The sequence below is a fragment of the Pempheris klunzingeri genome, chromosome 20 (genome assembly GCF_042242105.1).
Source record: "Pempheris klunzingeri isolate RE-2024b chromosome 20, fPemKlu1.hap1, whole genome shotgun sequence".
NCBI classification, from domain to species: Eukaryota; Metazoa; Chordata; class Actinopteri; order Acropomatiformes; family Pempheridae; genus Pempheris; species Pempheris klunzingeri.
In genome coordinates this window covers 8145832-8216089 of record NC_092031.1, presented here as the reverse complement: position 1 = coordinate 8216089, position 70258 = coordinate 8145832, and the positions used below count along the sequence as shown (strand labels likewise).

At 40.9% G+C, this 70258-nt stretch overlaps 7 protein-coding genes across 7 annotated transcripts in view; 3 read left to right on the top strand and 4 right to left on the bottom strand.

Moving 5' to 3' along the window:
• Window positions 1–3932, bottom strand: part of LOC139219929 (testican-2-like) — a 19464-nt gene extending 15532 nt beyond the window's left edge. Inside the window, exon 1 of the mRNA XM_070851941.1 lies at window positions 3891–3932. Within this exon, the coding sequence (XP_070708042.1) occupies window positions 3891–3918 (28 nt within the window). The 5' untranslated portion in view covers window positions 3919–3932. The remainder of the gene's footprint in view (window positions 1–3890) is intronic.
• A 23629-nt stretch (window positions 3933–27561) lies between these two features.
• ascc1 (activating signal cointegrator 1 complex subunit 1) lies at window positions 27562–40157 on the bottom strand. Its single transcript, XM_070851483.1, has 10 exons — window positions 39788–40157; window positions 39546–39648; window positions 38701–38798; window positions 38436–38614; window positions 38177–38310; window positions 37107–37226; window positions 36885–37009; window positions 36272–36345; window positions 34360–34504; window positions 27562–27896 (listed from the first exon to the last, which is right to left on the bottom strand). Exons 1-9 carry the CDS (start codon window positions 39900–39902, stop codon window positions 34388–34390), a joined length of 1065 nt encoding a protein of 354 aa, XP_070707584.1. The 5' UTR covers window positions 39903–40157; the 3' UTR covers window positions 27562–27896; window positions 34360–34387.
• Window positions 40158–40245: 88 nt separating this feature from the next.
• anapc16 (anaphase promoting complex subunit 16) lies at window positions 40246–43523 on the top strand. Its single transcript, XM_070851484.1, has 4 exons — window positions 40246–40347; window positions 40670–40824; window positions 42693–42767; window positions 42862–43523. Exons 2-4 carry the CDS (start codon window positions 40683–40685, stop codon window positions 42969–42971), a joined length of 327 nt encoding a protein of 108 aa, XP_070707585.1. The 5' UTR covers window positions 40246–40347; window positions 40670–40682; the 3' UTR covers window positions 42972–43523.
• Window positions 43524–44973: 1450 nt separating this feature from the next.
• On the top strand, window positions 44974–46761 carry ddit4 (DNA-damage-inducible transcript 4). The gene is made up of 3 exons (XM_070851635.1): window positions 44974–45098; window positions 45333–45565; window positions 45667–46761. The coding sequence occupies exons 2-3, from the start codon at window positions 45382–45384 to the stop codon at window positions 46164–46166; spliced, it is 684 nt and encodes a 227-aa protein (XP_070707736.1). The 5' UTR covers window positions 44974–45098; window positions 45333–45381; the 3' UTR covers window positions 46167–46761.
• Window positions 46762–47062: 301 nt separating this feature from the next.
• dnajb12b (DnaJ heat shock protein family (Hsp40) member B12b) lies at window positions 47063–52318 on the bottom strand. Its single transcript, XM_070851671.1, has 9 exons — window positions 52169–52318; window positions 50316–50493; window positions 50068–50213; window positions 49792–49965; window positions 49608–49678; window positions 49293–49402; window positions 48645–48817; window positions 48367–48508; window positions 47063–48234 (listed from the first exon to the last, which is right to left on the bottom strand). Exons 1-8 carry the CDS (start codon window positions 52299–52301, stop codon window positions 48387–48389), a joined length of 1107 nt encoding a protein of 368 aa, XP_070707772.1. The 5' UTR covers window positions 52302–52318; the 3' UTR covers window positions 47063–48234; window positions 48367–48386.
• A 936-nt stretch (window positions 52319–53254) lies between these two features.
• On the top strand, window positions 53255–59697 carry scd (stearoyl-CoA desaturase (delta-9-desaturase)). The gene is made up of 6 exons (XM_070851914.1): window positions 53255–53321; window positions 53601–53856; window positions 54847–54977; window positions 55098–55303; window positions 55713–55945; window positions 57273–59697. Exons 2-6 carry the CDS (start codon window positions 53625–53627, stop codon window positions 57470–57472), a joined length of 1002 nt encoding a protein of 333 aa, XP_070708015.1. The 5' UTR covers window positions 53255–53321; window positions 53601–53624; the 3' UTR covers window positions 57473–59697.
• A 4331-nt stretch (window positions 59698–64028) lies between these two features.
• Window positions 64029–70258, bottom strand: part of sec31b (SEC31 homolog B, COPII coat complex component) — an 11869-nt gene continuing 5639 nt past the window's right edge. The window contains exons 16-25 of the mRNA XM_070851500.1: window positions 70056–70201; window positions 69702–69875; window positions 69437–69589; window positions 69112–69304; window positions 68631–69029; window positions 67675–67733; window positions 66682–66807; window positions 66465–66584; window positions 66253–66324; window positions 64029–65512 (exon numbers count right to left, since the gene is read on the bottom strand). Of these exons, the coding sequence (XP_070707601.1) occupies window positions 65333–65512; window positions 66253–66324; window positions 66465–66584; window positions 66682–66807; window positions 67675–67733; window positions 68631–69029; window positions 69112–69304; window positions 69437–69589; window positions 69702–69875; window positions 70056–70201 (1622 nt within the window). The 3' untranslated portion in view covers window positions 64029–65332. The remainder of the gene's footprint in view (window positions 65513–66252; window positions 66325–66464; window positions 66585–66681; window positions 66808–67674; window positions 67734–68630; window positions 69030–69111; window positions 69305–69436; window positions 69590–69701; window positions 69876–70055; window positions 70202–70258) is intronic.

Here is a 70258-nt window from a genome sequence, read left to right as displayed (position 1 = left end):
AAAAGTGCACTGATGGCAGCAGTGAGAGTGAACCAAAAAACGGCCTGAAAAGCAAAACAACGAGCTGACGGGCACTGTCACTGTCACCGTGAAGCTCTGTAGAGCTGAGGGGAGCTGCAGAGTGGAGTGATAATTCTCTGTTTGTCACCACGAGTGACTCCTTTCACATTACGCAGATCGATTTGAGCCATTGTAAATACAAAGATGATGATTATGGCAGCTTTAAAGGGAGTCATGTCTTATACTAATAGATTCATCTTAAACTAATGTATCCAGGACACAAAAGGAATTTGCTTTTACTTCTCACAGTTCAGGAGCTTTTGGTCTTTATATACAGCCATATGTTAGAGCTGAGTATGCATCTGCAGCTTACTATACGTCCTACGACCTTTCACTCAGTCTGATATCTTTTTAATTATGCTAACTAACACACAACATTACATTACTGAATGTTCCCATAGAAACACAGCTCTGCGTTTTCAGTATAGTTTCAGATGTACATCTCTCTTTGCTCCCATGTTCAGTATTTATAAGCACATTCATGTCTGCCTCCAAGCAACAGCTTAAAACCCAACACATCCCTCACAAGGTATTCTTATACAACTCCTACATACTGAAAATGAAATCCAAGCACAAGATTTAATTTGCATTAAAGATCAAGTGTGTTTCCCACCTCGCCTGCACTCCTCGTTGTTGTTTACATCATGCTGCATTGAGAAGGGACGTGTAAGGACCATTATGGGTTTTAAATCCTCCTGTAATCATGTCAATAAAGGCTGGGACTGCGCTGAGCCTGTGTCCAATCTCTCTGAGATTATTATTATCATCACTGCGCTGCCATCAGAAACATAACATCTCTTATCCACAATCAGCTCTCCACGTTGTCTGTGCTCATGTCTGAATTCTCTATTGAGCACGAGGCCTCTTGTTAGACAGGGTCCTCCATCAAAGGTCTTCATCAGCCATTTGTCTTATATTAAAATTGTCAAAGCGTGCACTTAATAAAGTAAAGCAAAAGACCTGTTATTAGGCTGCCAGGAAATAGCAGTACCCAATTGAAACCAAAAGATTTAGCTCTGATAAATATAAAGCATGAGGAAGATGGGCCTTTTTGACAGCTTTAAGTAAATTAGTTTTAAAAGGATTTGCAATTACTGTCATCTTAGAGGACCCTATCTTTTATACCCTTAGATTTAATTGGTGGTTATTGTGTTAAAGCAGCCTGCAGCTGTTATTCTACTTCAATGCAGCTATGAAATTATTTACTGATAATTAGAGAGGATGCCAGTTTACCTCTAATTCACTTAATGTCTTGAAGTTGTTATACAAATAGAAGCTTTTTTGGATCCAATTAGTGAAGTTTTTCTTTATAAAAGAAGTTAAATTTATGAGCTAGTCGGATAAAGGATGTCAAAGTCAAATACGCCAGCCTCTCTGTAAATTCAGAGCAGCAGGAACCTTATTGTGTTGAGATGGCCCTCAAATACAGAGCAGACTCTGCAAAGCTGAGTTGATGTCTCAATCAGCGCACTTAAAAAAAAGCACCGGAGGTGTCTGAAGTCTCCTTTTAGGTCTTTTGTTCTATCCGGGGCTTGCAGGTACACGTTGTAGGAGTTTCTGCCGTCTTGTAGAATTTGCGATGAAGAGGACCCTGATCAATTAGGTCTGCAGAATTAGTCCCAGTGGGAGCTGGAACGGGGATGAAATCAATGGTATTCAAATGAACATCGCCCACACTACAGTGAGCGAGGTGTTTTCTTGAGACTACATTAGTTATTCCCCCTGTTGTAAGAACAGATGATTGGGATAACGTCTGCAGCTGCTTCTTCTCACATCTTTCTCCTTTGATGCAAGTCCTCAATGTCTTTTAAGTGAGGCAGTGTGGGTGTGGCGCTACACCCGACCTCCCACATTTGCCTCGCAACAGGAACACACTGCTACCCCTAAGGGCCAGCTCAGTTGGCTAAGACTTGCATGAAGAGTACTTTTAAAACCTAATCTGTGAAGTGATTCATGCTTCATTTCATTACCTCCACCACAGAGGAGGGTTAGCATGGAACAGCTGCATTTCAAGTCAGTGTGATTGCTCTGTTGAAACAAGCACAAGTTCAGCTGAAGTGCAGCCAAATCAAATGTACAATGGAATTACTTCAATATCCACTTTTTCAATCTCTGGTTTTCCTTTTTACCCTGTTTAATTACTTCTTTAGAGATAATTTATATATTTTTATGAAGGGATAAATGCATATGTTCAATCTGTGATCTTATAATCTTTTGGCTTGGGGGCAGCAGAACCAAGCTCTAAACACAACATTGTCATATTTGTCATTTAAGATGATATGATACACATGCTTGCAAACAATTGCTTTTTTACACGTCTACCAATTGCAGATAAAAAATTGATATGATTCATTTAGAGTCATGGTTTCAGCCACCTGATGCATATTAGTCCAATATTCATTCTGCTTGAAATGCTTAACTACATTTATCAGCTACTTTAACTGTCTGGTACAATGTTCTCTAATGGCTGTTAGATGATTTCTACAAGCTCTCTAAAGCAAATGTCTTTAGACTAAATCACAGCAGGGCTTTAACCTCAGTTTCTGAGGATATTGCAGAGAGCAGCTTTTGTTTGAATAGAGCTGTGACAATATCAGATTTTCACTACACGATTATTGGGGCCAAAATAATTCACAATAATGATATTATATATTATATATATAATATCTGTAGAAACTCTGCAGAAAACTACATTCAAAAGCCTGTAGAAATGCATACAAAAAGAGCAATTACAATTAATGGATACTGAAAAGGCACCAAATTAACTGATAAACAAAAGATACACAAGGCCGAACATCTATCATCAATAGAAACGTGTTTCGTTTTTCAGACTTCAAGCTGCAGCGAAACGTTGTCTGACGTGTACATGATATTATCATATATGCATTATTAACATGAAATGAATATTTTATTTTTAAATTCCATGATTATCATCTATAACTACATGCATTTTCTACTGGCTTTGAAATTTAAATATGAAAATCTGAGTGGCCAGCACACTGACCCTTAAAAGACACAGTGCTGTTGAATTTTTTAAATGCTAGGCTTAATACTATGATTTATGATTAAGACAACCTGACCATTTAAAATCACAAACTTTGGATGAATATGAAACATTTGCATCGGTATGCACTCTTCACATACTTTTTTATATCATTTTTCATTTCTGTTGAATACAAAAAGACTATTTGACTGAAATAGAGTAGAACCATTTTGCCATAGTCTCCATTCCTCCTCCACAGCTGATTTCCTAAAAGAGAGGGTTTTTTTTATTTTATTTTCAACAAGAAACAGACCCCATGGAGGTAAATGGAGCCTGGTGGGAGTTATGAGTTGAGCCCTCAGCAACAAAGGCAATTATAACAGGCTTTTCAAACTAATGGATTCGACTGAAGGCTCAACCTCTCCTTTCCTGAATCACAACTGCGTTCTCACCCTCCACAAGCTGTGACACCCTGGACCAGCGTTCACCACACCCTGGATGACCTCAGACAACTGCTGCAATTAAGAGAAGCCAGCATTTCGATAATGCGCTCCGCACTAATTCACTGTCTAGAGTAGATGTATAAAGGCAGACAGCACTTAGCATTGATTATGCTAGAAGACTATGAAATACAGCAGTTTTTTTTCTTTACAGTAGAACTGGCCATCTAAGTAAAGCCATTTAAATATTAAAAGTCTTTGCAAACCATCTCTGCATATAGTACAGTAGCATACACTTAGGCTGTGAATGAAGAACACGCTAAATTTCAAATATAACCAGACAGCCATCCTCACATGTCGACAGAAAAATCGTTTCAAATCCAATAAAATCATTTTTGCTGACTTACTTTCATCAGACCCCATGTTTTCCTCCATGTTTTTGATGTAGTCATCCTGGAAAGAATATATATTTGCATTAATGGATTTAATAATTCATGTTAAGTAGCACAATGGGGGAAGTATGCTCTTACACTCATGCTTGTAATGAAAATTCAGAAGAGCATAAATAATGAAGGATGATGACAGACATGCAAAATGATGCTACACGCCATGAATGACAGTTTATATGTAAGTATGATTTTAACTATTCAAATATATTCGGCGCTAATATTGAATTGAGGGGTTTCAAGAGATAGCAAGTAGGCAAAACTCGTAGCACACAAACCCTTTAGGATTTTTTAATCCAACGTTTAATTAAATGAAATTCATTTCTGCAACCATTTTGATATTCACCACATATTCTTAAAGATTGAATGATTTATCTTTAATTTGTTGTTTAAGTTACACTAAATATTAAAAACTAGAAACAGAAATGGAACCAAGTGCTTACACAGACACAAAGAGAGACCCCTCAAGCACGTCATTTATCGCTATTGCTAACTTCACTCCTTTGCTGATGACATTCAATTATACTTTCCAAAAAAATCTTAAATAACTCAAAGCAGTGGATGGATTAAAGTCCAGCTAATAACATACTCATAGTCAAATTCTACCCTTCTTTTGTCAACTAAACTATATTTTTTTGTTAGCAAAATCTTTGCTGTATTTTTTTTAATCACTCATGTATTAATTTCTTAATGTAAAATCATATTTCTAATTTCCTTTTTATGAAGATCTCAATTGTGTAACTAAGCTTTTGACAAACCTTGGAGATGAGATCATATTACGCTTGTTTATTATCTGTTTATTCAAGAGCAGACCTTAATCTTTAATGGTACTACAAGGTCTGATGTACAGCTAGATTTCAGTCCTGTTGTTCTCATATGAGCCAGTGAGCAGCCTGAGATCATCAGGCCAGACCTTCCTGGTCGTTTCCCCTCAAGGTTTTGTTCTGAAGGTGACTTGGCCTCCAAGGGCCCCCTAGACTCAGAGTGAATCCCCTGAGGAGTTCAGGATGGCTGACTCAGTGTCTTTGTACAAATAACTAGAAAAGACATTTTTATCACAAGGCTTTCTTGAAATATCTTTGTATTTTGTTTTGTGTCCAAAGTTAATCCAAAGACAAATCATTGCCTTTATACTTTTGTTTTCTGAAACAGAACAGAAACAAGTTGTTAATTGGTGAGCTTTAGAGGTGCTGGAAGGCAGAGTTCACCTTTGTGCAGAGCTTCACTAGCCCCTGTTTTTAGTTTTTATGCTAAGCTAAGCTATGCAGCTGCTGGCTCCAGCTTCATATCTAGAGCACAGACACGATAGTGATATTAATCTTCCCATCTAAATTCCAGAGAGCATATGAATAAATATATTTCCCAAAATGTCAAACTATTCTTTATAGTGTCCCTTTATGAATGGGGGAATTCTCTTATTTCTTAAGAAAAATAAACCATTTTAAAGCCCACTGGATTAACTGCAGAATTGTATTGTCACAAAGTTAAAAACAAGGCTGTTTTCTTGGCCCATGAAAACTTGATACAAGTCTGTTTACTTGCTTGTTTTGGAGCTTTTGGCAGTTTCCCATGGTCTTCATCAGCAGATTAAATCACCAGAATCAGGGAAAGTTTGAGCCAAAAAGCTGCAGAACAAATGAGTAAGTGTTTTGCTAGCTGCCGTTTCCAAGGTCAAGAATGAACTGTCCAGGTAAACTAAAGAATTATGTTGAGTTATTGGAATGTACCTGTATTTGCAACACTTTCAAGCTCTTATTTTGACAAGGGACATATAAATTCCATAATTAATATATTTTATTTTTATTTTTTTGCTGTAGATGTAGTCTCTAACATTAAGTAAATGACACAAGGCAAGAACTCTGAGAGCTTAAATGTATCTCATAAAAAAGAGCACTATCTTAGCTCCTGCACTGTTGCACAGGGAATATTTGCAAACTAACTCTGGTTTTTAGATTGTGTCCCTGGCGGCGTTGTGCTGGAACGATAATAAAAATTCAGCGTCCCGTTGCTGTATCCATTCTGACCCATTTCTCTCTGTGTCAGGACAGAGAGGATCAACTATAAAGCGGTTACTACTCGGCATGAGGCCCAGAGAGGACCCTGAGGATCAGGTCTGTTCAGTTTAGCTCAGTCTTATTCTGCTCAGGGGACGCAAAAACTGAGCTCTCAACTCAAGCTGAACAAGTACAGCCGAAGGCATCTTAAATATTGTGCACAGGGTGAGGAGTTAAAGGGATAGTGTGTTTATACTTGTCTTTAGTCGAGCAAATTGGCTGCAGTCTATAAAGAATTTCCATTTCCATTCATGAACTGTACTGGATATTCTGTTATCAATAGTGATACTTTTAGGAAGTTTCCATTTGGCTGTACACGTTATTGTTTCTAATGTCTTTTGTCTTAATGATGCAATGTTTTTCATCCCGAGTCAAAGACAGGCAGACAGATTTCTAGACAATAACACTGTAAGACGTGTTTCTCATGAGCTTTAGCCAAAATGAGCTCTTACTTATAGGACAGGTGACAGTTACAGCCTAAAGGAGATGTCAGAAGAAAGACAGTGCATTGTACAAATTAACAAAAGAGACACTAACCTCAACTTCCTGTAGCAATGACAAGTAGCAGCGGAGGAGAAAGAAAGAGAGAGTCATTGTTAGAGATTAAAAACAACGCTTTACACATTTTCTTTTGCTCCCATTCAGCATGCAAACAGTGGGTTGGTTTATTACAGTTATGGCAGCAGTTAAACTGTCAGCCCTTAATGCACGCTGATTGCAAATACATGCCTCAGTCTCGCTCGTCTCGGGGGACAACATAAGACATTCACAGAGGATTATGAGCGCCTATTAACCGAGGATGATCCGCTGCCACTTCTATGAGCTGGCAGGGGTCCCGATCACTAAGAGCTCATTCTCTGGCTGTGTTTACAAGCAACCGCCAAAAGCCAGCCTCCTGCCAGCTCAGAAGTTGTGAATAAGCCATGACATACCGCATCAGCCTTGGAAATATACAGGCAAATTGGTGGGAATCTTCAAAGTCAACAGGCAGATGTGATTTAGATGTTTTTTATAGTTGCAGCAGACACATACAGTAGAGCGCATTTACTAAGCGTACCATTGACAACACAGACAGATATAGCTCCCGTAAAGTACAACCTTGAGTTAACAGGGGAGTGACTGCTTTCCTTTCATTCCATTTCACCGTCTTGGCTTCGGTCCAAGGGCATTACACATCAATACCAACCGCAGTCTCTCTCTGTGTGTTTCATCATTCAATGCTCCGGAGTGTTTGAGAGAAATATAGCTCTGCATGGTTTATTTCAGCAACTCAACCCAGTAAATAAACCTAATTCACACACACACACACACACACACACACATAGCCGTATCTGTCTACTTAATATATCCCTATGAACAATTTACAGGCTGCACAAGGACGAGCCAAAAACCCAGCTGAAGGCGTAAAAAGGCTAAAGTGAGAATTCATCACTGAGCCACAGCAGGACTCTAGATTTCATCTAAGAGACTGTTTCTTAGAGGTAAATATTTTCTCTGTAGCAGTGAAAATGTCCGGGTGCTACATATACGAGAGGCAATATCACTGCTATCCTCAGAACTGCCTGGATTTCTCTGATGGGTCATAAGAGAAGAGAAGAGAAAAACATAGCTTTGAATATGTCATATATATTGCAAAGCCCTTTTAAATCAGCCACGGAACCTGCTTTTGCAAACACGGAAAAAAACGTGGATTGATGATAAAATCCCACATAACACCAGCCCTCAACATCAAAGATATGCATGTAGCATGTCACACGTCAGATGTAACGATTACTTAATTAATTATTCTCAGCGCTTCTGCAATTACCCAGCTCACAGTGCTGCAGAGGCCAATGGGAGCCATGCAGCGTGTCCTAAAGGCTCGAGTGCTTATCTTCTCCCAACAGCAGCGTGACAGCAAGGACACCAGGCTGAGGCTGCATTTAGTCCTTCACCAAGGTTGAGAGCTAATGCTGTCCCACTGAATCCTGGCCAGACTGCTGCTACAGTTCACAGCAAGCCCAGACAAGAGGGAGGGAGGGTGGGAGGAGGAGAAAGAGCAGAGAGCAAGGGGGAATGATATTCATGGTGGAGGTCCCCTGAGTTATGTGATTCATATCACACACACCACCTCTTCTACCATTTGTCAACAAGGCTGTAATGCAGCCGGTCTAAAACAGAGCCGGGAGGCTAATGGAGCTTGACTATCCAGATGCTGCGACTGCTCCTCCTGGACCGCTCGCTGGTATTAGGCTGACAGACTTTGGCCGCAAGCCTGACTGCTCTCCTCTGAGTTAACGTCTATCTCACCTCGACCGAGCCCCGTCTGCTTGTGACATAAATACCACCGATAACCCTGAACCACCCGACCCCAACGTCACCCACTGCAACACACATGCACACAATCATCCTGAGGACTGACACCAAAATGTTCATACACGTCCCAGCTCTGCATGACAACCACAGGGGTAAGCTGAACTTTTGACTCTTAAACCATTTCACTGTCTGTCTGTCTGTTTCCTGGCAAAGAAATTGCTCTCCTGTTGTTGTGTGTGAGCTAGCTGGTAATACTCCAATCAAATACTCAGTAGGCTTTTGGTGTGACACTAGAAAAACACTGAATCAGATACCAGAAAAAAATTGAAAAGAATAAAATAAGCAACTAAAACACAACACAAAAAAACACTCACAAAAATACAAACACAAATTGGTTTCTGGACAAAATCATACAAGATACTTTCAAGCTGTGTCTCAAAAAAGCCAAGGGCCATTTCACACTTGCCTCATCTAGTTCGAACTTTCAGACTTTTCATTTTGATCCAAACCAAATTTACAGGTGTGAAACCTCTCGCGGACCGGCAATTTCTAAAGTAATTTCAGAAAGTTCTGAAACGCTAAAGTCAGAACTGGAAAAAGGAAAAGTGACACAACAAAGCACAAGTGGACTGTGGTTACTCACGGGGAGAAGGGGAGACCAAATGTTTAATTGATATTTGGGCCAATGACTGAAAAAAACATACAACTTTTTTTCAATCATTGATAAGAAGATATTACTGCTGATGATTGAGCTTAACACACCTCTGCTTGGTCACATTAAAGTCAGGATCAGTTCGGATCCTGACTGTCATTACACTGATTAATTATTATCCTACACTGCATTGACTATAAGCAATGACTATAAGCAATTAATTAAAAACTATTCCTGAATGGAAGACAGACTGGAAGCATTGCATTACTGGAAGTTTGCAGCTCCTGTCAGTATAAGTCAAGTTGTATGCGCTCATTTCCTCAATGAGTCTCAAGTCTCTACTCTACAGCTCTGCATTTGAAATCATCTTGCTACAAAACCTTGTTACATGCTACCAAACAGGCATTTTCTTCTCCAAATAGATGGTTTCACATCTGTCCAAGCTACAAGCTCTGAATCCCTTGGGAAATGCTTCAGTGAAGAGTTTCGCTGCTGATGTTTAGTGTGTGTCTGACATCTTTACTTTTTGCACGGCATTCAGTAGCCGTCAAACCTAATGTGTTTAGTGTAACGTGTCATTTCACATTATGAATCCTCACTTATGGCATTTAAGTATCTTAAAATATATGCACCACATTTTTACACCCATAGTTTCAGCCAAGCGGTGACCATGACAGTCAACAGTTAGTAGAAGGAGAAGAAATGATTACTGGATTAGTATTAATTTTAGCAAATACTCAGTGTTGTGTAAATGGTATCTGAAGAGGTAGTGTTTTTAATGCTTACACTTAAGTTTAAGTGTTAGAGGTCAGGTGAAATTGCCAAACAACACCCCGCATCCTTGACACTTCTCATGCGGAATACAAACTAAAATGTAATCTAAGAATGGAGGGAGTATTAATCTCCAAAGAGACAATATATAAAGAAAAAAAAAACACACAAGGAGAAATGTCGGAAGAAGCTTTTGGGCTCTGAGTGCTCGAGCTGAGAGCCGCCAGAGCATGGCCTCACTTCAGCTTGCTGGAGATTTGCTCACGGAGTAAAAGAAATGTCACAGTGAAAATCTGCATCCCCTCGCCCTGCTGCAACGATCCATCACGTGCACGATGCTCGCTTGCTCCATCACAGCATCTCATCTGTCCCTGTAATGTGACTAGATCGGCACAGTCTGGGTCCTAAAGGACATTTAGACCCACAAACCTAATCCTGAACTTCAGCAGACACACACACACAACATGTGAAATCAAACCAAGGCGGATGTCTAAGAATTCTTAAAAGGACATTTTAGAGATCACAACACCTCCACACACACACACACACACACCCATGTTCGCACACAAATATTACATATCAGATAATGATCTCAGTCATCTACAGCTCATATGATGATGAGCTCCTCTCTGACCACAGAACATCATATTTCCTAATCTAATGCAGAAAGATCACTTTCGTTTCATGATTGATTCTTTGTCTATGGATACTGTATCCAAACAGCCTCTTCTGATGAATAGGTTGTCCTGCCACAGAGGAATAGTTTTACACTTTAGGAAATAATCGTATTCACAGTTAGATGAGAAAATTCTCATGTCTGTAAAATTAATATGAAGACACAAGCGGCAGTCAGTTAGCTTAGCTTAGCACAAAGACTGGAAACGAGGGAAACACCGAGCCTGGCTTTAACCACGAGCAAATTGATGTTTTTATTCACTAGTGATTGTATGGAGTCACCAAACGAGTTATAAAATGTTTACTACCGAGGATTAGAGTTGCTGGTAGGAAGATTTCACTGCATTTCTGCTTCTTACACAAGACTTTTGGATGCGCCAACAAAACAAACAAACCTTGTGTATCATCTATTTGACATAAACTGCCTTAACTCATTGACCAAATTTAGATGACAGGTGCACATACCAACTCCATGTGATTTTGTAAAATTTTATGGCATTTGGCTTTTACATTTAAACAGCCATAAATCTGTGATGATATGCCTGCCATCAGCAATCAGCATGTATGTCTGTGACTATATTTATTTTGATGGGGATTTGGATCCAGATGCAGATGTCTAGACAGATTTTTAAACAGTCCCAACAGTATACAGAGTTGCTACCGCCTTCGGAAACCCATATTACTGACTCGGGCTTTCAGATGAAAGCCTTCTCTCTCAGGGCAATAACTGCCTGCTCCATCCTCGACAATATTCCTTATTGATATTCTGAAGATGATATTTGCAGTGAAGACATCACTTAAGCAGCAGGATATGAGTTAGAGGTTAAATGATGATCTGGACATTTCGCATTTCCTTGCAGTTGTCATTTATCCAGCTTCATGAAGTCATTTACTCTGGCAGTGACTGGATAAACACAGGCTGATGGATGGACTGGTGATCCGGGTCATGTCTGTAATGAACGGAGACCTGCAAGAGGCTTTTCTCAGCTGATTGCTCTGCTCTGGGCCGGGGGTTTGTGTCATCCCATCAGATCACTGAGGTGTGCCTGCCTCTCTGACTGGCAGGACATTGTCAGCTCATCATTCCCCCAGCTGTCATTTTCACAGCAATGTGCTTTGCCTGATTAATGCTGCCGAATTAGCTACGTCTCCCTGCCTACTTTAAATCGCTGCAAAAGGGCACGCAGGCGGAGTCCATCGTCAATCTACAACCCACCCTCAGTGTCTCTGTAGTTACCGGGGAGCAGCGGGGGTGCATCTCGCCTTTGCCGTGTCATTATGGTGCCCAGATTCAGCATGCTGGGGCCTGAGTAGTGGAGGTAATGTCTCGCTGTGTTAGTACCCCGCCGTCTTTGAAAACGACAGAGAAATGGGAGAGACACTAATGGCACAGACCCACCACAGATTGAACCACTTAGAAATGCATTAGAGTGTTCCAAAATGATGCTGTGCGTCTTTCGGCCTGAACCCACCGGCTTAAGAGTGGCAAAACATTGCATTTTCACTTGAACACTAGGCTGAAATCACATAGACACATCTAAGGACATATTTTCACATCTCCCTTGATTCCACCTACCAGCTTGTGTGGTTCCTGCACCTTTATAAAGAAACAATTTCTCGCTTTACTCTTACTGAACCATGACAGGTCGAAAATATCTGCACCGTATTCGCTTTGACAGATGCTGACATAATCAATGATTGTATTACAGACTGTTTAAGGTGATTACATGCCGTGTATATATGAAAGAAGCATGAGATTTTTCTGCACACTCTTCAGATAAAATAAGAAATCCACGGAGAAAAATGGGGGTGTCTGGATTGCTACAAAACACTGGAGCATTATGGGATTAAGTCGCAGCCCAGCAACACAGAGCTGGATCAAATTGATCATCTGAGCCCGAGTGCTCGGGGCCCTGCAGGCAAAGGACACATGTTGTTTCACAAGGTAAGACGCCTGCCTGCAATGCAGTACAGTCCGGAGCACAATCTGCAGCCATCTCTGCGCACCGAAGGGCACGTCTCTCTGCCCGAGCCACAAAATAGCCAACTGTCAAGCGTGCATCCATCTGAGACATTTGCACTTCGCTGAAAAGCAGAAATAATCAGACTGACTGTGTTTGGCTCTTGCCTAAGAAAGCAGATGATTTAACTAGCTGGCAATGACACTTTCTATCAAGGCACAGGCTGGCTCATGTGTAGTTAACATAAAAGAGACTCTTTTCAACCTGAAAGAAGACTCTGAAAACATAAAAACCTTCTGACAAGAGGCTTTTCTTCTGAGCTGCTGCCTTTGGCTAATAAGACCATATTTCAGGAAGTTGCATCACAGAAATGAACCTTTTCCTTTCTCAGGAGCTTTTTAGCTGTGGTCTCCAAATCACTGATGAAGTGACACATCAAACAGTGGCCAGACTTGCTTTGCTGTAGCAGACTCCGTAGTTGAATCAAGGCATTGCATGCTCCGAGAGATGCAGTAATTGGAGAGGAGGAGGATGCAGAAAAATGGATTTTGTTGGACCCCGCTGCTGAGCCAAGCAGAACCCCAGAGTCTGCAGCATCTTATCGCTCCCTCCCCCCCATTTGCAAACCAAAGAAGCAGAAAGAGAAGAGGCGAGCCTTCAGGTTGAGCTCCACACAGATGCCCCAGGGAGCTTGCAGCTTATGCAGGGCCGTTTTTTACTGTGCTGAGCCATGCTGCTTCTGCATACAATAGTAGCAGAAAAAAACCATAATGAGACAAGCTGAAGCATGTGGCTCCACGGAAAACAAAAATACCCGATGCCAGTGTGCTATTTTCACTTTGTAGTAGCTAGACTCATCAGTATTGATCTGCAAACACAAAAAGTTATCAGCATACAGAAATAGATGAAAGAGCTTAAATCTTGTTTGGTGTTGGGACACCCACCTACCGGAGAAAACTTAAATCGATATCGGACGTGGTGGAGGCTAAGGAAATAAATTCGAGTCTGATAGACTCTAACAAACAAGGACTTTGGTGTCTTGGAGAAAAAAAGCCTTGCAGGTTTTACTACTTAAAATACTAGCTACCTTCATGAATAGGTTATTACAGAGTTGTGACTTATTTGGAAATTTTCAAGGATTAAACCGATATACATAATTAATGGAAATTTCACACCTTGTTTTACTCATTTTACTGTCATTATTATATACTTGCTTTTTTGTACATTACCATGTGGCTACTGTAAGATGTTTTTGGATCTAATTTTGTATCTCGACTTCCAATCAATCTTATCATTATGATTTTATCAGTTTAGTAGGAGGGGCTGATCCAAAAGACAAGACAAAGATAATGAAGCGTACTACTTTCTTTAATCCGTTGTATATTAAACAACTTATTTTCTGATCGTCTACTCACACTTACTATTATTTTGCAAAAGGGTATGTTGAGTTAGCATTTTTCATGACAAACAAAAAATATGCCACTTCAATGGTTATTTTGGTAAACTGACGTACAAGAACCTCCACGACTGTGTCCAATTTCTGTCGCTATTTTCCATGTTTCTAGCTTTGTGGCTTACAAGCTATGCAGGATGATAATGTCCACATTCAAACATGAAAACTGTGGGTGGCAATTCAGAAGTGTTGAACAAGGCTAACATGTACTGATCTGCTGCTGTAAAATCTTTACTAGCGCACTAATTGTGTATTAATCCGCCAGTGAAAATAGTCCCTTAGAAATGCTGTGTTCACTCCTGTCTGAGTAACATTTAATATAAACTACAGTGCCCAGCTGTTTTAGGAAATTACTGGGCCTTTTTACAGAATGAAACTGTATTTGTGACTTGTTTGAGGATTTATATCTTAAGTTGAAACTACTAGGTTATGGGTGTGCTACGGAAAGTCCAGAAGCATTGGGATTCAGCCTCACACATTGTTAGCTTTGTCTTTTCTTGGCATTTGTTGACAATAAGAAAATGACTCCAGTCTTGTCCTTTAACTGATCTGCAGTAGCCAAAAATCTGTGTAAAGACTTTAGTTGCAGTGAGCAGCTGTGTAACCATTTGAGCGTGCTGCAGTGCACTGTCAGCTTGTGTGTTCAGCAAACCACCAAAAATGATGATTACCATATCACTTTACTACCATCTATCTGTGCCTGTGATTATTATTCTATTTGCTGTTTCTAAAATTTGAACAGCTACGCCTGCTATCTAAATTAATTAGATTCCATGACAAGTCCATCAAAGGCACAGAGTTTGTCTTTTATTTTTTACATCTGTCAGACACATGAGTTTAGAAACAAGCAGCAAGAGAAGATAATGATGATAGCCATCCCCGTTGAAATGCCGTAGCGATCTGCATGAGACAGCTCACAGGGGGTAGCTAAGTTAAATATGCTAGCTGGCTGATTACATTTAATTCCCCCCGTCTGCCATAGCAATGAGAACAAATTGGGTTGTTGTGGCTGCTGATAATGCTAATCTCCCGCAGTGGCAGCGGGATATTACAGTAAAACAGGGAGCCACATTGAGATGTCACATTATGGCTTTAGGAAGGACTACATCACGCACAAATGAGATTCTGTCGGGTTCTTTCAACTGAGAAAAAAGCTATTAGCTCTTCATCTCTGCATCCTATCCCTTCGATAAGATTTGTTTGATTAAGGTCATTTCAAAATGACTTTGTACTGTGTATCCATTACCCTGCCAACTCGACAAATTAACAGTCTCCGTCTCTCTCCCACACACGCCAACACGTATATCCACCACAAGCCACACATACTAAATACAGCTTGTACACAGACAGGATCACAGTCCTTTCCAAGTATGTCCTTGACACCTCCCTCTTGCTCTGACAGTTAATACAGAGAGGAGCCTCAGCTCTCCGTGCTTCTCCATATGCAGCTCTGGGACGCTTGAGCCAAAGACTAACAGGCACCCTTCTCGTCCAGCATGAAAATCAAACATACAGAAGACAGTAAAAGAGGCTGATTCTCCCCAGGCAAGAGCATGTCCTCAAAGTTTTTGTAGCTGCCTGGCCTAATTGTACAGTACTTGCCCTGCTGTTTCAACAGTGAGTGATATGTGGCCTAAAGCAAAGCATTTATCAATGCCAGGTTGAACCTGAGCACCTTGCATTATTACGCCTTTTGTAACTGAACATAAGCGATGTGGCTGTGTTTGCTCAGGCCATGTGTTTACTGCAGCTCTGTCCGACACAACTCATGACAATAACAGCGGCCCAAAACACACATCTATCAAAATATAAAAAACCCCAGGGGCAGACCTGAATTTATTCAGGACAGCACTTCTCTGCAGTCTAAATATATTCCCACCTGGCTAATGTATGCACAGCTATGTTTGCAGATTTTTTAAATAATTTCCACTCAAATAGCAGGTCCCACGACCACTACGATTCTGGAGAGTGATTTCAGCAGGTGGAGCCTATTCTAAAGTGTTTACCCTGTGAAGGGTAACTGAGGTGTCTGCCTGGTGTCTGTGAGCGATAACAATAAAGGTTATTGCAGATAAACAGATAGGAATGTCATTGTTGTCAAGCGGCAGGTGAATGTCCAGGTGACAAGGTAAGTACAGGCGGATTTCTTATCATCAGGTTCCTTATGTCTGTAATGGTATATATTATATTTTATCTTACAAACCTGTAAGATATATTTCTAAAGGAAGAGGCTCAGCCCGTTTTAGTGAATCTAAATCTTACTCCGGGAAGGCAATGAAGGGTCAGACATCTCTTCCCAAACCTAAAATTATCTGAGTCACGTCAAATATATCTCAATACAAGAAGCTTTAAATTGCAAGAGAAATACACTTAAGAGGATATACAGTACGCATCTGACTGGCTGTTAGGAATGCCAAGAGAGCTCAGTTATCTCTCTCCAGACCACAATTTTACAAATATAAACAGGATGTGTTTTTTTTTTTTATATGAACATTCAACTGTTATCATTGTTGTGAGCCAGCCTTTTATTTGTAATTAAATTTTTCATGTTTCTGCTGCATTTCATATTCCTCTTTTTGCTTTTTTGCCGAGCTAGCAGCATGTGGTCTGCAACACTGTGGTCCAGATGGAAACTGCCATGAAATTTTGTGCAGATATTCATGGTCAACAGCGGAAGAAGTCTGCTTACTTTGATTCTCCCCTGACTTTTCCTCTAGCATCACCACGAGGTCGAAATTTGTATTTTTCAGCGAAATATCTCGACAACTATTGGGGAGGAATTCATCAATGATATGGCTCTGTTTGTTAAAAAGCTTGCCCACTGATTGAGTTTTGGGTGTGCCACCATGCCAGCCTTGACTGACGACAGTGACACAAGCTGAGTGGCAGCATTTATCGTTCTGCCTGCAGCAAGGAATAGAGGAGCTTCACCAGCACAGAGACATCTCTCAGGCAGATGCCACTATAAATAATGCATGAACAACAGAGCCAGAAGAAGAACCTTGGAACGGCTAATTATTCAGCCCGACATTTCAGCAACTCACAGAGAAGTTATTGGCTAAAAAAGATGGAATTCAGGCTGTCATTGCTATTGGTGTGTGTGTTAATATACTGATGTAGTAGGTGCAGCCAGGCTCCATTATGAAAAACATTAATCTACATTTACTGTCCTATTACAACAAGTAGCTTCCTCATACTCAGCTGTGGAAAAAGGAATGAGATTTCGGGGATTTGGACAAGTTAGGGAACATGGCTTTGCCTATGAAAAACCTTTCCTTCTGTCTAAGGCAGCTGTAGAGCTGCTCTCTGTGTTTCCTTTGCTTTTTTTTTGTTGCAAAGCTTAAATTGGTTTCCGGCAAGTTGAGCTTTTCCACAGGAGCAACAACACAAAACAGCCTCTCCACTCAATTAGGAGTCGCCCATGCTTGTGTTAGGAGGCCAACAGGATCTCCTTTCTTCTCTATTTCCACTGTGAAACGTATCTGAGCGGTGCAAACACTCGGAGCAAATCCCCCCCCCTGATATTCACCTCCAGGAAAAGACATGCATGATAATGACAGGAAGACAAGAAAGCATCTCTTTCCACCATTTTGATCTCATTAGTGAGCAACGAGCAGATTTCCACAGCTAGTTGATTTGATGGTGTGCAGAGAAAATACAGAAAACTATTGGCTTTTTCTACTGTTATGGTTTCTCCCATCTTAATTTCCAACCCCCACACTGCCATTCACTTTTAATTGGAAATAGGCCTCATTATCATATTTTCTACAATTGCATACTGTCCTCTTACTCTAATTTTTCTAATTTTTCATATCCGTAATTACACTGGCTGTTAGTGCTGGAGCATAAATCCCGTGGGAGGGTAATAAATGGCTGAGGTTGATGACAGGAACAGAAAAACCCACAGCTGGCGGCGTGTCTTTGAGCTAAGTAAAGGAGCTCAGTGTCACTTAGGATGCAGCAGCATCGTGTTCAGCAGAAACACATAGTGAACCCTGGGCTTCCATTTATTGAAGAGCTCTCACAGAGGTGCTGTGTTGATGTAGGATCAGTGACCGGGCCATCGGCATCATCTCATTCACAGCAGCGCGGATAAATAACGACTCTGATCCATAGCTGGATGAAGCATCAGGTTGCTTATTAGGGCTCAATTAGTTCACCCAGCCCGCTTGCTGTCCTCCTATATGCTTGTGCCATATTAAGTGCCTGTGTGTCACTATGGCTGAAGTCTGGTCGGTCGACAGAGAATGGAAAGTCTTTGAACTGGAACTGTTTTTGGACAAAATGTGCAATTTAAAGGCAACATCTGAGGCTCTAGGAATTTTTCCACTATTTACATGCATGCAAGTCTACATGCTAGCAAGCATTAGCCTGCTGACATTAGCATTATTCTCAAAGCTGCTACTATGCCTGAGTAGAGCCTCACTGAGCTGCTAACACAGCTGTAGACTCTTAGTTGTGTTTACTAAGTGTTTACATTTTATAACTGAAATAATCATTAGATTAATCAATAATGAAAATGATCATTAGTTGCAGCCCAGTACCCTATACAGCAGTTATTTTCTGTTTTTATATTGATATTGAGGATGCAGATTTAGTCACTCTGAGAGGGTTGGGTAGAATTTAAAGAACCACTCATTGTAATCTAATTATTGCATTAATCACTGTCCTAAATCAAATTAATTCGTGAGCACCAATGAGGCTAATGATCACTCGTATTTTTGCCACACACTGTGCAAATCTCTACAGCCAAAGGAGCCATTTACCTGAGAAAGATGCAGCCAATTTTCCTCATTAAAAATGTAGCTGGCAGTAGAGCAGGTGCGAACCTTAAACAGCCCTCTGTGGTTGGCTGAAAGGCTACACGGCTCCTTAATGAGTTCCCTCTTTGCACTGCTCAGAGAGATGGGAGCTATCTGGCCATGAATGAACAGCACAGTATTGTTCACATGAGCGGTGGCCTGAGCTCCCACTGAGCGCATCCACCCGAACGCACCAGTATGCAAAGTGAAGCTTGCGTCGAGATGACAAAATACCTCAAGCGGCCAAACGCATTCTTTTAACTGATGAGCTGATTCAGGAAGATGCAATGAGCCAATTATAGCCAAGCTTCATTTGTGAGCAGTTCTTTTTTAGCCTGTTGGATCTGATGTCTTGCAGTGTGTCATGATTACAGCTTCAGCATCGATGCTAGTCATGATGGAGCTTGTATAACATGCTGTAACCTGCTGTGGATTATCCAAACACCTCCTGCCTCTGCAGCTGTTGGTCATATTGTTCTTTCTTTCAACATCTCCTCATTATGTCTGCATGCTGGATAAGCTTATGAATATTGGTCCAGTTTAAACACAGTTAAAATCAATCAGACCACAACTGCTTTCTCATAAAGCCCAAATTGTGATGTTTTACTTGTGTTTTTATTTAGATGCAGTGTGAGTACTACTGCTTGCTGTTCTCACACCAACTGCTTTCCAAAGGCGGCTGGTAAACAAGCACGACCTCCACATTTCAGATGGTGTATCTCACTGCGCGGTACAGCAGAGAACAGTCCTATCTGAGCAGAGCCAAGCCAGCTCGGCTGTCTGCCTCCCTACAGCATCATGAGATTCACACGGAGAAGCAGAAATAAGCAAACCTTTCCCATGCTGGCACCTCCAAACCTGTCTGATTGATAATAAACCAAACATTCACAGCCGCTCACCATGATCATGTTGCGTACCTCTTCTTTCAAAAATGGAAATGAAAAGTCAAGAACTGCAAAACGAAATCATATTCCACACCACAAAAGGTGCAATATTTTTGTAAATATGTTAATTTGCTTTCTTTTCAAGAGTTAAATGACCAAATCGACACCGCTCTCACGTCTGTATGGAAAATATGGCGGTCAGCTTAGTGACGATGGCGCCACTAGTCATCACGAAATAGTTGTAGATTTAAAGCAGGATTGTAGGAGCATCTTATTGTTGCCATTTTACAGCAAAGGTCAAGGTCTTGTCAACAACACAACATGGCGGCAGACAAGTTGTGAAACTATCCTGCTTTTAATGAAATTAAACAACTTTTTGTACCTCACGCAAATTCTGTAATTACTTCATTTTTAATTATGCATTTACTGTGCTTGAATATTTAGTCTAAATACCAGTGTTAAACCTTTGAGGTCATTTTTCATGTTTTAAGATTTGTTTTCTCATTGACATTTAGGAGACTTTCTCTAATGCTCTCTTGCAGAAAGGCCTAATTAATCCACTGAGATTCAAAGTTGTACAACAGAACAAGGAAAAGTCAAAGGCTTGAATACCTCCAAGCCACAGCAGATCAAGGAGAATCCATCGAGAATTTCTATAATCGGTTAATTGTGGATTAAGTCCATTATCAAAGAAAAAAATCAAAGCGTTTGCTAGTTCTAGCTTCTCAAATGAGAGGATGTGCTGCGTGGTCTCAGCTTTGGTTTTGGACTGAAAAAAACAAGGAATTTACACTAATGAGTCTTTATCACAATTATCTCACGTTTTAAACAGCAATGGATTAGTTGAAGCACCAACAGACATTGTATATACAGCATATAAAGTATCCTCGCAGAGCATCCTCTCACGCTATGTTTTGAGTCCACGTCATGAGTCGAGTTTAGCTGTGGGGCACTCCATTGACTTCCACCTTTCACCCAACTATTTATAACACTCATGTCAGCAGGCTGTATCATGTTGGGGGGCTGTGAATCATATGAAATTAAGAATTACGCCATGTCAAATTCAGAATACTACAGAACTACATTCAAATGGATTGACAATGCATTTGATACCCAACCTATAGAAATTTCAAACAAATCTTGTCAACACAGTGTGAGTGTACCACTAAAATACTCACAGGAAAGCTCCTGTCCCTCCCTGTTCACTGACCCAATCAGACAGGTGAGGCACACCACTCCCAAGAGAGAAGATAAATTCAAATTTGCATGACAGCACAAATTTGCATTTCAATTACAAATTCTTGAACAAGCTTTCTGGGCCGCCAGGAGTCCAGGACAGGGAGACACATTCCTGCATGCCAGCAAGCATGGACAAAGATAATGCAGCTCCTGCCTGGCCGACATTGATAAGACTATCTGTCTGAGGTGATATTTCTCAGCAGTGAGATCAAACGACTGTCCGGTTTTCAAAGTGGAAGCTTGGATCTGAGCCGCTGCTAACCGACTCCTCCTCAGAGATCTCTCACATCCTGGTTCAAGCTGTGTGTCCTGTCTTCTGGTACCAGGGAGGTGTCACCGCTGCACCACTGAGCCACACCCCACACCTGACCACACTCACTGTCTTATATGAGCGGCCTAACACAATATAAGTCAACAGCACTGCAACTATCAGCATCCAAAATGGCCATAAAGTCGAATCAACACTTCTCTAAAACAACATCATAACCTTGACGAAGGTAGAATTTACTGCAGGGCTGTTGTGTTAAACTGAGGTCGTTTTCTCCAGGTTGTAAACTGTCAACTGAATGTATATCAGCGCACACATTTCTTTTCTTTACTTCTCATATGCACGCCCTGATTATCTAGCCAATGACAAGATAACGATAATGGCCTTTTGGACCAGACTGGGGTTGAGCCAATACACCAGATCAGTATCAGCATCGATACTCACCAAAACACCTTAAAAAATGGTTTCCGTGTCAAATATTGTATAACAATCAGTGCTTCCACCGACATTTAGATTCAGTCAGTGCCATTCCCTGCTCTCATATCACCTTACATACATTCTTAAGGGCTGAGGTTAGGGAATCGGTATCAGGCAGGAAAACGTTATATTCAACTCAATTTAGGCTTAATTTTACTGTCCTGGAGGGGATTTTTGTTCTGAAACACAGGATATCTAAATCATACACTAAAAGGCTCCACATTAGCTGAAATGAAGGCATATTGTTTACACTGAGGTGGCTAGTCCTGTGGTTTCTCTGTTTGGACTGCTTCATGGTGACATTTTTCAGGATATTGCACAACCTTGATTTATTGTGTTTATAACTTGATTGATAAAACAAAAACAGACACTCCCGTCTGGTTATTTTATCCACTAATGAAGTGAATTTCCGGTGTCACAATATAGATTTTACCGCTAAGATGATGCACCGCCTGGACTAGTGGGCTGATAGGTTGAACTTCATCAAATGTCATTGTTTGCTGTAGCTTTTTTTTTCAGTTTACTACACGGGATTCAAACAATCAATTACTTAGAGGTTGCAATTAGGACTTGTGATCAGGATTCTTTTCATTTTCAATTAATCTGATGATATATTCTCCATATATCAATCGATCTGTTAATCTATATGTAAAAAAATAAATGCAAAATGTCCAAGGATATTCACTTTACCATCAAATATGACAAGGAAAAGCAGCAAACACTCACATTTGAGAAGCATGAACTCGAAAAATAGCTGCAGATTCATTGCAATATAAGTAGATTTAGGTCTGTAGGAGATTCATGTAGCTTGATAAATTAATTTATTGTCCATCTCTACTGAAAAGTCCTCCTGACATGGCTGAACAGAATAAATAAAGCTGTTTCTTCTCATCCCACAATGAGTCTGGACAAGAGAGCCACATTAGAATAAGAAGTGTTTAGTCCAGTCACTCTTGATATTTGTGATTTAGGGAATACACCACTGAGTTTGTGCTTGTGTGGCTTCTCAGTCTGAAAGCTGTGACCGTGAGCCCTTCATGTTATGTGCAATATGGCAGATCAATGGGTATTGATCAGTGAAAATGCCTTCAGACACTGTTCAGAATATCACAGCTACCCAGGAGCTTGGAAATGGCTTTTGAGACTTCAGCTAATGTCATAGATTTCCTCTGAGTTGTATTTCATTCACTCTCTCATAAGAGGGTCCATAGAGAAAAGTGCCAATTTAACCATGAAAATACATTATGAAAATAGCAGCCTGTCCAAGGGCTGCCGATGAACGACATATCATGAGTAAAAATAAAATATTTGCCAAAAAAATCATGAAATGTCAATCATTTCATGAGGCACGAGCAGGCGCAGGCATTTATTCGGACCAACAATCTGTGTTACACTGTCCTGAGAAATGTTTCCGTCTTTCCAAGTATGTCTTTGGCACAAACTGCGCGTATTTGCACTTCGGAGCGACACTTAACTGTGCGCAAAATCACCTGAGAAAACAACCTCCCCACAGACAGCATCATCTCAAGCACCAGCACCGATGAGACGAGATACGACAACGCGCTCGTACAATTACATTAAATGCACCACTCACGTCTCTGAAGCGATTCCAGTGTTTGATCTTACGGCTGTACTGGGAGATGGTTGACAGCCATTGCTCATCTTCCATGAAATTCCCAGGTTTTCCTGCCCCTTTCCCACTTTTCACGTCCACCTGGAGAGAGAAGCCCACCAGCAGACACAGGCACGCGATCATTCTCACAGCGACCATGTTGCTCGGGTTAGTTTAAGTCTGGGATGTCTCTCTTTCCTGATGCTGCTGCTGCTGCTGCTGCTGCTGATGGTGATGATGGTGATGCTGTCCTCTTGCAAAGGATCCACATACAATACAGCTGCTGCTGCTGCTGCTGCTGCTGCTTCAACAGACTGAATGGAAATGAGAGAGAGAGAGAGAGTGTGTGTGTGTTTGTGTGTGTGTGAGTGTGAGAGAGAGAGAGAGAGAGAGAGAGAGAGAGAGAGAGAGTAGGAGGAGAGGGAGGGAGTGAGAGAGTTAGAGGAGTGATCAGATCCTGCACTAATCATTAATTTCTACATACTTGGTTTCATCATTTCAGTGTCTTTTTTGGCTTCTTTGTGTTTCTAAGCAGCCCACACACACACACACACACACACACACACACACACACACACACACACACACACACTAGTCACACTGCAAATTAATGGAACAGATGTTTATTGTTGCGCTGATGATCTGTCAGACTGTATTTGTTGTATTAAAATGTTTTTGGAAAAAGGCCAGCGTCTGAATATTTATGCCAATAAGGCTCACTGATAATAACAGAGCCAGACGTTGAAATGAGTGACTGAATTAAACAATGAAGTTCGAGGAAATTGCTGCAATTGAGTTAATGTCACAAGGAGGCGGTGCCCAAACTGGGCTCCACGGACTGCTGAGGGTCACTGATGGACTCCCAAGTGTCCCCAGGCTAAAAGAGGTTAAATTTAGCTTAAAATTAGCTCCATTTTGCTGCTTCATTAGCAGCACAGAGAGAATGTGTAAGTGATTCAGATCACCTGTAAGGTGTCTTACTGTAAAAACTAAATCTTTCTCAGATAAGAACCCAGAGCAAAACTTTGTCATGGTTCTGTGGTCTAAACTTTATAAATGAGCAGATTTTATTTGGGGAACTATGTGCTAATCCACTATTAAAATGTGAACCCAACATTTTCCCTAAATGTCCTCTAAAGTGCTTTAAAGATGTTCCAGTACTTCAGAAGCAGCTTCCCGGGCATATAATCAAATCCAGCACTTGATTTTGTTTAGTCTTTTTAAATGAGGTTCCTACACATCTTGAAGAATAAAAGACAGAACCATGTTTTCTCCATAAGGAATGAAATACTTGCAGAACTTAAGTTGGCACAAGACTTTCCCCAAATGACTAACAATTATTTTATGGAGCAAGACTCCACATAAGCGCTTGCACAGGTTTTTGTTTCCCAATCGATCAAACAGTGTAGTTATATTAAAGAAAACAAGGTCATAAATAAAGGAGGTCTAAACAACAGAATCCAGTCACCATCCAGCAAAAACAACACAATCTCACAATGAAAATGTAGAAACATACATTCTCTTATAGCCATAACTTTCTCCCATCAGTTTGTCAAAAAATAAGACAGAGAAAAGCAGCAAATCCTCATAACTGAGAGGTTAGAACTAGTAAATGTTTGATATTTGTGCTTGAAAATTGACGAAACAATTAATCAATCCATATTTGTTCCGTACTCTAACACCGTAATTAGGTCATATCATGGCCAAGAGGGTGACATCAATCTTCTCATCTAACACCCTGACACAAAGCCAATAAGCGTATTTCCCAGAATGTCACATTATTCCTTTAAGGTCCTTGTTAAGAGTTAAAGTTGTGCATTAGCTGTGCATATAGCACAACAAATTTTCAATTAAATTAGCGCAGTTGACAGAAATTACAGGTGACACAGAATTAGCCCGGACCTTGTGGAGGCAATGCTTGGTTGGCGTGTGGTATGTGATATATTTTAGCCTTTTTCTTCAAGAGTCTGTGACCTTACAGACTTCTGCTGCACCTGCACATCATTTTAATTCTGCCAACGTTACTCCTGCTCCTCCCTAAACTCTCCATGCCCTCTCTCCCTCCGCTTTCTATTTCATCCCCATGAAGATAAACAGAATCCACTGCTCTGCTCAGGCTCATTTAAGTTTAAGGTTACCTACACTGACCGAGGCTGAGTAGCCGGGGGCAGGATCGCATTCCTGGGATGCTGCTTAGCTGGCCAAACTAACTCTGACACTGGCATCAAAATAGTTGATGTGGCAGATGCAGGCTTTCCTGAGTGTGCAGAGCTCCAGAGCTGAAGCAAGGGCAGCAGGAGAAATGTCCTGCAGCGTCAGCCAGCTGCGCACATCAACTGTACGAGGTGCTGGACATGATGTGTTAATCGAGAGGTCGTCATCAGTCATGTCATAATCAGGAAGGTGCTGCAGAGTAATGACCACACAGCTGAGCTGGGTTCTGTTCTGCTTTGCACCATTAGCTTTCAAAGATTGTTTGAGAAAGACTGTCGGCACTGAAGTCTCCTAAGAGGTCCCTACATGTGCAGCAAATGGGAATGAAAGCTTTGAGCGTTTTGTCTCTTACGATGGTGCGTTTTTAGGGATGAGAGGACTCAGTGGATCTTTTCTTTAATTCCAGAGAGCTCTCGTGCCTCTTCTGCTTCGTCAATATCTGAAGTAGCAGCACAGTGACCAGGAGCCCCTGAAGGACTCGTGATCACAGCGAGCCATTTTTTATACTTACAGTACATGAGAGAGAGGCAAAACTGATTTTCTAGCATGTTTGTGCTTCACTGATCAGATTGAATTCTCAGTCACAGATCAATATCTCCGCCAGAGTTATAATTTCAGATGCGGTGCGGTGACTCCGTCTCTTTAAATGCAGCAGTAACAACCTCAGTTCGTTTTAGATCAAATCTGATCACCGAGAGTCACTTTTCAAATTACCGTGAGTGACCACTTGTGCCTCTCAATCATGATGACATGTGGTGAATAACGGATCAAACGTGAAATGAAGTCACATTTGAACACCTCAGATCATCTTGTTTGCTTTCTTAGCCCCCAGTCTCGTGCTCCTCTGAGGGTCTTGACAGCCCTTCTGTAGCCGTGAGTCACGTGATGCAGCCGAATGCTGAAATATTAATCTTTTTATATGTTAAAATGATGAGCTGCTCAAATAATCCTGTTGAGAATGGTAGTAAAAACACTAGTAGTTTTTGTGAACACACCTTTTTGTGTGCGATAACCTTGCTGTCTCAGACACTTTGGTTGGTGCTCAAAATAAGTAGTGTTGCTTCCTTGTGTATATAGATTATTCATCTTGTAAATACCTTTGTAAGTTACCTTTTGTGATATTTTTCTCCTGTTTTTGATTTAGTTTAGAGAGTCAGGCTTAGTTCTTGTCTTTTAGTTGTGTGCTCATAGGTTTAGTCAGTACTTTTTTTTGATGAGGTAGATTCCTTTGTTTGCTGTTTTGGCCTGGGGTCATCCTGGTGATATCGTTTCCTGTTAATTCAGTTAGTATGTTCTTGTTGTAAATACATTTTACAACTTATTCTGGTAGCAGTGGCTTCTGTCCTTGGTTTGTCGACCGGTGAGAGAACTTTCTTTGTGCCTTTTACGTTGCACTGAAACCCCCCTGTGTGGGGACTTAACGTCATCTGAAAATATAGACTTAAAAATGCCAAAACAAAGTTTCAGCATCTATCAGGGGGTTAGTGTGGGCTGGGTGTGGCTGCATGAACCGTTTTTTTTTTTTTACTGAACTCAAAAAATAGAAGAACTCCGTGTGAACAGTGTCGAGTGTGCCACAGTTAAGTACAACTTAAATAAAAATGAAAAATCTTGTGCACACTGTCTCGCTTACTACTGGTTTATTCATTTACGATGTTTCGGTCTATGCAACCTTCATCGAGTATTTGCACAAGTCTAAACAGTTTCATATACAGTAGATATTTATAAAAAACTATCAAATAGCTTCTTTCAATAGCTGAAAGAGACATTCAGTCAGAACTGCGCCAGATCTTGACTCACTGAACAATTCAGCAATATGGAACCAAGCCATATCATGATCATTAATCCTAATTCATGAGATAAATTTCTGGTTTTGCAGCCTTTAACAGAGCAGAACTTGCACTTAAAACATGAAAATAGCTCCACACAACGTAACATCTTCTCTATATCAGAGTCACGCTGTGGAAGAGTGCCTTTAATTGTAAAGAGATTAACCGATGTCATCAGTTCCCCGTTCCTCTTTAGGCAGATGTTGATAAAAAACATATCTACCCTGTTCACCAAGCATCCTCAGTTTACACAAAAGGAGTTGGGGGGGGAGGAAAGCTTAATTTGAATAAAATCAGACAAGACTGCAAGCAGCCAAATTTGAAAGGTTGCTTATCTGTGAATATGTGCTGTCTACAAATGTAAACACAGCACATCTCTTTTCTGTCTTACAAATAGCTCATAAGGACGAACACGAGCTTCGCTGCTTATCGTGGCTGCACATATTCCCACACGGTGTAACAACTCTATAAGGATCGCTTCAGGAATTCCTGCTACACAACAATTAATTGCAACAGGCCAAGGGTGGATGCTTCACACATTTATTTATTCCTGCCCGTTTTAAACAGAATGTTAAAATGTAGCAACAAAGGCCAAACAGATTTTCCTTTTCCACCCGATTTCAACAAAAAAAGATTCAGCAAAGATAAAATGACGCTTTGTTGTGAGTCCATTCATGTCTGTCATCTGATGGAAACTCATTTCCCCACAGTGCTTTACTGTTTTCTTCATCAGCCAGCGGCACTGAGCACTTTCCATCCTGCTGCTACGTTCATCGATGACCTGCAACACATAATCCGTGATCAATATTTGTACTTTAGGCCCTCTAGGGCTACAATGAATGATTATTCGTGACTACAACTTTTTTTGATTAATTAATAGCTTATTCAGTCAGATAAAATGTCAGAAAATATATGAAAAATGCCTTTAAACTTGACAGGAGTCTTCTTAATTGCTCATTTCTCCTTTCTGACCAACAGTCCAAAGATGTTCAACTTACTATGAAACCAAAAAAAATGAAGCAGCAAGTCCTCGCATTTTAGAAGCTGGAACAAGCAAAGGTTTGGCATTTTTGCTTGATCAATGGCTAAAAAGATAAAGATTTTAAGCGCAAGCCTGCGCATTAACGCATAAAATATTGATGACACAAAAAACACAATAAAACGAACAAATATTCTGGTCCTGCATTTCTCCCACAACTGCCACTACTGAGGCTTGTTTGTGAGGCAGTTGCTGCCACTGTAAAATGCGCATGAGAAAGTTAAAAACCATCAAAAGGAGTTATTTTGAAAGTTGAGAGAATAAACCACATCGGGAGACATTTAATAATCTCAAGTGACTTACAGCTGTAAGTGGAGCTGCTACGAACGCGTATGGATCTAATTCAATTGGATTAAAACTGGGTCACACAGCTATTATAAGTGCAAAGTTAGTTGAGAGCAGTCTGACAGCAGTTTGCTTCTGCCAGGAAAGTACTGTAGCTGCTGTTTTGCACTGCGGGCAGATGCAGCAGGGGTGGTAGAGAGTGCGGCACCTTTTTCAATTAAATACACACAATAGATAGAAGCTGGCTAAGAATCTGAACTCTTGACACGCTCAGTCCCGGTAGATGGTTTATTTTTATTCTGCATTATCAAGCTTATACAGTAGCATCTACTATAAATGGAAAAATCAGTTTCACTCTGCATCCCACCATTAAGGAGCAGCATTAAGTGCTGCATGAAGGGATTTCACACTGCAACCCTTTGGAGTGGATGGATAAAACATCTGAGCAGAAGTCAGGAGGAGGATTTGTTTAAGAATTTATAGCTTCCGATGCAGAGGGAGTTCACAGCAGTGAATCTCAACTTCTGCATGTTAAACCAGAACTGATCACGGTGTGAGCGTCCTTTGCCTTCATGCTAAAACAATTAATCGATGGACAGACGTTTAATCAACAAAGACTCTATTCCATCGTCATCACTCCGTGTAATCATTTATGCTGCACTAGCACTCGCTGCACTGATTAACATTTTTATATCAACAACGGATTAAATAACTATTATGATGTCACTTGTGGTGACGAATCCACAAGGATCAATCACCTGACTCTGCAGTTTCCCACCTCTGCAGAGCATCTCAGCATCTTTCAGCTCGTTTTTGTTTCATGGCACACGACTACTACTGTTCTGATTCCTTCTTAACGCTCTCATTTAACACTGCAGCAAATGTTTCCACCGAAAAAGCTCTAATAAATCAAAAGTGGAGCATTTAGCAGCTGAAAAGATGGATATTTCTCTCAGGAGCTGGTGGAGACCAAAAACAGAGCTACTAGGAATTGAATTCCTCAAGGTGGAATGAGACAAAACTTGAAATGAATGCTAATGTCTCTACTTATCTGCTGCATGTGGAAGTAAAGTGTTTGCTAACACATAACAACGTTGTAAGGTGACGTTGCAAGGTGACAGTATGTAAATGTGTTTACCGCTTGTTCTGCTGCCCCCATGAAGACAAAAAACTATATGATAATGCTGCCTGCTTGAATAAATTAATTTGAAATTCAAATAAAGACTGTCAACCTACCTCTACTGTCCTTAAGTTGCTGCTACTGTATATAAAATGCTTTTATGTCACCGTGAAATTATTTTTCAATAAACTCTTACCAATGTAAGCACCTTATTGGGCAAAAACACCAAACAATCACGAGTTCCAGCTTTTTTGGACCTTTAGGTAGACAAAACAAGCCATTTCAAGACATCACCTTGAGTTCTGCTGAACTCTTATGGGCATTTTTCTGTATTTTCTTACATTTTTATAGATTAAACAATTATAAAACAGTAATGGAGATGAATCGATAATGAATATTTGTTACAACCATAATTTGAACTCCCACTGTGCAAAATTAAACATAAAGTAAACAGAAGCTCTGGATGGCTCCCTACTGTTCAAACACACTCTGCTTTGTGCTTCTCCTCCCTGTGTGAATGCCGGTGGCAGTAAACAGACGTGGACAGCTGCAGGCAGCCTCCAGACTCAGCACTTTGAATGATAAAGAGCTGCTGCAGGGATCACCTGCCTTCTCGCTGGAGACACAGATTAGACATTTCAAATACTCTAGCCTTGGCTGTCCGTCAAGGTTGCTCATGCCCATTAGTGACAGAGTGATTAGTGAGAGATTCAAACGGCGGTGACACTCAACTGGAGAGCCACATCAAACATGAGAGAGCAAGCAAAAGGAAGCCCCCCTGTCATATTTCACTAACAACATCCAATTTGAAAGATTCGTCGGCTTTGTCTAGCAGGATCATTTATAGCACCTTTGTAACTCTCGTGGATTGACACGTTTGATCAATCAAAAGGCCTTCGTAAAACAATTTTAGGCTTCCTGCTTGTTAAGAGGAAAACATGACACCTGGAGCATGAGGCTACCTACCGAAATGTCATCTTAGTGCTCCCTTGCTGTCAAGTTCATCCTTTTCGTTAATTGGATTTGCTGTTATGTATTCTATGCATCGCTATGTTCAATGAACCTGATCAACATTTGTGCTTTAAGGCACATGGGTAAAACTAACCATGACCTTAAAAAGTAATTAGGCACTTAATCGATTTCATGTGAGTTAGCGGTTACTCCGAGCATGCAAATCAGACATATCTACTGTATTAAAAGGTCACGTCTGTCAAACATCACCTTTTTTTTTTTCCCCAAGCAGATGTTAACACCAGCCCTCCTGAATGAAAGCTTAATTTCTAATTACACTGTGAAAAATTGTATAGTGTGGTTCTGAATATCAAAATCTACAATATGCTAAAAAAAAAAAAAAAAAAAAAGTTTGATCACGTAAGACCCGTTTCAAAAAGCGTTTGCTTGAAAAAGGCTACTTTGAAAACTGGCATGAAATTAAATATGCAAATTGGATAGAGGTCTAAACAATACTTGATTGCGATAACACAGGACTTCAGTTACCAAACGTAATATGAATTCTCATTACTGAACAGTTCAATGTAAGTTTTTAGAGAGTTAGGGTTACTTCTTTTAAAACTGCAAGTTTTTAAAAGCAAAAAAGGAGAGGATTTGGAAAATATGTTTTTATCAGCTGGTTTCTACATCGCAAAGGCTTGTTTTCAGTAAATAGAGCGAAGCAGGCTTGCGAATATACAGCCTGTGTGACTCACCAATCCATGTAAACAAGCACATGCACAGATGCCTGCAGAGAAAACTAAACTGTTCGAAGTTTTAATTAAACCCAAGCTCCTGTGTATCCCCGGATCTTCAGAAATAAGGATGCAGATTCACAGAGGAAACAGGTAACACACACAGACAGTGGGGTCACCTATCAGGCTTATTGAAAGGGACACATGCTGGTCTCGAAATCCCAAGGTTCATGCTGGAACTTTCCACAGCAGCAAACACAGAGCTGACTAATTAGGGTGAGAGATGTGGCAGGGACAGAAAAAAGATATATGTTGCGCAGTGCGTAAGCAAGCTCACCCACACAAACATGCATAGTGAAATGATTTTGTCATGAGTCACTCCAAATCGTTACCCACACCATAGATACATTTGTGGAAATACTGTGCGCAGCATTACTTAACATTTCTGACGCGACTTGAATGTGACAAAAATGCATGTTTGTGTCCAGTGTAAAACTGAAACAATCATCATTTCAGTCATTTGTCAACCAAAAATGTCGAATACTTGCTGGTTACAGCTTGTCACATGCAAGAATCTTCCACTTGTATTGTGCTTTGAATTCTAAATTAAATGTGACCAATTTTTCACTACTTTCTGACATTTTATAGACCAAACGATTCTTCAGTTAATCTAGAAAATGATCAACTAATTGACCAATACTGAAAAATGATCATTCATTACAGCCCTAGTCCAGTATGTTCCTGATCTTTGTAACAAAACACACATATGGCTATTTAAATAAACAAGCGGTCCGGACATCTTGACATGGATAAATGAATTAAATCAGCGTGTGAGTCTGTCTGCATATGACGTATGGTCCTTCACGTTTTCAGTACCATCATTACTGAGGACATCTGCCCAGTGCATCCTTAATCATGTCACTGCCGAAGGAAACAAGGATGCACAGTCTCAATGAATTTCATTAACGTGCAAACCATCGTCTCTCTTTCTGTGCTTATGAGCAGTAGTATTGGCAATTCCCATAATCCTCACTGTATCTGTTACCTGGAAGTGGTGTTATGCTGGATGTGTACTCCTGACCCACTAACAAGCATGCTCTCAGGAGACAGGGAGTGGCTAATTAGGCTCCTTTCCTGGGTCTGAAAAGATATATTTTATGCCAAGACGGTGTCACAGTCAATGCTCGACTGGCCGGCTGGCTCTTATCCGATGACGAAATTTGCATGTCCTTGTCTAATGGCGTCTGTTGACACGGCTCCAGGAGGACAGGAAAAACAAAAAGAAGTCGCACCACTGCTGAAATGGGAGGGTGGACAGCACGGGATGGCAGAGCTGACAAACAGAAAGCGCCCTCAGTTTCCATCAGTGTAACTTTTGGCCGGTCTGCGATCGCCCTCCTGCATGCCAAGCAGAGAGCTTCGCCAGCTGAGGGGGGGGGGGGCTGGAAAAAAAAAAAAAGCTCCGACTGCAAGAGAAAGTGGCCGGGCTCTGGGTCCCATGTCTGTATTCACTGGCACACTCAGACAGACGGGAGTGGGAGCAAGGTTGTGGTTCGTTTGGAAGGGCGCTGAATGAAAAGATGGAAAAAAAAAAAAAAAAAAGCCCCAGACTGGTGTAATAAATCATGTCAGTGACGCATTAACACATTCATGAGGCAGTGAGATGAAAGGAAATGGGTAATACTTGTTTTTGACTTCCTGCAGTGAGTGGATGGGGCCAGATCAGGGTGAAATCATGATGTTTAAGTCTCACAATCTGCTAATAAAAGTCTGAGTTTCTCAAAATAGAGCCGCAGGGATTGGCTGAAGAACGCAGAGAAAACTTTGATCAGATATTTCAGCCATAATGGTTGACAGTGAGTTAAATTATTCAGAACATGTCATCAATACTGACTTCCTGTAAGACCAGAATGAACATATATGAGATATACCGTCAGGTCAAGGCATGAAAGACGCTTTGGAACATGTGTAATTTCTTGTAAGGTAACACTGTGTTTGGCTGTTGGGACCAGTGGTGGAAGATCTTTTACTTACGTACAAATAGAAAAAGTAATAGTCTTGGCTTCAAAATGTCTACATACAGAAGCAAAATATTTACATGACGCATCAAATATAATAATATATATGCTCTCTTGCAAAGTGCTGTATCATTAAAATATATTATATTTTTGAGGTATTTTCAATTCACACTTGAGCAGTATTTTACTGTTGTAGCTGGTCAGGATGGAGGTAATTTAACTACTTATACTAAGACAGTATACTGTTACCAGATTATGTAAATTGGTGGAAATTCTTTTGTGCGCAAAAGCCATCAAATAAATGCAATGGTGGTACAAAGTAACAACTCAAATCAAATGGAAAAAACTCCAAATTGTACTTTAGTACTTGAGTAAATGTAAATTGTTCCATCTCACCTCTGTATTCAACAAAATGTTACTTGTATATTTGAAGCATTTCTACAGAGAGTCTAACTCTGACCTGACCCAGAACTGCTCTACAGCCTACGTATCTCATTTCATACCCTCAAAAATCTGATTTCATACACGCAGTTAATTTCCTCCTCCTCCTCTAAGTAAACAAAGTAACGTGATTCCACTGTGACCATCCGATATAAAATCTTACAAAAGCAAACCCTCTCCATTTCCAGATCAAGACTTAAGTATTTAGGGGTAAACACTGCTGTTTTTGATGACATTTTTTCCTTTGATTGCCTGTTCCATTAAAATATGGTTTTGTGTTATTTACTTTGATGTTTTTTTTAAATCAGGTTCCCCGAAGAGAACAAACTGTCTGGAGAATACAGCACAAAAACAGAAATCTGACTACCTAGAGCATTTCAGAGTGGTATGGCATGCATGTTTCATCTTCTGAATGAGCTTTAGTGTGAAATTTCAATCATTCTGCTCTCTGATCATTTTACATTTCTGCATAAACTGTTCCCAAGGGGTTTTAGAAAGCAAACAATTGAGTTCAGATGCAGGCGTAACAAGTCATTTGCAATAAAAAAAAAAAAAAATGTAAAAACCTATGCTGCCTCCTACTGGACAACAATGTCAATACAGCTTCAATGTTCTGCTAAGGCATAAACTTAATTTCTTTATTATTCATTTCCCACCTGAGAATGTGCTCGGCCCAGATGAAGGTCATGAGATGTTGATGCTTCCTGCAGAGGTGTAGTAACCTGTACAATCTGTCGAATATCTCTGGGACAGCAGGACAGTATTGAGCTCAAACTCTCCGAAGCAATGATCACCAAATTTCTGTAATGAAAACAGCAAACGCCTTAAAAATAATGAAATAAAAACTTCAAATGGAAAAAGTACATCATCACATGTAGCTTATTTTGCAGTAAAATCAATCATATCCTTAATAACATAACTGTCTCACCATTAAATGATTTAGAAAAGAAAGGACTGTGGGAAAGTCGACCCTACTGTGGAAAATGGAAGATAAGCTGTCACTCACAAACATGGTGTTACCATGGTTACGGGCGACTGAGCTTTTGGTAGACACTCTTGTGTCATTTTCAGAGAAAAGAAAAATCAAGGATTTTGTTATTCAAACAAAGAGCGTCTCTGCACCACAGAGGAAAGGAAGGTAAATTACAGAGCTTTTTATCTGCTGTGTCACATTTCAGGCATCACTCACGACGAAGCTCCACCTGGAAAATTTTAAATGTCTGGCTCTAACAAAAAAAAAACAAAAAAAACAAACCTCTCCTCTTTCAGCTATACCAACTTCCTTTCTCCCAACTACCAGGTTTTAATAAACATACCTCCAAGCAGAGTGCTCTGGCTGAGCTAAGATTCTTATATTTTAGCATTTCTGGTTAAATGTTTATTCACAAGCCAGCACTGATCAAATCCTAAAAGTAAAAATTAAAGACACAACAAAGAGATATGTCTATGAAAAAACACTAATGATTCTGACTTTTTTTATATTTTAGGAAATAAATCTTAAATGACCAGGATCTAGCTTACTGATCAGTTTCTCACACATTTCTATGCAATTTCTATGCAATATAACGCTGCACATCACACACCAGAGGACAAGAAAAGCACGAAACAGGCCTTTTTCATGGAAGATATTTTGACATTAGCGCAGGTGTAAATAATAAAATTAACTGGATAGGACACAGCCATCATTAAATCATTTGTAACTGGGAAAAACAAGGACGTAGATGTTTCATTTGTGATTTGAAGCTGAGGCCAACAAAACTGGCCTCTAAGTGAAGGTGGGTAAACGTCTAATTAAATATCGCAGCTGGTCTTGGAGCATAATCGTTTAGGACCCGCCTGAAATCATAAAACCTCGACAGTAGGAGTGAGTCATCCCCAAAATGAACCTGATTGTCCTCTGTGCATGCTAGAGTGCTATCAGAGTGTTCTCCCAAAAGACCCGAATCTCTCCCTTTCAAGACTAATTCATTAATTGGCAAGCTCTCATATCCCAGTGGGACTCCAAGTGCAGCGGAGATGTCAACCACAGTTGAAAAACCTATACACAGTATGTTGAATATGCAAGACAGTGTTGCATTACTAGATGCAAAGGTGCGGTCGGCGCAGTCGGATTCACTGTTTGAAACATAAGAGCAACGTGATTAACTTGCTTGTGTGCGTTTGTGAAAAGGTGTGGGAGTAAACCAGCCCAGGAGACATAAGGACTGGACCATTAGCGAAGCAGCTCACATAACCCAACCCTTCAATATTCAACACCTACTCCCAACCAGCCCAAAACTGCTGCAGGTGCTTAAATAGATTGATTTATATCAAGTTAATTTCCAAATATATTTTAGTTAAACATTTCACATTTCTTGTAAAGTACGCTTCACCTATTTTCTAATGTAACCGTTCTTTTCAAGCAGGCCTGTATTTATGATTATTTTTCATCTGGCCTACAACTAAAGACCAAAATCCACATTTCTGACTGTCATCCGATATCATCAGCAGTCAAGTAGTGAGCACAAGTCCGGATGTTTGTAATTCACAAGTATTGGAAAGAGTGGGCAGGAGTGAATGTCCTCTGACCTTTAAAATGTTTCTGGCATCAAACGCTTCTCTTTCACTCGTGGTTTGTCTTCCTGGACCGCCCACCGCTTCAACTGGAAAAACACCATAGTGTAAAAGGGAGGCTGAACAATGTAGCACAGAACAGCAAAATACAGCTGAAATAAACATGTTTACTTACTAAGTTGACAATCAAGGTCATTTAGTTTGTGAAAAAAAAAAACTTGTGAATGTTAATAGGATTCGTCTACATGCTGGCAAACATGGTCAGCAGTGGCACGGCCCCTCACTTGTGCTGTGCTGTTGGTCAACTCAATACGAATTTGAGAACTGGGGCTGGACTTTATCCATGGCCAAAATGAATGAAGCCATTGTCGTAGTACTTGGAAAACACGCTGCTTGGTGCACGTAAACAGAGCTGTGGCCAAGCAGAGAACTTGCTGCCTGACGCCTATCTGCTATCAGGAAGTTGTTGTTGTAATTGTTCAAGCTTTGTCGTCCCAGCCAAAGAGATAATAAGGGGACATTGGCAAACAGGTTCAAGGCTACCAATGTGATCACAGCAGGTCAATAACTTTGTTTTTGCCCCGGACACAGTGCTGGTTGGCCTGGTGCCCCTTTGTAATGTCTTTACCTGTGGACTCCTTCCTGAACAGAGTGTTCATCACAGTGCCGTGCAGCTTCACTCTGTCCCACTCCCTGACCATCAGCCCCGCTGACACAAAATGCTCTACCAGCCGGTCCGCAATCACCTGCAACCTTAGCAACAATATGGTGACAAAAAAGCTGAATAAAACCTTTAAAACTGTGTGGTGTCAACTTTGTAAGTGTTAGGATTTGATGCTTATCCACTTACTTGTCGGATCCGTCTTTCACGCCGACTTTGGCATACAAGACGTCCACCATGGCGGGGTCATCATTCATGTACTCTATACCTGTCACCTTCAGCAGCAGAGGTTTTCCTTCTGTGATGTCCCTGATTGGCAGATAGCAAACATTAGATTTTCATTCTGATGTTTTTTCACACATCAAACAAAATAGAATCTTTCTAATATAAAGCCGCTGTTCTACATTTTTCTTACTGTTGACCAATCCTCAGTAGACCAAAACAAATTATGTGTTAGTCCGTCTCTCAATATTCTGTGGCACTAAGACCACAGTCCATTCGCTACTGTTGAACAGGCCTGTCACAACAATTACTTTATCGACTTATTGCACGATAAATGGACATGACCTCCAACGCTTTTCTTGACCTCACCTGTTGTGTTTACATGCATGTTTGTGTTCAACTGTCACCACCACTTAAGCCGACATAACGCCAGAATAAACAGCAGGGTTTTCCCTTTAAGATTTATAGGGAAAACAGAGCTGTTTTTCACACCCCAATGAACAGAAAAAAAAACCCGTGGTGAAACATGTTTTGCTTAAAGACTGTACTTGCATTATATAAGTGGTATTATACAAGTGGCATAAACATAAATCTTTAAACACTGGACACAAATATATATATGTAAAGTTTAAAAAAGGCTTTGTAATTTCTTAAAATATTTGGACCCTGCAGTTTTTAGCATACGTTACTCAAACCGGAGTAAACATTGTATCAGTTGGGGACAATTTTCTGCCGTGGATTTGAAGTGCTAGTGAGTATTCACAGGAGCAGGATGTTGTATTCAGGAATGACAGAAAATAAGTCCATAGTAATGAAGGATGATGATATGTGTTTGTCTGTGGCACAAAGTTTTATCAGGCTTTGGCTACACTGATAATTTATTGTTGTATCAATTTGCTTTGAACGGTAAGAAAAATATAGACTCTTCTTTAAAGCACCAATTTTAGTTTTGTTTCCATAAAGTCTTGCTTTTACCACAGAGAATGGTTTTAAGTGACATGCCTTAGTATAATATAATAACTTTGTTTGGCTCCTACCTGATGAAGTTCTGACACTCTTGGAGGTGTTCACATGTTTTTCTTACTTCTGTGTCATTTAACAGAGTGACGGTGCCGACTGTCAGGTGGAGCTTTGCAGGGTTCTGAAAGATGCTTTCCTCAACTCCATGATCCTAAACATCAGGTACCAACAATTAATAATTGCAGATTTTATCACAGATATAATATGTTGATCTTGAACATGGCCAGAGATGCATCTCATTATCACCATTCCTATTTAAGTTTCTTTCTAGATCACCTGCGAACACTGCTGCAACACCTTCTCTTTGAATCTGAGGAATCCTTCTTGAAGCTTGGGATCATTCAGAGGGAATGACAGGAAGTGCGTGAAGGGCTGCTTTTTCCGGAAACTCTCCACAAGGACCTCAACACGTGTGAGTGCAGATGAGACTGCAACTTTAGTGGAACCTGTGATAACTGCGAGACAAAGAAAAAAGTCTGAAGAAAATCTTTTATTTCGGAGAATGCTGTGTAACCTGTGTTATGATGCTCTTAATCCTCACCAATCTGTCCTTCCACTCCTTGCTTTGGGATGCTGATAGATGTTTTTGTGTCAAACTCCAGACGTCTGCGTGTCTCTCCTTTTTTCCCAATGATGTATCTGTGGGATAATCGAGCAAACACAGAAACACAAACTTAAAACTAATTTCTTCACCTTGACTTTCAATCATTGCTCATTCTTTGATGGTTCAAGCCTCATGTGTGTTACCATCATCCTTTCTGGCAGGTCAGTCTACATCTCAAAGGATCTTTTAACCCTCGTATTTATAGTTTATGTCTGTCCAGTCGACAAGAATACACTCTAATAACCGCTGCATTTTTCTAACAATCTGTGTTTGTTTCTGTATCCAAAAGCCTCCAAGCAGTGTGAATTCCTCTTGTCCTCTCTTTCTAGCTTTCTCCTTTTCTCTGTCTCGTTCTGTTTTTGTGTGGCGAGTCCTGTTCTTCCAGGTCTCCATGGTGGAGAGGACGTCATGTGGCTCAGGCTCCTGGATCCCTTTTATTCACATTATGGTTTCAAATCTACGATGTGAGTAATGTTGTCATCCTAATTTGTAAGTATTTTGAGTTTTTGTTGGTCTGTACATACGACTCTCGTGCATATCTGCCTGTCCTGGGAAAGGGACCCCCTCATCTATTACTCTTCATCTGAATCAATGATCTGAGGACTAAGGTTGTTGTAGGCTGTACAGATTGTATATCTGATTGTGATTTTGTGGTCTGATTTGCTAAATCAATAGAATTTGACTTCACTTAAAACACAGACACACATTAGAAACAAAACCTCTTTTACTTTTCTAGTTTGTAAAGATGCAGAACAATCTAAACATGTGCATTTTGTACTCACTTGTAGAGAACACTTGGGACATCAATGGCACAACGGTATCCCTTATCAGTCTGTTCAATGAAGTGGTTATCACAGGTTTCATCTGCTGCAAGGTCTTCACTTTCTAAACAAGGTAAACCAAAAGTACACAACTATATCAGTGGTTTCTTTTTTAATAAAGTGTGGCTACAGCCTGACAGCACAGTCTGGGACATCATACAGATATTTATATTAGCTGCTAACACTGACAGGACTGAACTTACCGTGTGACCCCATGTAAGAGAAATCCTCTTCTTCCTCATAATGTTCTTCCTTAATGACATTTCTTCTGTATATTCTTCCGTTTATATTGATAAGAGTTGGTCGTAACACCTCCATAGTGTAAACTAGCAAACGTTAGCCAAACTGAAGCTAGCCTATCAACATAAATCAGCAGCATTCACACTAATAAATATCTGGATAGCCCGTTAGCAATTTAGCTACACGAAAAAAAGGCGTAAATTAGCCTTTCAAACACTTATTTAGCTAGTTGTTCACAACGTACTTGTTAGTTGACGTTCACGTATCGGTTTCCTCGATTTACGACACACAGGCGGCCTGCTTTATTGTTTAGTGGATCTACAAATGGAAACGAACGACAACTCCAGTACAGATAATATGAGTGCGCCATCCCTGTTAGTTTAACATCTGCGGTACGGCAGCTTCAAACGTAAAGTGCCGTCTTTGTCGTAAACCGCTGTTAAGACGTTTAACGCTAAACCACAACAGTCTATGATCTGAAAAACACAGCAGCGGATTTAAAAGCTTTACTGGGACGTCGGCGGTAAGTTGTACTTTTAGAAAAATGTTAGTTAATACTACTAAACATGATGTGTCTAGTTGTATTAATGGTGAATGGTCGTTGCTTATATTGCTATCAGTTAGCTTGTTTGTTAGCCACCTAGCTCAGTTGTAGCAGTTGAAACTGTAGCTTGCTATCAGAGAACCATAAAAGCTAGTAAAGCAAATCTACTAACTTTATCTTTTACAGGCTGGTTTTATTAAGACTATCTGCCTTTGTGGTCATAAAACGCCACCCCAATACCGTGCCTGTGTTTTTAAGATTATAGCGGTCACAGTTGTGATTTCTTTGTGTTTGTTTTAAGGTTTCACAGAGTTATGGCTGCGTCTTCTTCGTCCTCTTCTGCCGGAGGTGTGAGCGGCAGCTCGGTCACTGGTTCTGGGTTCAGTGCTTCAGAGCTCATCCCTCCCAGGAAAGTCCTGTACACATATCCTAAAGGCGCTGGTGAAATGATGGAGGGTAAGATAAAGCTGACAGAGAAAGGCATCTGTTTTTATCTACATCTCTTTACTCCCAACAAAGAAATCATGTGCTGTTTGTGCCCCTCATGCAGTCTTTGTTTATACTGAGATTTGAGGCTTGTTCATTTAAAGTTGACATCCAGGTCACAGAGCAGAGCATCTGGTTTTCTGAACGATGCACACAAGCCAAACTTTTGAAAAGTCCAGCAAGTCTTGCAGCTGGTTTGAAGACATTTCCAGATTCCCCCCGGCCAAGCTCTCTTCAGCTGGAACAAATGACGACAATAATGAATACCCGACTAAACATTGAAATCCCTGGGTGCTAAAATAAAGACCCAAAATGTTCAAGCCAACAAAGATGGGAGCCGGATGTGACATCTCCTTTCTTCTCTTGTACAATACTAAAATGGAAAGTTTTGCTATTATGTTCATCTATCTGTATTCATCTGATTTTCATATGTAACAAACCATTAATGTTTTTCTCTCATCATGCATTAATATGGAACAAACATGTTTCTGTTAAAGGATAACTCCGGTATTTTGAAACCTGGGCCCTATTTTTTATTTTTTTTTGTACATATTTTGGGTTCAAAATGAAAAGTAGGTACAAAATCTTTGGGTATTGGTTAAGTAGATTGCCTCAGTCGGGAGCCAAGAACAGTCTGTGATGGCTGTAAAGTAATCCGTCAGAGCAATTGCACGCTTGTTTTTGCCACTGACAGGCTCAGATTGTTATTCAAAGGTTCTGACAACATTACATAAAGGATCCCTACAGAAATAGACCGGCTACGCCCTTTTTTAAAACAGTAATACTCACCATATCGCTTGGTTCAAAGCTACCAGACTCCTTTGACAAAAACAGTAATTTTACGCAGGAGTTGCTGGTCTACTGCTGTCTCAATCAATCAGTTAGTTTGTTTATGTTAATGTGTAACTTTGGTGTTTTAATTGGTTAGCTCAGATCCAGCACATTTTTATAACACACAATAATACAAACAAAAGAACCAAGGGAACAGTAGAGTAGCCGCTCCTGTGTTATACAATGTAAAATTGCTGGGGTTTTTTTCTCTGAAGTCTGGTGAGTTTGAGCAGTGATTCATTTGTAGTTATAGAAAAAAGGTCTTACAGGTCTGCCTCTGTAATGTTGTGAGACACTTCGAATAACAACCGGAGCCAGTCAGTGGGAAAAAACAAGCACTTTTAGTGGACGTGCTTTGATTGGACGCAATTGATCTGAAGGATTACATTGCAGCCCTCACAGCACATTTGCTGCCTGTTCTCGGCTGCCAGCTGAAACAATCTACTGGACCAGTCCTAAAGCTTTTTGTACCTACCAGTCACTTCAAACCCCAAATATTTCAAAATGATAGAATAACATTGTTAATACAATAATAGTATAAAAACCCAATTTTTTAAAAAAGCTTCTTTAAGCTTTTTTAAAATAGCATCCAGGTACTGGTCCACCCTCCTTGCTTAATTTTATAGCTCTTCATCAGCTCTCCACCTAAGATTTGTCCATGGGAGCAAAAGGCTATCTGGGTTTTCTCTCCTGCTGATGCCTTTTTAGCTCTAAAAACACTAGCAAATGTGGATAGTTTGGCTTGTGTATAAATGCAGTAGATGTTGCAAAGTTAAAAACCACAATCACGATCACCACGACCACAAAAACAAACTGAATAGGACTGCGGAGAACCTCTGGGGGCCCTATTCACATAATACTGAAAATGTGCGTAATATTTAACCTAAAGTAGCTTGAAAGCTTCATTTTGGCATTTTTAAGTCTAGTGAGCACAAGGCTTCAGTTGTGTCTTTTAAAGAAATCTGCAGCATTTAACTTCTTCTCTACTTTTGTGTGTTTCTCTCCAGATGGCTCGGACAGATTTTTATGCGAGTCTGTATTTAGCTACCAAGTTGCCTCCACACTTAAACAGGTTAAACACGGTAAGGCAGCGACTGTATGTGCAACAATTCTTTGTTTTGGTCGATCCATTGAAAACCGGCACCCTGATAAAGTAACATTTGTGCTTCCTTCCAGATCAACAAGTGTCTCGAATGGAGAAACTTGCCAGCTTGGTGGAGGAGCTGGAGGCTGACGAGTGGCGGTACAAACCGATCGAACAGCTTCTTGGATTCACGCCGTCTTAAATAAAGTGACCCTGATGCCTTTGGTTAATAAATCTAAATGGTCTATTTCAGTTCATAAATTATGTTCCTTCTTTATTGTTTTATTCTATGTCGTAAGTGTGAAATATTATCTGAAGATACTGAATGCCAGATGTTTTATTTTATCACTTTTATTATTGTATGAGCATGGTTTGCTTTTATACAACTTGTTATATTTTACCCAGTATAATAAACCCCTGCCAACATAAATCTGTTATATTCTAATAACTAAGCACTTCAAAACTTTATAATGGATCATTAAAACATTAGTCAACTGGTTTAGGCAAATAAAGTTGTTTTTCCAGTCCAGTCCGTTTAGCCTCAGTGTTAAGGGTAAGAATATCTTTGGTAACATAATAAATCCCTTGATGTGAGGCATTGTGTTTCTACATGGCTGCACTGTAACCCATAAATCTGAAAACCTGCTGCCTGCTCAGTCTCTCCTCTCTCCGTGGGTCTCTCATCGCTGCTCGCTCCAACAACACTTGGAGCAAAACAAAGAGAGCTTGTAAATAAAGTCATACTTGGACATTCCTTGGGTCAGTCACTGTTTGTTTGCTCTGCATTGGATAATTTGTCCTAACTTGCTTCACTGAGTTTTAAATAGGCGACTGAATCTTTGTGCTTTGTGCATAGCGTGTCGCTGTCCTGCTGTGCTGGCGGCGTGGACACGTGCAGATCTGGGTGTTTTTGCTTGGTGAATGATTGTTTTCAAACAAATGAGGGGTGGGAACGTACAGAATGTACTGTTCTGGATGTAACTCTGTAAGGACGGCCCTTGACATGTAAGACACACCTCTAGCCGGAGCTTAAGGTTTCCTTTTAGGAGTTCAAAAGTTTGCTTTACTCCAGACTTTCTAGGAATTCTCTTTACAGGTTGTTTACACAGTTCATAACAGTTTGAAACATTTAACCCACATTTTTGCATATGAAAAAGGAACTTTTTTTTTCTTCCTAAAACTTTCTGGCTTCACTCATAACATCCCCCTCAGAACAAAATGTCCTTAGCGTGTTTATGTGTTTCAGTTCCTCTCAGCTATAAAGTACAGTCCATCCTACTCACGTGTCGCAGCACACAGCATATATCTCTTTGAGCAAACACTGAACATTTAATGCACAGTGCCAGACAGGAACACAGCAGCAGTTTCTCATTTACACCACAGGCTTTTTCTCAGTATGCTTGTGTTTTACATCTGGTATACCACAACCTGTACAGCAAATTAACCATCTTTTAATTTCATCCCCATCCAGTGTTTTTCATGCATTAGAGCACTTTGATTCCACAGTGTATTTTGTGACAGTTATGCTAGAGAGATAATTAAATAATAGTGTGTCAGCTCCTCTCCTGGTGCTATTTCTATTGTTCTGCACGTTTTCATTGTTCTATTTGAGGGAAAGTGTTGTTGTAAGATGTTCTTGCACATGACATAAAAACATATTTATTTGGATTTTATCATCTGCCCAGTGTTGTGCTATGCAGCCGATTGTGGGTTGTTTGCATCTCTGTGTGGCAGATGAAAAATTCTGATGTAATGGTTTAGCAAAACAGGTGACGTAATGTGCACTGCAACACTGAACTGAACCAGCAGAGCCTGCGTGGACTTGCAGTGACACTTCTGTACTGTCAATACTCAGGATGCACACACATACACACACACACACACACAATCACACACACACAAAGAGAGTACACAACATTTATTTATGCTTTATATTGTGAAGGATCCCAAACATAGAAATTCAATATGATCTTAGCAAGCCCAGGCATGTCCCTGTACATTTCCATAACACTGGGATCTGCTACTCAGCACCCCAACCCCTCCTCCTCCTCCTGTTTGTCTCTCTTCTTTGCTGGCATGTTACCAGGCAAGATACAGCGCAGATGGCGTGCCTCTGTTTTTGATTGGCTGGCTGGGTGTAAGGGGGCGTGGCCTCGCAGCCCCTATATAGTCATTGTTGCAGGAGAAACTGCAGAAGCTTGGCAGCTGGTGAGAGAGGAAGGAAGCGTGCGGGGAGTTTACAGATGGTTGTTTTTGCAGACAATAAGCCTTCAAATAATTGTCTTATACATCGACAACGGATTTGAACGACGCTGTTTCGAAAGAAGCTGTAAGTAATTATGTTACAGTTGCTTTCTTTTGCAAGTTTCTCTGCTAATTTGGCCAGTTAAAGAGCTGCAAGCAGCCAAACAAAGATGTTCCTGCTTCACACTTGTGCTGTTCAGACATTCCTTAACCAGCTATACTTTAAATGCCTGCAACATACGTGTAATGTAGCTGTTGATCACTGTGTTTTGTCTGGAGTTGTAGAGCTTATCTGTTGCCTTTGTCTCCTCATGAACAGCTGACCACAGAAGCAGCTGATACTGTTGAATCCTGCATAGAGGACAGTCATGCCTGCTCTCTCTGCACCCACTGATTTCGGCAGCTCGCCCCCATCTCCAGTGGACAACAGTCCCAGGAGGCTTTCCTGGGGCAAACTGGTGCAAAGACTGACTGATTTCAGCTCATCTGTCAACAGCAGCAGTATTGAGTCGGGGTCTAACAATGGCAGCAGGAGTGATCTCTCAGAAGCAGGTAAACAGCCCTGTAAATATTTTAACACTTTATTAGAGGTGTATTAGATTTTTTCTTTTTGTGCTTGGATGCAGTGTTAACCCGCCGTGTTTCTCTAATAGGATCAGATGTCCCCAGCGATCTCTCTCGCTCCAATGAAGACCTGTTCTATGATCCAATGGAGGAGACCATCCTGAAAGAAGTAGTGGCCCTTATTGCGGGTAGCTTGAGGGAGGCCAAAGACTCAGACTGCGCCTTACGATGTGCCAAACTGCTCATCCCGGAGAAGCTTCTGGAGCACATCGGACAGGAGCTCCTTCACCTGGCAGCTAGCGAGCCCTGCGGTTTGAGGGGGGCTCTCATCGACCTTTGTGTGGAGCAAGGGGCCGCCTGCGAGAGCATGGCGCAGCTATCGGTGGACCCCTACCTGGTCCCCACCTTCCAGCTGACTCTGGTGCTGAGGCTGGAGTCCGGTGGGCTGTGGCCAAAAATCCAAGGACTTTTTAGCACAAAGTCTCCTTCAACTCCAGTTGTGAGACAAGCTATTAAACTCAGCACTGGTTTCCGTGTGATCAAGAAAAAACTGTATTGTTCTGAGGAACTGCTCATTGAGGAATGTTGAACTGTCGATGTTTTATTGTCTGCGCTTTTAAAATGCCCACTTGAGCTCACAGAAGGGCCTTATTACTATATCTACATGTTTATGATGCCTTCTGAAGTGAAAGGATGGACTCTGTCATGATGTAGCCTATTGTTCCTACTGTAGAGGAGCTGAAGTTTATGGTACCTGGAGCAGGTGTATGTAACCATCATGATATATCTGGTAAATAGGCATTTTGCAAGTATTAAAGTGCGTACCTCAGTTTCTATTGAAACCACAGCGGCAGCTAGCTTATATGATTATAGTCATTGAAGACCATTGTGTTCTTTCTTTTTCTACATGGCAATTATTGGTAATGCACACCAAGTGATGAATCGTACACCAAGCAAACCATTAGGGACCTTAGTGACTGCTTGAATTAAAAAGCAAAGGCCTGTGACTTCTCGCCTTGCGCAGTTATTGTTCAAGCTGCAGCTGAGACTTCAAATGTAACTTGATCTTGTATGTGTGTGTAGACCTGTCCTGCTTTCAACTTTTATTTATTTGACATTCAAATACTCATAACATTGCACTGTTTTTGTACTTTGATGATTACAAAATAAATTATTTTTTTTAACATTTCTCCTCTTTTGTGTTATTTCATGAAATGTCGTCGTAATCCAGATTCAGGTTTAGACGATGGAAATAAGTTGAAAGCCATTTTGAAGGCTGAAGGGGAAGTGAGTTCAGTTCTGCTAAATGTACAACCAAATAAGAAGCCTATTAAGTTTATTCTTTGACAAACTATACCAGAATATAAAATACTTGCTGTATTGAGGAGCCATTTCATGATGTAAGCGGGCACATAAGTCCGCAACATCAAGCGGAACAAGGATGACAAGTTTCATAACTGAAGAAAAAGTCAAATTTGCATCTCGCAGGGCAAAATTAGAAAGCAGAGGTGCAGCGTCTGCCAAAAACAGCAGAGCACATTTGCAGTGAAAGAATGTGATGCTGCTGTTCCTGCCCGGCACACGCTGCACGTCCCCCTAGATGTGCACGTGCACGAAACCATGTTCCCAGTTCCCAGTTCCCAGCCGAATGTGCTGACTGAGCCTCTGTCTCGATGTTCTGTGCTTGTTCTGCTCAGAGTGATGAGTCACTTTCAACACGTCGAAGCATCCATATTTATTTTCATCTGGGAGTAAAAACAAGGTGGAAAAAGTGAGCAAGACCTGTATTGTTGTCTTAGTTGGATAATCCATTTTTAAAATAAATAATACAAAAAATAAATAGCATACTATAAACTTAAAAAGTGACAAAGATTGCTTTTTTCCCCAACAGATGCTCGTCAGAGACATTACACTCCAGAACTAGATCCTGTTAAAGTCCCACTTTGTGGGTAGGCACGTCTCTCTTTCTCTTGGCTTTTATTGTGAAGTGCCCTCACTATATAGTTCTAGCTTTAATACAACTGAAGGAGGCAAAGTGTAAAGGGACATTTCCTAGTTGTCGTCTCACACACACACACACACAGCAGAAGAAGACAGATCTCAGGTGTTCAAGTGTCTGACAAACCCTAGACATGAGTGTATATTCATCAGAGGTTTCACATTATTCCTGCATAGTTTCAGAATGTGCACCGGAAAGTCAAATCAGCGAATCCCACTCAAACACGTCTCCACCGCTGATTTGATGGCATAAAATGAAAGAGGAAGCATTCACTGTGGAATCTAATCAACTGCTACATGAATATCATCCATACGACTTTATCTAACTTGTTCTGGTTTCATACTGCATTCTCTCAAAAAAAAACCATGAAGTGACCTCCGACAGCTCCATGGCTCCCAGTCAAAACTGAGGTCTGGAGGTTTTCCAAACCCGTATCCTGTCAGGAGGGACAAGCTATTTTAAGTGGCTTTTCCATTTCAAAAACATTATATTAACGTTATATTTTAATTTCACAGCAATGGTTTCAACCAGTTCGTGTGGTCAGTTTGATGCAGATTGGTGCTGGTTTGTTCGCGTTGCTTGTTGAGTCATCTTCAGTCTCCAGATTGTTAAAGCTTATTATTTACAGCCAATAATCTTCTGTGTTGATTCTGGAAACCTGGAGATGAGAAGAAAAAAAGAGAAAAGAAAACATTGGATCTTGGAGAAATGAAATGAAACGAAACGAAACAGGTAGCCACAACAAAATGTGTACAGAAATGAGAAAAATATCTTAGCCTGGAGAACTTGCTTTTAATCATGAAAGTGGCCTCAACCATGTAATGAAGCTGTGATCTCCGACAGCTTGGCACAGCTCGGTGTGCGAGCCCTCTGCGCTCTTTGGTACAGATCAGAGTCTCCAAAATAGCGAGCTCTGTAAAGCATGCCTTCCTCTGCAAGAGACAAGGTGACAGGTGATAAAAATCTGAATGGTTTATATTTTCCCATAATTGATAATGGCAGCAGCAATGGTTCATATTCAAGTTTAAATAAATAATTAAGCACAGTTTGTTTTCCTGGAAAACATACTTTGTTGTTTCTCCTTCCAGCAATTGTTGCGAAGGTTGGAAATATAATCATCCTCCACCGTCCGCTCCAAATTCTTCAGGTTCACTCCAGTGAACTCCTTGGTGAACTGCTCTGCCACATAATATGGCACCTTCAGGTTCTCAGTCAGCCTCTTCTGCGTGTAACCTGCTGACCTGCGTCAAGATGGGACAACACGTGGGAGAGAGATCATATGACCGAGCGCAGCACGAACATGACAGATCTGGCACCTTCTGTCTCTGTTATCATGACTCATGGCTGATAATGGCTCGCAGATGGGCCAGAAGCTATAGAAGTGTATCTGAAACACAAAAGGCAGACAATGTGGAGAGAGGCCAGACAACACACCGAGCCAGCAATCCTTGAAAACATAGAGAAAGTCTGTGATAAAACAATAAACTGAAAAGTTTCTCGTTTGGTTTCTTGGCTGATTGATCTGCCTTGATGATTATGAAAGAAAATCCATTTTTGGGCCTAGTTAATCTACAGATCAGCGACAGTTCAAACTCATAAACTTGGGTACATTTCATGTAATGTGAGGATAATCTTTCGTCTAAGCCTATTGCCATTTTGCGGAACAACATTTAACATCCATCTTGGGCAGGATTTCAGAACGGGGATCACACTCACGGCCTGAAGCTGAGGCTGTAGCTGGGGCTGTTGACCATGATCTGACTGAGGGCCGACACAATGACCAGGATGAGGATGGGCATGACCTGCACGAAGAGAGCGAGGCCTCCCTGCAAAGAAACCACGTCTGTGTGAGCACCTCATGGCTGAATCAAACACACTCACCAGACCGTATTTGTTCTGTTTTTAAGATCTGTGACTGCATATTGCTGAGTGCACCTCCAGGGCTAAAATTACTGGTGACTCAATGTCTCCCCCTACTGTTTAATAACAACTTTACATTTTCAGGAGCTGTAAAAACAACACCACACTTACATCTTGCTGCCGCTCCCTTCTCTCTCGCCTTTGGTAGCGCATCCGCCCATTAGCGTACATATTAGCATTACCTAGATTAATGTAGCACATGCAGCACTTAATAGATAGATCATAGAAAGCATTACAAAATGAAAATATTGTATCTCAAAAGCAAGGTGTGAAAAGACAAAACAGTGACACTAACTTGAAGGGTAACCTCCACCAAAGAACATATTAAAGAGGTCTTCAGGTGAAATATCTGGCTCAAAGTTTCCATTGTCTGGCCCATGTCCTGTAGGATGCCTCCGCTCTTCTCCACATTGATCATACTGCCTTCTTTTGTTTGCATTACTCAGGACAGCATACGCATTCCCAATAGCTGTTGGAAATGAGAAATGATGGAGTTATGTCTGAGTATCGTGACGATGGGCTGAAGACATAATTATTAATTCAGTGATGAATGAAGGTGAATGCTGCTCACCTTTAAATGCCTCTGTAGCACCTGGAGCATGATTCTTGTCTGGGTGGAATTTCAAAGCAAGTTTTCTGTAAGATCTTTTGAGTTCATCCTCGGAGGCGTCTGTCTGGACCCCGAGAATTTCATAGAAGTCTTTACATTGTTTTATCCTGCATAGAGAGCACATGATGCTCAGTGTCAGGGGCTGTGTTTGGTCCAAATCATCCCAGAGAGTAAACTAAATACCAGATTTACATGTTTATCAGCCATACCTCCTCACAGCATCTAGCTGATCTGACGTGTAGGGTTTTGCGGTGTCTGGAGGCTTTTCTTCAGGTTCGGTATCCTTACTGTTGGTCTGCCGCTGTCGCGGCCCAGAGACCCCACTGAAGTCTGAGCGGCTGCCTTGTCTTGGTGTAAATCCATTCTTTGCTATTAGCTCCAGCAGCACTAAAAAGGATACAACAGCAGTGTTGTGAAAATCAAAAGATACTTAGACAAGCACTTAACAATGGAGAGGCTATAAAGCAACAGCAGAAGGCCGGGCACTATAGGTGGGGCTGCTACACTGTAAAATTATATCTGTATTAGTAGGTAACATAGTAAGGAGCCTGACATCAGCAGAGACTGTAAGACAGTGTTTCACAGAAAGTGTTTGTTTGGTGAATAAGGACCTCAATAAAATATGTGGAAGCTGTGGTGCTTTTTAGGAGTCTCATATCAATATTTAAATGTTTTTCTCTGCCTGTGTTCCTCTTTCCTTTGGTTTTCATGAACAATGGGAGCAAACTTTAATTAAAACTGGAAAATTGTTCAAACTTAACCTCTTGGACTTGGATATTCATAAAAAACTCAAATATCACACATTTTTTTAGATCAAATGCTTGAATATAATCTTTTATTTGTGTGAGTGTTTATGGATGATTACTGGTGCATTCAACTTTGAAGACTGGAGCTCAGCTAGAATAGTCATATAGGCTGAGACCTGACAGTAGCGAAGCCTTTGAGATCCCCAAAAAACACATTAGAGCTGCATCATAATATTACAGTGTCTTGAATGTTGGTTATAACACAAGTTGTCCAGGAGGAAATTTGCACAATGTATTGAATTAAGTATTATATGAAATTAAAACTGATCTAGGCCTGAAATCCAGCATGGTGCCTGAGAACATTAAGGACCTGCATACATCACGATAGCTAGTGATTAGATTAAATAGCTCAGCTAAAACCAGATAATAAAACACTAACTGTAATGTAGTCCCTTAGACCAAAACCAAATACCTGACTTCTACTATACTACCAAACATCTCACATCCAGTACATTCATATACATACACACATTATACATCTCGATACTGACAATACACCACCAACCCATATCTACGTCATCCTCTGTACATGGAATACACAAAAGAACTTGTACCGTGATCCGAGGTGTTTGTGTATAATGACAATTTATCCAAGACGCACTCAGCCGATTGTTATTAGTTGTTGCAACAGCAATCTGTAATAACTGTATTAATGTGTATAGACATGTGTGACATGTCTCACACGATGTGAAGAGTAATAACCTGCATGTACCTGCATGTACACGCATGGGTATGCACAGGAATACATTCACATACAGTGCACAATTTTCTTTCTCGTGTATTTCTCACTTTTCTGTATTTTGCTTTGCTATGTAATGTATGTCATGTGTGTATTATGGCATCTTTTGGTTTGAAGGGAAGGGGAGGATCTATGGATGTTATGTATGTGTTGTAAAACCAATGCACAGAGAGATATTAACACATAGAAATTTGGCTTTCTGGAATCTTGGTCGTCTCGAGGCCTTCGTATCCATCTCCCATTCATCTGATAGGTGTTAGCCCTGACACCCTCACCACATCTGTTACATGTTGAGCAGGTGTGCAGAATATTTTATGAACAATATCTGCAGCAGGAGCCGTTTAATTTGAAATGACAGCATTATGGCAGACAGGCGCTAGCCAGCGTGCTATAAAAGGCCCCGGCTACTTGCGCTGCAGAGCCCATCCGGGATGCAGGTGATGCTGCCCGTCATGATGCTGCGTACCTCCCCAGCCGAAGCGCCCTTTTACTTTTCGGCTCGGCCATTTTAACTCACCCTTCGCTTTCTCCGTCGGGAAGAGCCGCTGCGCCTTCTCCAGGAACCTCTGCGCCTTCTCCGGCTGGTCGTTGGTAAACGCCGCAGTCGCGATGTCGATGCAGCGCTCCGCTTCGTCCCTGTTTACCTCCATTGCGGCGAAGCAGCGGCGCTAACTGGACCAGAAGTAAATAAACGCGCCTGCTGATGACGTCACGCGGATGGTACGAACAGACTGTCTGATGTCATAAAAATACGCCAGCTGGTCTTTTTTTATTACACTGTTAGTGTCCGGATATGTGAGTTAACAAATATCTTTTAGTTGTGTTTTAAATGATGTAAACTCACAATTGTTGGCTCCATGTGCTGCTCCTTTGTCCTCCCCACTAGATGGAGACAAATCCTTTTATTTATTTATTTATTTTTTAATGTAGGTCATGAATGTGAAAACCTATGAATGTGCTAGTCAACGCTTAAATCCCCTGTTTTTGAATTTGGGTTTCATGTGAGTCACAACTGTCATCTCATTATGCGTATTTTACAGCACAGTTATATTTTTACATGTTGTGTTTTTACATCATTTGATTAAAATATATACCCCACGATGTAGTTTACCCACACCTTAGCTCTGATATAACTTAAATATTTATATAATTTCATATATAATCAATTTTTTTTTTTGGGTGGGGGTGCTGATGATGTCATATAACACGCATAAATACATCCACTGTGGGTACGGAGGAGGTCCTGTGCTGCTGGATCTGGTGTCGTACAGCAACTTGTTTACTTCCATTTATTTAATTGTCGGATTTTTTTTTGTTGTTTTTATCATCCTCGCTATAATCCACGCGTGAATGGAAATATTAGCGCGGTTAATTCAATACGCGTCTAGACAACAGCAGCGGCTCTCCGGGGGAGGTAAATATACATCTGGCCGGAGAATGAATAAAAGGTGAACAGCAGATAAAGAGGCAGCCAATCAGAGCCCGAGGTTGAGGCGGCATCCGAGCGCTGATTGGTCAGTCGCACCTCCAGCTCCAGCTCTTATTGATTCGCTCGCTGCAGAGTCGACTATCACTCTTCCTTTTCTGGGTTACTGTAGTTTTGTTTCAAGCAGAGCAGCTCCATCTGTCAAGCACCCCAAATCTCGTTTCTACTCTTCCTCTGGTATTTGGTGAGTTTATCATGTCCGCCGTGTATTTGTTCCACAGGTGTAATATCAGAGTTACGCAACGCTGCAAATGTCGTATGTCAGCTAGAAGTCAGCATCATCGTTACATGACCACCCTCCTCCTCACCAGCTAGCTTAGCCAGCCCAGCACGGGAACAATTCTCGTTCACCGAGCGAGGGTGTTTTAGCTCGTGTCAAAAACATTAACAACAAAGCAAAACAACAACAGCAACAAAAAAAAACCCGCCGTGGTGACCGATTTGTCTCATGTTTGCCGCTCAGAGCATCACCAAACCCGCTGCCACGATGACGGAGACGGAGGCGTTGGAGAAGAAGCAGCACAAGTCCAGCAGCGGAAATGTTCTTCCAGAGGCCACCAGAGAAGACGTGTTTGATCACACATACAAAGAGAAAGAGGGCCCCAAACCTGCCACGGTCATCGTATGGAAAAATGTCTTACTGATGACTTTTTTGCATATAGGTGCCCTTTACGGAGTTTTCCTCATCCCTTCAGCAGCTCCTTTGACCTTGCTTTGGTGTAAGTAAAAAAAAAAAAAAAAAAATCCTACTTGTTATCAGTGTTTGTGGGAACGCTCAGTGCTGATTGAGCCATTTTGGCCTTTTCTATCAGTGGATTACATACAGTATTTTGCATGAATCAAAGCTGTTATGTCAGCAGCCCTGTTCACTTTCTCACCACTGGTGCATGCACAGAGCTGTGCATGATCCTCCCACTGTCAGGGATTATAGATCAGGCATATATCACCAGAGATTTAATGTCACAACATGCATTTTAAAGATGGAAACTGTATCCGAGAATGCTTGTCTGGAAAACAACTCCCTAATAACAACAAGCATCATTTTTTTTGATTAAGTAACAGTTCAGTATCCAGTTCATTACATAAACCGCAACCGTACTTTAGTACCTGTATTATTTTGTTAAAAATCAATGGGATGTGCATTTCTCATTAATGAGAATCACAGAGGTTGCACCTCCGGATTGGGTTTTAATGCGTCCAGTCTTTTCACACATGCAATCATCAAATGGTCTTATTCATCCAGTCATCATCTGATATGATGCAATTACATTTTGCACAGAGTGTCACAGTTCCATGTCACATGCCTTCATTCATGATTGTTAAATCTCCTATGAAACAAGCAGGCGTGTACAGACCAGTTCAATCGAAAGTTTATTTTAACCAATTACAGTCAGAAGTATTGAGCAGGAAAGCTGATATGTTTAATCATGCCCTTATAAACTACAAACTCATTACTTAACACATTATATTACTGATTTCTGCTTTTTTAAAAAGCTATTTTACTGTTTTACAGGTGTGATCTCCCTTTCAGTGACTGCCTCACTTGTTGCAGGATCAGCTTCCCAGAACTAACATATTGTACAAGTGTGCAGAAAATACCTCATGCATAGACGTTGGGATGTGCAGTATTAGTGCAATAAAGCTCTTGTGACAAGAATACATGAGTAGAAGCCGGTCACGCTAATTTGTTGATTCATTTTTCCCCACAGCCACACTTTGTTTTTTGATAAGCGCATTAGGAGTTACTGCAGGAGCTCATCGCCTGTGGAGTCACAGATCCTACAAGGCCACATTACCTCTAAGGATCTTTCTCGGTGTTGCTAACTCCATGGCATTTCAGGTACCTTGCAGTCACACAAGCACACACTTAACATTGTGATAATAGCAGTTTTCATCGCTGTGTAAGTACCACGTAGTGCCTGCAGCGTGTGTAATCTCTGTGTTTTACTTAACCCCCCAGAATGATATCTTTGAATGGGCTCGAGACCACAGGGTTCACCACAAGTATTCAGAGACAGATGCTGACCCTCACAACGCCGTGCGGGGCTTCTTCTTTGCCCACATTGGCTGGCTGCTGGTGCGCAAACACCCCGACGTCATTGAGAAAGGACGCAAGCTGGAGCTCAATGACCTGCTGTCTGACAAAGTTGTAATGTTTCAAAGGAAGTAAGTGTCTTCAGTCAATGATTGATTTTATACTTCATCCAACAGCTAAAAACCAACCAAGAAGGATTTAATCTGGAAGATGCACTTTACTCCTTTGTCAGGTTAGGTGGACAGCAAACAAACAGAATTGCATTTCATGATTTTATTTGCTGATAACAGCAGATTACAGCTGACCCAGTACTACTGGTGTAGGTTGAGTTTGTCATTCTGGTTAAACAAGATGACAATTATGACTCTCTTCTCATGCATGGCGAGATTGACTCAAGGTCGGCCTCAGTGAAAGCTGGAGGAGGCGGGAGTGAACAATCCAGCATCTGACATGCAGAACATTTGTGTGTTTAGTGTTTGCGTTGTACTGAGTAAGCAGCTCCATTCATTCTGCTCTCCACCCACTCTGTCTCCTCGACAGGTATTACAAGCCATCTGTGCTGCTCATGTGCTTCTTCGTCCCAATGTTCGTGCCTTGGTACCTGTGGGGGGAGTCCCTGTGGGTGGCGTACTTCATCCCGGCTCTGCTGAGGTACACCTTGGTGCTGAACGCCACCTGGCTGGTCAACAGTGCCGCTCACATGTGGGGAAACAGGCCCTATGACAAGAACATCAACCCCAGGGAGAACAAGTTTGTCGCGTTCAGCGCTATAGGTATGTAACAAAAGAAAAGATAGAGAGGAGATCACATCAGGAACAGATGACACATGTCAGACTCGTGACTTAGGGTGTAACGTTTGCATGGCACTTTTCTTCACAGAGCGCTTTAGATAGAGGACAAAAAAGCAAAGAATGAAATAAAATAAAAACAAATAGTTATGTCGATAAAAAGTAGGAAATGGATTCACATGTGCACCTGTTGCCTACATCGGCTCGGTGCGGTTAAGAGTTTAGCGCAGTACATGTCAAAAAGCACAATCTGAAATTAATTTGGCAACCACTGACAGGAGAATGGTATGAAATGCATAAAACAAATGAGCAAGAGTTTCAGGCTCATTTAAACATTTAATGTATCAAATGTGCTGAAGATTCAGTCATCAATTTATTGTCAATACCTGATTCCCACTCTGTCCAACTCCAACCAGAGGGAGTCGCTGGTATAGTGACAACAAGCACCCACTTGTTTTAAAAGATGTGAATTCGGAGGTCTTTTCTGTGAAAGTTGCTCACCAGGCCAATGCAGCAAACACATTTTTAAGGCTTCCACATTTCCTCTTCACACACAACTGCCATGTAAAAAAAAAAAAAAAAAAAAAAAAGGATCCATTGGCTTTTTTTGACAGTCGTTTCTTTCGTGATGACTGTGTGCAGGTGAAACTCTGTTTGGGCTTGTAGGCGTCACATGATCCTGCAATTCTAAATGTGGCCAGTACACCAAAATCACCTCACAGCCCACGACCAATCGTATTTGTTGTGCTTGAATTTAATCCAACTGTGGGTCTCTGCACAAATGTAGAATAAATGGAAACTTTAACACATCATAATAAGATTTCTAATAGCATTAATGATAATAACAATGATAATAAACTTTATTTATATAGCACCTTTTATACTTAGAGTGCAGCTCAATGTGCTTCACAAAAACAAAACAGACAAATCAAATCAAAAAATATAAAAACAAAACACATAAATGCAAATAAAATGTACCAATAAAACAAATAAAAACAATGATGTTAAAGATAAGATTAATTAAGAGTAAAATCACAAAATAATTATACAAGTTGTGTATAATTCCTCATTCTCCAAATGTCACTGACGTCTGTTAAGTGGTTTGTGAGATATTCTGCTAACTAACAAAACAGCCAACAGTCTTTAGTAAATCTCAGCATGAGCTAAAAGGATCATTGCGTACAGTCGATGATTAGGTGATTACCTTTGCTGGTGTGCCATGTCACTTATTAATCCCTCCAAACCAGCCCTCAATCTATCCGAATGGGGTTTTTAGGATGACATGTTGACAGCTGTTTCTTGTACCCCACAGGCGAGGGATTTCACAACTATCACCACTCATTCCCCTATGACTATGCAACCAGCGAGTTTGGCTGCAAGTTGAACCTTACCACTTGTTTCATCGACTGTATGTGTTTCCTCGGCCTGGCCAAGGACCGCAAGAGAGTGTCCCACGAGCTGGTCCAGGCCCGAATACAGCGCACTGGAGACGGAAGCCACCGGAGTGGCTAAGATTGTTGAATTGTGGTCGGCTTCGAGGCAGAACCACCGTAAAGAAGAAGCTTCACAGTCCTTTGACAGCTATACATCTCTCATCCTCTGAGGATAAAAGTCAGCTTCATGAGGGCCTTGACCACATTTTGCTTGTTTTTGTGGGTTTTTTGTAGCTGTAACTAAACAAATTGTTCAAGATGGATAAAACACAAACACCCTTTGCTAAGCTCTTGGCCTTTGGTTTATATGGCTCAGTCGGGCCAAGGTTTTGCAAAGATGTTTTAGATTTGAAGTAGATACGTTTAAAAAGTCAACTTCACTCTCCGCTGTTTTGCCACTTTTGTGTGCATTCTTCATGCAAAGTCATGTAGCCGATCATTTTTATGTAAGTATTAATCAATTATTAATCGAACTAGACAAGAAGTGGATTATTGTAATATGGAGTAACATTTCAGCTGATAAGGTACGACTCCGGTTGGAGACTGTTGCCTTTTTTGCAGTTTACAGCGAGTTTTTACAGTTCTGGTATAAAGTCACTTTTTGAGCGCTCTAAGATTTAGAAGAAAAAAAAAAGGATGAAAGTTTGAATCTGTTTTGTTAAGGAAGTTTTTGGCTTTAATGAAACGTGGCAGGCGATGGAAAAGTGAGGGAACCCAGACCGTGATCTTATAACCTGACTATACTGACAATCGGTATGCCAAAAGCGTATGGAAACCGAGTCGTGTGTGTTGCGGCGTGTAACTTGGTTTTCTCCTACTGAAAACCGAAACCAAAAATGTAGAAAAGTCAAAGGCTTTAGAAAAAGACGAGCACGTGCTGCGCGCAGTGTGCGTCACAATTGGATCGTGTTTTCTCCACATAATATAAGGGACACATTTATCATCAGATTAAAACTGCCATTCAATATAAACAGTAAAATGATAAATGTAATTTTAACTTAGAACCATGCAATGTTTAATTTATTTTTTTTTTGGTGTTTTTAATAAATATATCACAGTGCCAAGAGCGTGCCAATTGTCGACATATTTCTAACCATCTCAGTGGTCCACTAGAGCACACTAAGTCGATGCTGCTTCTTCCCTCAACATCATCGTGGAAGTTTTTCAACATTGTGGCATCAGTGGCTTCGCTTCCTCTTGACATTTTTATCCAACATGTCCCCCTTTTTGTCCTGAAACATCTGCAGCAGAGATCTCATTGGTTGATGTAGCAGCCAGTCATGTGACAGTTCTGGTGTTACAAAACAACGTGCCACCCATGCATGAGGATGTACTGTAGTAGGTGTTGTAGTGAGGTGTTTTGTCGGTGACTCTAATGGCAGAGCTGTGTCTATTTTTGTAACGTACTGTGGAGCTGCATCGCTTTTGGATCATCAGAACTGTTGCCGTGGTGATTTCTGAGACGGGGTCTGGTTTCCCTTTGATGTCCTACAAAGCTGATTGTTATTGCGAAATTTCATCCTCAATTCTGGTGTGCGGAATGCTTATATTACCTTATTTATGTATTTATTTGTTTTTTTCTTTCATTATTGACTAAAAACAAAAGAATATTGCTTTAACCTGGACCTGTTTTCTGCACTCCATTAAGATTTGGCAGACAGTCTCGTAAAATATATCAAATTGGAGCACCTTTTTAGTTTTTCCCAAGAGTCAGGATACAACCTAATGCCTTATGACTTGCAGCCATTCCTGATCTTCTTCACGGCCTATCAGTTAAGACAAAAAGTTTTAAGTACCACAAAACAAATCTGACAGAGGTCCATGTTTACAGGCTGAAGCACCAGGCGGAACATTGTTTTTACTCTGAAACCACACAAGCATTTAATTTAGGCAAATGGTAGCATGACAACATTAAGATACTGTAAAAATGCAAATGGTGGCCAGAGGTTCGTTTTCAAAGTATCAGATACAAGCTTGCGCCTGGTGCAAACGTTTAATTGTGAGGTTTTAACTTGCAAAACATGGGCCCTGATGGATGTGCCAACTGCTTTCAACCCATTACGGCATCTCAGTATGAGAACTTCCAAACAAAGGTGCTGTCATGTCAAATCTTAGAGCACTTACCAAACCCGACGACATCACAAGCCATGCAAACAACTCCTGCTGCCCAGAGCGCCAAAATCAACATTTTCCTCAAGACCAAGAGGATCGAAAAGGATGTCACTCTGAATGATTACGTCTAATCTCAACTGTATTCTATTCTGAAATAAAATTCACAATATTTTCAATACACTCTTAATTCCATTAACAGTTGTTGCTCTTTTATTGTTTTTGTTTTTTTTTCCCCACTCACTGTGCCTTTGTTTTCTCTGATAGAAATCTGGCTAAAAACAGCTGAACACTTCATTAATGCCAAGTTTTAATGTGACATGTTTTTAGTGATTAAACAAGAATCCCTATTTTACACACACAGTCATGCTGATTCTCCACATAGGGCTCCTTTTAAATGTTTTTTTTTTACATTTTTTTTATTGGAATTTGGTACAAATGTAAATACATTTCCACCATCTGGACCTTGGAGTTTTACAGTTCTTAGTCTTCAAATGCGAGCTGTCGTGACTCAGTTTTGACAAAAGTGAAACAGATGATCCATCTTCTGCTGCGGCTGCAGGCCCAGTAATGTCTAACAGAAGCAAATCACCTGCAGGAAGTATTTAATCTTGATTCATTAAAGAATGGGGCCAGAGGCTGTCAGAGGGCGTCTGTGCTTTGAATGATGAGCGGGACTGGAGTCAGGCTTTGTCATGACACAGTTTTCTGGAAGAAGCCTGCGCCTCTTTGGCTGAGTTTGACTCAGCTGGTACATTGTTGGTACATTGTTGGTACTGTCATCTCCCCCTCAGTGGTGGCAGAACTACTCAGATCCTTTACTAAAGTAAAAGCAGCAGTAATTAAATGTTAAAATAGCCTATTCCACTACATATAAACTGTTACTTAATTTAAAGTGTTACTTAAGTAAAAGTGAAACATTATCAGCTAAATAATGTACTCAAAAGTAATGCACTTACTCTGGAAGGCTTCGTCAATGTCATACATTTACATTCTATTGAGTAATCATTATTATTGCACTAACATTTAAAATTGTTTCTCTGATTTGTATTATTGGAAACTAAATATTTTGGAGTGCAGACAGTTTGACAAAATGAGACATTTGGACACCTCAGCGTGGGATCTGGGAAACTAGCGGATGGACATTTAACAGATCAAGTGAATAATCAGAAATCATAATTAGAAAATATTCATCAGATTAATCAAAAAGAAAAAAATGGTCAGTTGCAACCTGAATTTAAAAGATCATCTTAATTTCAGGGTATAAAATGTTTACATTTCCCATAATGGATTAAAATGTGGTGAGGTAGAAGTATATTGTTGCATAAAATGAAAGTAGAAGTACCTCAAAATCATACTTAATTATGGTATTTGAGTAAATGTACTCAATTACTTTCTACCACTTGTAAACTTTCATCCTCAACACAACTTTCTAAAACTTTTAAAACACATTTGCTGTTGATACTGAAGCATATCTTGCTGATAATACTTTGCTAGTAAGGGGGTATTGTTATATTGCTAAAATTACTCAAGTAAATGACCTGAATTCTTCTCCCTCAGCCAGCGTTTGTGCAAAAGATAGCACTCTGCAGTTTTCTGGGAATAATCCAACTGGGACTTGTCTGGAGCTTTTCTGTTCCCTGGCGAGGTTTTCCCCCTCTGTGGTGAAGAACTCAACACAGCCAGTTTTGCCGCTGACATCAGTGTACAAGTCAAATATATCTCAGCTATTTAATACTGCAGTTATTTGCTCTTGCCTGCAGATGAGGAAAGCACTCCAAAAATGTGTTAAATGGTTTGCACAGGGCAGGGAGGAATGTAGGACCAGCGTGTTGACCAGAGACCAGTTATTATTACATCAGACTGTGGAGGACATGGTTTGTAGATGCTATAATTGCCTCCAAAACGGCAGTTTATGTCAAGAAAAGTTAAAACAATGCTAAAACAATTACTCACTTAATCAATTAGTTAATCATTTAAGTCATTTATGAAGCAAAAGGGGGGATTTTATACCATTGTATATTGGATATTTTGTTTTTAACAGTGAATCGATTGATTTTGATAATACTTGTTGGTAGCAGCCATCAAATCCAGTGGTGGAAGAAATAATCACATCATTCACTTAAGCAAAAGCAATGATATCACAATGTAATGACACAAAAGTAAAAGTACTCCCTCTATGCAGAATAGCCTCGTTCTATGCTGCATTTTAAGGATGCAGCTGGTTTCGATGGAGCTAATTTTAACTACAACTAAAAAGGTGAGAAGAACATTTCCCTATATATGTAAATCTGTACTTCAGTACAGTAGTTGGGTGAATGTGCTTAGTTACATTGTACCACACTGCTCAGTTTAGTCTTTCAGTACTCAAATATCTTACTGAAGTGAAAGCATCAATACTGTGTCATTAACAATTGTACTTAAGTCAAAGTATAATACTGTTATCAAAATATACTTATTAAAGCACCAAAGGGTTAAAATGGTCCATATATATCACATTATTGGATTATAATAAATATAATTTAAACTACATTACATACTGCTGGGTGACCTCAACTATAATAATACTTTAAAATGTATTTGTTGGTGGTGTTTGTATATAAATAATGTGAATTTGAAAAGTAAAACTAAAGCTGTCAGATAAATAAAGCGCCTTTGAAACGTAGTGAAATAGGAGCATTAAGTTGCGTTCACTGACAACACTCAAGTAAAGTGGGCACAGCTGAGTGTTCTCCATGTGCATGGCTCACTGTTCCGCAATCGTGTGTCAGGTTTGCACATTACAGCCCGAGAGAGGCTGAGGGAGAGTACAGAGTGACTAACTGTGGTGTGATGTGCGGTGAAGTTGCATTATAACAACATCACCCCAGACTATCATGGTCGAGGTTACTGCAGTTCAAACCCCCCAAAAACCATACACGCCACGCAGCTCACAGCGGCTGACCGGAACCGGCCAATCAGCGGCGAGGTCCTGACTTATGATCCTCCTGGACCAATGGCGGAGGGGAGGGTGAACCACCTGTGCCAGCTTGCAAACTGCCGGTTCACAGCCTCCGGATTTGGCAGTGAATGAAACCACGAGTTATGAAACGCCCTGCGATGCCTGAGAGACACAAAGTGAAGTAAGAGCAGACTTCGGTGCGTTCAAGTGCTTTGAGCGACGATGGGAGAAAAAGAGCAGCGCGTTCGAGTTCAAGGTTACCTTTGGGTGCAGATGTGGTAAACTCGCGTGAGAAATGCAGGCCGTAGTCAAAACAGCAGCCCTGAAAAAATAAAGCAAAAAAAACTGATGAGGTGTGAAATAGAGAGCCACCTACTGCTCGAAAATGGAAACTGCCTGGAGCAGTAAAGTAAAAGTACTAACTGTCCCTGTTCAGAGTGTTGTTGGATTATAGACTTCTTATATTGAGAAGTTTATTCTGCAATATGGCTGTCAAATAGAATTAAAAAAAACATGTTGTATGGTAGAACCATCCCATTTAACACATTTACATATCCCTGGAGTGCATGAAGCAATGCAGTGGAGTAAAAGTTTGAATTTAATCTAATTTAAAAGTACTTTAAATTACCACTTAATAAAGCATTTAAAGTACAAATGCTTTAAATGTGTACTTACTGAGTTACCTCTAAATATCTGAAATGATCTACCATATGGTTGAGCAGAAGGTTAAAGGGTTATGAGGCACCTTTTCTAAAAGTTGTAACCAGGTGCTTTACAAATACTTTATATTTACAATCCTTAATGAATGCCAAAGTCTCACTCTCTATTAAATCACCAGTTTTGTATTTACAAATATGAATACACTCCTTTACTTCCAGCTCCTCCCCTCAGGCAGGCGCTACAGATCACTGCACGCCACCACGACCAGACACAGGAAGAGCTTCTATCCACAGGCCATCACACTACTGAACACTTAAATCTGCCACAGTGTCAGACACAAAGCCCTGTTTCACTGTACCCACTCTCTCTAAAGTATATTCTTCACAGTGCAGAAAACACCATGACTATACTCTATACACCCATGACCTTCCTACCTCATGTATATATATATATATATATATATATTCCAGCATCTTTGCACTCTGCATCATTACTTTCTTCTTCACACTCTTTGCCACTGTTTCTTTACATCTATACTTACATATTTATTCATATATTCACATTGTACATAGACCTTAAATGTTTTTTTTTTTGCTTTAGTGTTCACATACTTGGCCAATAAAAGCTGATTCTGATTGTGAATAAAAAATATTCACATTAAAGTCCATTAATAAAAAGCTCACATGTTGGTCACTTTCTATTAAGCCAACGGCAGAAGTTAGTAATGATTAACAGAACAAATGCCCCTGTCGTTTTGTAGAATCCTTTTAATGATCAATAACTAACTTCTAAAGCATTAATGATTTGAATGATTATTCAATGATTATTTTATACCAATAAAGGAATTTCATTAGAACTTATCAAACATGGTACCTTATCAGAAGCTAGTAAATTAGTATGTTTAAAAAAATGAATCAAGTCTCCAGGCTTTTGAAGTGAAATTTTATTTGAAAAAAGATACCGCAATGAGTAAAGTAAGCAACATGGATTGTATAAATATCTGTGCAACCAAAATGAGCACACTGAGGCACTTTACTGCCTTCTGCTGCCATGATACACCAAACTATCCAGCTTTATGTCCAGCTACAAACCTCAAAATATCGTATGTTTTCATTCAGTTAATTTAAGTTGGTATAATTGTAGGATCTAAGCTAAAACAAAGACGATTTAAAAAAAAACAAAAAAAAAACGTTAGGTCAGATCACAGAAGGATGAGATGTGGGTGTAGAAACAGGAGTCTTGAACAGAGGGAGTGGCTAACATGGAGGGTGGAGCACGGATGTCAATTCATTTGCAGTTCAACATAAATGAATGTAATTTTTGCTCATGAGCTGCCATATGAACTCAGCAGTGAAAGGGGGAGTTAGTGAGGGAAAAACCCACACAGATGCAAGTCTGAGGGAAAAAAAAATAAAAAAGATTAAATCATTCACACAAGCTATCGAGAAACAACAGTGCCAATAGCGCTAATTTAACACAAAATGGAGGCGAAAAAAAGAAAGAACAAACAACTTGACAATCATTGTGTGGCATTTTTCTGCAGTGCTTTGGCCCCTCGTGGCACAATTAACTGGACATAAATTATTACAGCAGGTGGAGAGAACAATCAGTATTTATGTTACAGTGTTTCCAAATGCTCTTGATGCCTGTTGTGAAACGATACACGCGCTAACGTCTGCGTCTCCGTCATATAAACCACACCGACAGGATGGACAGTGGGCTCAGCTCAGGTTTTATTCCCGTGGTTTCCACCCGAGCTGTACCTTCGATGTAGGAGCCGCTAGTTCCAGATGTTTTGCCTCTGCAGTTGGAGCACAGCATGTATTCGATCGAACATTTGAGGAGGCGAGAGGGAAAATATGCACGTGTGTTGGGCGTGATGTGGACTATGAAAACGCGCCTACTTGTACAAACACCGCCTTGATTCAAACTTTGCACCACTTGGTTCGTATATTACATCTACTGTTGAATTTACACAGAATCACAACTTTCAGAATACATTCATCTTATCATAAAATTACCACAGCAACATTGACAAATCTCTACAAAACTCCACCTCACTGCCCAAATCAGCCGAGTCCTCCACCAAAGACAACCTTTTGGAGACCACGACCTGCAATATCGTCAGTAATTATTCTCATTATCAAAGCACGTCATCAGGTCAAAAAGAAATAAATACATATATAACAATGTGATAACACTGAAGTCTGGTTGGTGGCGTCCCCGGGGTTAGACGGCCAGCTTGTTGGCGATGGTCATGACCACTTTGAGGATGGGCATGAAGGCGGAGATCTCGCTGAAGTTGCTGCTGCTGACAACCTGGGTGTGGACCTCCAGGCCCCGCTGGTAGTTCTGGCTCGCCACACAGCGGCTGATCTCGTGGAGCCCGTTGAGGATGTTGTGAGAGAGCTGAGAGATTGGCAGGGAAACAATATTATACATTATTTTGAGTCCATAAAGTGCCCATAATTAGTTCTCAGTGCCCAAAAAGACATCTTACAAATTAATTATTTTGACTGAGCCAACACAGTAGAGGACCTTTTTTAATTAATCATGATGTGATGGAGAAGAGTTGTGGCATGTATTGTAATTTTTCAGGGCTTAGACTGAGTGGAGGCGCTCCACCTCCATTAAAAAAAAGCTGCAGGAACCCTCATATATGCGATTCACTGATTTCCTGCAGCATAATTTACCTAATGGCTATAGAAGAGTTTCCATGGTGACGTTTGACCATGCAGAAGGAGTTTTAAAGGATTGGTTCACCATTTCTCAGTTACCTGTCTGTCTCTGACGCGGTGGTGGTGGTTGGAGGAATTTCATTTATGGTGCTCAAAGCAAAATAAAAAAACTCAGCAACAGCAACTTGACTTTGGTTTCTCAGTTTTTTGTGATTTGAGTGTATAGGCCCTTTAACTTAACTTAGCAGGAAAGACTCAGTGGTAATAAACACCAGACTTCTAATTAGTTAAAAAGGGCAAACCAATAAGGTCTCAATTAGATAGAATATGAGGCTACTTTCTTTATGACGTAGGATAGTAGCAGCCCTTTAAACTTCAGTACATGGCTGAACTGAAACTGTTTCTATGCAGTTTTTGTTTCTAGTTTTTACAGCATGATTATAATTTTGCATGCTTGTAGTTATTTCTTACCGACTGCTCTCTCAGCTTGTCGTACAGGTATCCCAAACGCTTGGCTGCATCATCAAGTTTCCTTTTAGTTTGCTGAAAAGGAAACATTTGTCATCATCTTATATCCAATAAAACCAAAACTTTTTTTCCTCTGATCAATACAAGCTTTATTAGAAACACAGAAAAAATGTGGATGCAGCCGCATACACACACACACACAGAGTGAGACTTACCGGGTCTCTTGCTGCGAGCTGGCAGCGCTGCACCAGGCTGTCAAAGGTGGATTTGAGGACCATGTGCTCAGCTGGGATTTCCTTCTGCTCCACCCTCTCTGCCGGCAGCTGCTGGAGGAGCTGAGGAAAACAAGGGCACAAAGACAAGGCGTTGGACATGTTTGCCGTGCACGTTGCTGTTGAGAATTCAGATAATGGCCCCCTGTTGCAAGCCAACCTGCACGCTGGGCTCCTGGGGGGCTCCAGGGGGGACTTGGGCATGGTCATGGGGCTGAGGGGCCTCCACTGGGAATCCCATCACAGGGGCCGTGATGGGAGCTGGTGGAGTGTAGTTATCAGGAACCTGCGCACACAGAATCAGAATCAGTTCAAAAACACTGAAATCGAAGCTTAAAGCTACATTTATTGATTTAGTCGGTCACAACAAGCAGACTGGGTGTTAAAACTTTAGCTAGCTCGTAGTTAGCAAGCCTGTCTGCTCTTTGGACAGGTAGCAGGTTAATCAGACCTGATCACTGAAAACATCTGCCTTCCACTGCTGGAAAGTTCATGGGAGCAGAGCCATAATTCTCTGTGGGCCTGTCAATAGGCACAACCCTTTCAAATGACACGTAGTCATTTAATTCATTGTTATTAATAAAATATTCAGCAAAGCGTAAAGAATGAACGACACATTCAATTATTAAACTCAGCACTTTGTCAGTTAAATTATTTAACGCTGCTTAGGTCTAGCACACAGGAGGCTTTTACTATGTATACCAAATAGCTTGAGAGTAATGATTCCTAACTAGAGGTAAGCGTACACCAAGGGGCACTTTTCAGTTAACAGGGGATAAGTGGAAAGACTGTGTAACTAAATAATAAAAGAAAAAAACAATAGTAATTGATTTTTAAAAAATACACATATTTGTGTTTAGGAGAAAACATAACAGCACTTACATTAGTGTGTGGCTAATCTTTTATGTATTCATTGTCATGAAAACTGGTCGACATGTGAGCATGTTGACTCGTTAAAAGTAGCATAAATGATTAAAACCTGCACATTCTGTCACTCCAAGTGATAATGTGACTACAAAAACTGAAAAAAGGAAAAGAGACCAAGTCCAAGCATCGTGAGTTGCAGGATTTCTGTGTCTTGTAAGGATTTTCACGTGTCAGGATAAGTGCAAAATCTTAAAGACTATTTTGATGGTGATAAATGGAGGAGTACCTTCTTCTTCCTGGGTCCACCTCGCACTGCTGGTGGGTCATTCCAGCCTTCTTGAGGTCCTAAAAATCAGAGGGCGAGTTAAAACTTCAATGACTTGCAGCTTTTTTGTTCCTGCGGTCACACTCAAGCAGTCAAAGCTTCTCCATACAAGACAGTCTCTTTGAGCCAAGGTTAGTGCAAACCATTTAAAGTCAAAACATGTCATTAAGCCTTCAGCAGATTACGCAGAAACAAAACCGCAAATGTGGCCAAAAGTTCAAGCAGGATCCTCATAATCACTCAACAGCGAGAATACCTCAAAGTTAATAACTAGAGGCATCTCATATATGCCCTTTTTAGCTCAAAACATGTATGTATCAATTGAAGAGCTTGTAAAAAGCCTTACTTAAGTCTTAATTTGCACTATAAACATAACTGTACGTTATCTTTAAAGGGCTACAGTGTCTTGATTCAAGTCTGGGTACTGAGATTTTGTTTACTGTAAGCTAACATACATAAACATATACAAATAACTCAGCTCTCTAGTCACTGTGATTCCCTCAAGCATACGGCGGCGCAAGCAAACACCAAAAATACACTGTGAGTGACCAGAACAATATAGAAGCCCTGTACAATGGATTGCGCTCTACAAGCATAGAACTTTGTGGTGATATTGTTTTGTATTGTATTATATTGCACAGGTGTCCTTCTGGTCAATCAAGTGTATATTTCAATGCACTCTTATTCCACATCCAACCCTAACACTGTCACCTGGATGGTCACACTGGGAACTCAGCCAGGGAAAGTATCCTGCAAGTCAGATGAGGCGGACAGCTGAATAGGATTCAGTAACCATTAGAGTTACATTTCTGCTGTTCATATCTGTGTCTATCGGGAAATATGTAGGTAAACATGTGTGAAAAAGCAAATGGAGTGAATGTTATTGTGATCTAATATGCGACTAACGTGGCATCTACCTGCAGGAGGAGGAGCAACAGCGTGAGCCGCGAAGGGCTTCACAGCAGGAGCACCGGGGCCTCCCTGTGGATACCCTGATCCCAGAGGGGCATAGGGACCAGATGTCATGGGGGGTGCAGGAGCCTGGTTGTGAAGGCTCCCTGGGTACATAGGAACTGGGGCTCCAGTTTGGGAGCTGGGTGGCACGGGGCCTGAGGGTAAAGAGGTAGATGGCATGAAGCTTGTCGGTGGCACCCCGGGGCTCGGCATGGGGGGCAGGCCTCCGGGAGTCGATGACGAAGGCTGTAGCGGAGGTCCTGATAAGTTAGCAGCTGGCATAGAAGGACCTGGAGGAGGGAAGGCTGAGGGTCCACCAATGGGCATGGGCTGAGGCTGGAATGGTTGATGAGGAAGGAAACCTGGCAAAAGACAAGGACCGTTAAATCAAATAAAAGGAGCCTGAAATACCTAAAAGAAGAATGCAAATAGTCGACTTCGAACCTGGAGCCGGGGCAGGATGTTGGGGGTAGGAGGGCCTCATGGCAGGGCGGGTCGCGCTGGGCGGCAGTACATGAGAAGAAGGTGGCAGACCAGGCCCGGGGTTGGCTGGAGCAGCTTGTGGAGTAAAAACTGACGGCATAGGTGGCTGCTGTTGGGCAGTCACCTGGGAGGGAGCGGAAGACTGGTACTGACCCTAAGGTTAGGGAAAAAAATGACACCATTTTTTAAAAACCACAGGTCCAACATCTATATTGCACAGGAAAGATAATCTTGTACATAAAGTCCATAAATGATTTAATACTTTCAACCGCAACTTCATGTATACCATAACTTGTGCTTTTGGTGCAGGAGTCTGAGCAGCAGGAGTGGGCTTAGCTGTGGACACACTGACTCTGTTGAAGGAGTTTGGAGGCTGCTGTCCAACGGGAGCTTCTCCCTGAGCGTGGAACAGCCTGTCTCTCAGCATCACGATCCCAGGCTGGACGGGGAGAAAATTTGTGCAAATGCACAAAAGCATTTATTTACAATCCAAATGGACCAACGCTATGGATTTGGGGGGTTTTCAACTAGGTTGCTGCTATGCCTCTTACTTGTTCTGAGTTCTCAGGCAGGTAGGTCATGGCAGTGGCCAGACTGCCCTCTGCAGCCAGTATGCCAGCGTAGCAGGTTAGCTTCTCGGCCAGGATGGGGCTCTGGACTGCCACCTCGCTGTTGCGGAGGCGCTCAATTGACTTACGCAGCATCATTACTTTTTCAACCAGATCCTGAAAAGACAAACACATGCCGTTGTGACTGCTTTCCTTTGGGTTACAGTGGTGTGCAGCAATAAAAATTCTTCTCAAACTGCTACACCTGTTTTATGCATAAATACTAGCAACCACTCCTTAAACCAGTATTTCGTTTATGCAAAGCCTCGATCAAAGCTTTCAAAATCCACACGTTACCTCTAGACCAAGAGGGGAGGAGCTGTCTCTATGCAAGGCCCAGCACTCCACTAGTTTCTCAATGTTCCCAGAGCAGATGTAGCACAGACAGGCCTGCAGGCAGCGCTTCTCTGTCCCCTCATGTTCCAGCCGGCCTCCCAGGGTATCTACCGAGAAGAATTGCAGAATGAAACCATCTTAAAGACAGAGGATGAGTACAGACA

What these genes read in the sequence shown, in the direction of transcription:
- ascc1 (XM_070851483.1), bottom strand. Translation starts at nt 39,902, where the DNA reads ATGGAGGTGTTACGACCAACTCTTATCAATATAAACGGAAGAATATAC. An exon ending in AGGAGTGGAAGGACAGATTG is followed by an intron (nt 38,615 to 38,700) that starts GTGAGGATTAAG and finishes TTTGTCTCGCAG; the next exon opens with TTATCACAGGTTCCACTAAA. An exon ending in TGTTGCAGCAGTGTTCGCAG is followed by an intron (nt 38,311 to 38,435) that starts GTGATCTAGAAA and finishes CCTGATGTTTAG; the next exon opens with GATCATGGAGTTGAGGAAAG.
- anapc16 (XM_070851484.1), top strand. Translation starts at nt 40,683, where the DNA reads ATGGCTGCGTCTTCTTCGTCCTCTTCTGCCGGAGGTGTGAGCGGCAGC. An exon ending in CGCTGGTGAAATGATGGAGG is followed by an intron (nt 40,825 to 42,692) that starts GTAAGATAAAGC and finishes GTTTCTCTCCAG; the next exon opens with ATGGCTCGGACAGATTTTTA. An exon ending in ACTTAAACAGGTTAAACACG is followed by an intron (nt 42,768 to 42,861) that starts GTAAGGCAGCGA and finishes GCTTCCTTCCAG; the next exon opens with ATCAACAAGTGTCTCGAATG.
- ddit4 (XM_070851635.1), top strand. Translation starts at nt 45,382, where the DNA reads ATGCCTGCTCTCTCTGCACCCACTGATTTCGGCAGCTCGCCCCCATCT. An exon ending in GAGTGATCTCTCAGAAGCAG is followed by an intron (nt 45,566 to 45,666) that starts GTAAACAGCCCT and finishes TTTCTCTAATAG; the next exon opens with GATCAGATGTCCCCAGCGAT.
- dnajb12b (XM_070851671.1), bottom strand. Translation starts at nt 52,301, where the DNA reads ATGGAGGTAAACAGGGACGAAGCGGAGCGCTGCATCGACATCGCGACT. An exon ending in CAGCTAGATGCTGTGAGGAG is followed by an intron (nt 50,214 to 50,315) that starts GTATGGCTGATA and finishes CTCTCTATGCAG; the next exon opens with GATAAAACAATGTAAAGACT. An exon ending in CTGGAAGGAGAAACAACAAA is followed by an intron (nt 48,509 to 48,644) that starts GTATGTTTTCCA and finishes TGTCTCTTGCAG; the next exon opens with AGGAAGGCATGCTTTACAGA.
- scd (XM_070851914.1), top strand. Translation starts at nt 53,625, where the DNA reads ATGACGGAGACGGAGGCGTTGGAGAAGAAGCAGCACAAGTCCAGCAGC. An exon ending in TCCTTTGACCTTGCTTTGGT is followed by an intron (nt 53,857 to 54,846) that starts GTAAGTAAAAAA and finishes TTTTCCCCACAG; the next exon opens with CCACACTTTGTTTTTTGATA. An exon ending in TGTCGCGTTCAGCGCTATAG is followed by an intron (nt 55,946 to 57,272) that starts GTATGTAACAAA and finishes TGTACCCCACAG; the next exon opens with GCGAGGGATTTCACAACTAT.